At 39.9% G+C, this 72,089-nt stretch overlaps 1 long non-coding RNA gene across 3 annotated transcripts; it reads right to left on the bottom strand.

Annotated features, from left to right (window-relative positions):
* Positions 1–16,804: 16,804 nt before the first annotated feature.
* Positions 16,805–48,018, bottom strand: LOC133271514 (uncharacterized). 3 transcript variants are annotated; one of them, XR_009744169.1, is made up of 4 exons: positions 46,396–46,558; positions 45,249–45,541; positions 28,946–29,031; positions 26,868–28,813 (listed from the first exon to the last, which is right to left on the bottom strand). It is a non-coding gene; the product is annotated as an uncharacterized LOC133271514 (long non-coding RNA). The 3 variants fall into 3 exon arrangements; XR_009744170.1 differs by lacking the exons at positions 26,868–28,813; positions 28,946–29,031 and adding an exon at positions 16,805–17,047 and having other exon boundaries at positions 46,396–46,555; XR_009744168.1 differs by lacking the exons at positions 26,868–28,813; positions 28,946–29,031 and having other exon boundaries at positions 44,439–45,541; positions 46,396–48,018.
* Between the last annotated feature and the right edge of the window lie 24,071 nt (positions 48,019–72,089).

Genomic DNA, 72,089 nt, shown 5'->3' with positions numbered 1-72,089 from the left:
AAAAAAAATCTAATTTTACAAAAATTTAACAAAAAATCAGAACAGCAGTTTAATGTTCCAGATGTTAGACACATTGAACCAAATAACAGATGCACGATAACAGGCTTTTCTCACTCGAGTATTTCATTTTGCAATACAAGCTTCAGTTACTTAAAACTTTGCCATTGATGTCTGTTTGTGCTGGGTATCTGCGTCAGGCTGAAAATTAGGACACGGTTTGAATTCTCTTTAGCTCTTTCTGAAAATGAATCTAAAAAAAGGAGATACATTTTCAGCACTAAGTGATTCTGGGTTATTTTGTTGTTGCTATTGTTGGGGTTTTGTTATGTTGTTTGGGTTTTTTTCCAAGGCTGTCCTTAGATGAAAATACTTAACTTTTGGCAAGGTGATGTCAAATCTGTAGTGTAATCCACCCTCAATTTCCTGGGCCACAGGACACGGGAAGCCTTGTGTCTGCCCAGCAGAGAAATAGATGTTGGCAGTAAGACTCTGCATAATATATAGAGTCTGAGTGAAATTAGATTTCCTGTGGTTGCTATAAATGCCCAGGAAATTCATGCCCAGTTCCCAAGAAGAAAGTCCACAGCCTTTGCTCATGGCCAGGACTACTTGGAGATTGTTTCTTTTCCTGGGGCTGTTACATCTGACTATGCTAGGGAAGGGGGAACAGGCATGGGACAGCCACGGGGCATCTTTGCCATTTGTTAGAAGAAATGACTGGGCAAGGCAAGGTTAGGTACTGATTAAACCGAGAGATGTGCCCATCTAAGGGGCATAGCCAAGGCAAAGGGGTCAAGACATTTGTGATCTTACCCAGATCCATGGGAAAGATGGAAGGTCATGAGAAATAAGGATGCAGGAACAAGGATTATGGAGTTTTCCTCCCTATTTAAAAAATGAGAAGCAATGCAGTCAAGAAGGCTTTGAAGCTAGTCCCCAGCTGAACACTTTTGTGAGGCTGCTTTTTGCTGAGGCAGCAGTCCAGTGGTGGTCTGAAAGTCCAGGCAGAGATGGCACCCTGCCACTTAGGCTACAATCATATGGGAAGAACCCCAGAGAGAGGAACCCACCCCAACTATCTTTTCTCCAAGCTCCCTGAAAGCAGCAAAGAACAACAAAGCTGTTGTGTTTCATGCACTGTGCAAACCAGAAGCCCCACAGGTTAAAAACCAGTCTGGTCATTTAATTAAAGACTATATCAAAATGTGTAGACACAAAGAGATCAAATTATTATTGCTGTTAGCACATCCCAGCTCTGGAGTATTTGTCTTTAATACTTTAAAAACAGCCTTATCAGTTGGGTAATATTTTTTTGTAGTGTAGAAATGCTTTTTGCCCACAAAAAGTTATGTAGAGATGAGACCTACTTGAAGACCTTGCAGTCTCCCTGCAGGGCTAAAGAAAGCTGGGAAGGCAACAGAAGCCCAGAAAGATTAGCTGAAACCTAGCTGAGTGGTTGTCGTGGTTTAAGCCCAGCCAGCAACCCAGAAACCACACAGCCATTTGCTCACTCCCCCCCCGCCAGCTCCTGGAGGGATGGTGAGGAGAATCAAAAGAATGTAACTCCCAAGGGTTGAGATAAGAGCAGTCCAGTAACTAAGGTATAACACAGACCACTGCTGCTACCACCAATAATAATAATAATGATAAGGGAAATAACAAGGGAAGAGAACACAACTGCTCACCACTCACTGACCGATACCCAGCCCGACCAAGCAGTGATCTAACCCTTCTGGGTAGCTGCCCCCAGTTTATATAGTGGGCATGATGTGCTGTGGTATGGAATACCTCTTTGGTTAGTTTGGGTCAGGTGTCCTGTCTCTGCTTCTTCCCGGCTTCTCCTCCTCCCTGCAGAGCATGAGGCTCACAAAGTCCTTGGTCACAGTAAACATTACTGAGCAGCAACTAAAAACATCGGTGTTATCAGCACTGTTCCCAGGCTGAAAGTCAAAAACACAGCACAGCACCAGCTACTAAGAAGGACAAAAATGACTGCTACTGCTGAACCCAGGACAGTGGTATATCTAGGAATGGCATGTCCATCTCACAAATATCAGTTCATGACCTAATCCTGGAGCTTGACCACTGTTTATCACTTACAAAATGTGATGCCTTCAACATCTCTCTTCTTCAGGTGGGAACTGCTGGTATCTCAGCACATCCAAACATATACTCACTCACACCAGTGACCAGCTTATTTTTCGTTTAAAACTTGTTCATGTATTTTGGAGACTCAGTTCCTCCAAAGCTCTTAAACCCTTAGTTAGTCTCAATTGAAATTAGCAGGACTAAATTTAAATTCAAAGTTAAAGATACTCTTATTTTCCCCTAATGTGTCTGGACTGTTCACATGCTTAAAATCGATGCAGAGAAGCAAGTGGCAGAGAATTGAGAATACAGCCCACCGAAACAAAGTCCGAGAGCCTTTGTTTGGGACTGAATTTCACAAGAAGAGAAGGTTAACTCCAAAGGCTGAGAGGTAATTGTTTTTTTTCAGAGAAAAGTATGGAAGCTGAAAGTATAGGATGGCTGAAAGGAGGTATAGACACAAGAGCAGAACTTGCTGAGTGCTTTCAAGATGAATGGAAGCAGAGCTGAAGACCTGAAACAGCTGGAACATTTTATTCCAGAGATTTTGTTTTAAAGCAACAAGCACTGCTTTATTTTCAGTTGTTATTGCAAATAAACAGACTGAAAATACACAAGCTACTTTTCTGTAGATGCTGTTCCTGCAGGACCCCAGCACAAAGATGGCTCTGGGGGAAGAGGTGGCTTGGCTGCGCCATTCCTACCTTGCATGCAGCCAGCAAACACCTGTTTGCCCATTTAGCTGATTTGCCTCTTGTGCAATAGCTAGCACACGGGGCTCTCTGCAAACCATTATATTGCAAGTAGAATAGTAAAAATAATAATGATAAACTTACTACTGTGTAGCTCACAGACATATCTGACAGAAAAGCTGTGGAGGTGGAAGGACCCTGGGATTTCTACCCAAATCCTGAGCAGCCAAGCTGACTGCATTTATTTCAGACTCTATAGACATTTTTTGCTACTAAAAGATCCAAGATTCATGATTTAGCATTGCTCTTTCTCTGCCTGGAAAGCGTGGGCTGTATATGGCAAATGTAGATGGCACTTCTGTATTTAGACTTTCAGTGCCAAATGCACAGAATCTTCTCTTCTGATCTCCCAGTGATTATGTTATTGATTTGTTTAAAAAAAAAACACAACCTTTTTATAGCAAATGGCTTTTGACAGCAATCCTTGACATCTTTACAATTTTGAATTCTTTTCTTTTAGTTTTCTAATATATTCAAATTTCATTTCTACTTATGATAGGGCAAATTTTTCACCAGATGTGAAGGAACCTAGAGGAATAACATTATTGTTATAGTTGTTGTTATTAATCATGGCCATGAGTAAAAAATAAAAAAGAAAAGCAGGCTTCTGTTTTACTTCAGTGGAGAATTTGGAAAGACAGTGGCATAATTCATTCTAGTTTGATCAATCACCTGATTTCTATTTCTGTTATTCAGCCTATTATGCAGTGGGTTTGGTTCAGATAAAATATTTCAGGGCCAGATTCAATCTCAGCTTCACAGCTGTGTTCCTAAAATGTGCAAATATTTGATGCATCTCAGGTGCATATTGAGAAACCATAAACTTTACACTGCCTATCTGATTATTCTGCCATCTTCTTTAGTCTGCTGACCCACCTGCACCCGCTTGTGCAAATGTCTGTTGTCCATGTACGTGAAAGGGGCAGATGCAATGCAGGGTACAGCTAATGGGACAGGAATGTATCAGGAATGACATCGTCTATTGCATCTATTTTAAGTGAGTTGCCGACCTGGACATCTCTAGGTGTGGAAATTTTCTGGTGTCATTCAGTTAAGCTGGATTCAAGGCTGCAAAGCTCACTATTTATACAGAGCATGTGTCTTTCTTGAAAGTTTCTTGAGTCCCCAAGTTAAAAACCGAGATGGTGTAAGGAGGGGAAAAAGGATAGTAGTGAGAGACAAATATTTATAAAGGCACTTACCCATGTTTGGTAACATATATAAAACAGCACAGAAATTTAATCCATAAATGAACAAAGTTTCAATTCACATAAGATTTAAGGAGGTTTTTTTTTTCTGTTTTTTTTTTTGTCAGGCACCTACTTTGGCAGCTTCAGTGATGTAGTGGTGCCTTTGGCAGCTCTGCAGTGAGCTGTGTCCTGCTGTGGCATGGTTATCCATAGTGTCCACAGTCAAAAACCTTTGGTGCACAATGAGGCAGTTAATACTTTTTACATCCTAAGAAGCCAGCCAACTTGCCTGTTATCAAACTCAGGAGTTTACTGAAGACTCAGCTGCTGAAGCAAAACTAATTTGAATTTTTCATTTTGCCTTCTGTACGACTGTGGTAGTAATCATCAGTATTCTTGGAAAGTTTGCTTTTGATGCTTCATTTTTGTTTAGCTTAGTAGGAGATACAAATAATATGGATCTTATTGATGTTACTGGAAATACTTTACATGCAATGCAAAGCAAATCCCAGGATCAAAATTATAGTAAGGCAAAGAAGCACTTTCAGGTACAAAGAGGTGTTGCAGGTTTGGTCTCACATCACTCTGAGACCCTCAAATAAAAAAATAGACATAAGCAGTAGAACATATATGGACACCCACCACCAGCCTTACTGGTTAGGTGAGACCAAAGTCATAGCAGGCCAGATTGACCAGAGAGTTGGGGGATGAGAAGTGAAATTAGCAGTCACAGCTTGCACAGCAGAAGTGATGACATCTCTGTAATTAAGACACCAACAACAGCTCTGTATTGGAGTTCTTTGCTTTTAGATATGTAGGTTTTCCACCATTACCTGGATGGTTCTTAAAACAGCAGCTATCCTCTGCAAAAATGTCTTAACTCTATCTTTTATCTAGCTTCCTAGACCCCATGAGATGGAAGAACATGATACTCTCTGGTGTCCTTTATAGACCCATGTTGCTAGCTAGTTTAAATGAGAATAACATTAAATCGTGAAGTAGAAAAGTGCATAGGACAGGTGGTTGGGAGTTCCTGGTCATTGGTTGACCCTTGGTGAGGCCCTGCTTGAGTGGGCTTTCTGTGCAGTGTGGCAAACCACTTTCTCCCTGAGGTAATGGCTTTTGGACAGAGGATGCCCTGGCTACATCCCAGCCTCCTGGGAAATGAGATTTGTGAGACTAGTCTCACACCCTTCCCTCACTGTGTGCTTCAGGTCTGGCATTTTCACCAGGTATGATGTACCTTGCTCACATGTGTGTCCCTTAGTCCCAAAGTCTATCAATCACCCTTTGGGGGAAGAGTTCATTCCTTACCTGTCTACTGGGAGAACTGCCTTAATTTACCTTAATGTGCTGTGCTCTTCCCTAGCAACTGTGAGGAAGCCTGGTTTCATGCCAGTGGAAGAATAAGTGAATTCAGATTCATTTCTTCAGTCAAATATTTTATTTTTTTTTATAATGTGAATTATTTTACCAGGTTCTGTAGTGACATTCCTACTCCTCCAGTCTAAGCATCAGATTGGAACACACAGCACAGAGCCAGCATAAACCCTTTATTTTCCAAACGTTTGATTAGTGCTTTTATGGACATTATTATTATTAATAATGATGTGAAAAATACTTTTTGTCTTCATTCAAAATATTGGAATGAAAATGGTGACTGATTTCTCATTTCATTAAAGTTTCTCTTGCATCCGTAAGAATAATCACAGTAGATATCACTATGTTTAATGTCCAGTGGCACATTATACCATGATTAGTTTGTGTAAAATCATGTCAAGTTTGTGGATTACTTTCACAGATTGGTAGTTTTATCTGGCTAAGGGGGTCGTAGTGGCTCCATGAGCCATACCATCTCAAGGACAAATTTATGATAAATCTCTTCTAGTAACAATATTTCCAAGTTTGAAAAACATTGAAAAGTCAAAAAGAAAAAAAGGAAAGATTCAAAAATGGCCTCATGTTCTAACATGTTTTCTGACTGGTGTCTGCAGTGCCCATCTTGGAGCAAAGCACCAACCTGGAACTCCCAGTGACAGCCTTCTGACCAGCGCAGGTACAGACATCAAAGAGCAGGCTGGGCTGCAATTATATTGCGTTAGTGCATAGCCAAGGGGGTTTTGAGATAGGACACTCAAGAAGAAAAAAACAACAAGCTGCTGTCTTATCTATTGCAAGCAGCTATTAAGGCAAAAGTATTTTCCTTTCTGAAATTACCCTCAAAAATATTCTGACTGAATTTGGTTTTACAAAAAGGTTCTCCGCTATTGTAGTGGATTATACTCTCAGTCTAGCGTAATGGAAGGACTGTCTGAAATCAGCACTCTGACTTACAATATAAAGGAACAATATGTTATTTTGTAAGGAAAAATAGCTAGAGTGAGATGTGGTTTGCTTACCCTCTTAGTTCTTTCATACAATACTAGTCTTTATTATATGTTGACAGAGTGAAAGCTAAGGAATTTATCTTCAAATACAAGCCTTATTTTCTTAGAACCTATTTCCAAAAGCCTAGTAAACCTATTTGGCAAATTACTGTAATTATTTTTTCATTCCCTTGTCCATTGTGGGGAAGTACAAGTGTGCAGCATAATTACAAAGGGATTTGTCCACTGTGTAACATGAGCAAACGTCCCATCTGTATTTTCCCCTCAGATGTAGATATTTCAGGTTTAAGCTGGTTAAACAGAGGGAAAGTTACGCTTACTTCAGAGTGCATTGATTACAGAGTTGCTGAGACAGTGAGAAGCTTCACAGGTGCAATAGAACCTATAAATTATCCGTTTCTCAGTAAAATGAAAATGAATTGTTTCCTTAGGACCAAAGCATTTTCTTCACTAGAAAAGAAGGAATAGTAAATGTGCCTCAAATGCTCAAATAAAAGTGACCAATAGCCCTCAAAATAATCAATGGTTGAGAGGTATGTAACCAAAAATAAGTTCAGTGCCTTATGTGAACAATGATGAAAGTGCATACCATATTTTATGGTGACTTTAAGGCTGATCACTCCTTTTCCTTAAAATTCCTTCAATGTACCAGTGTAAGGGCATCAGTCTCAATGAGGAAGCAGAGGCCTTGGTGAAACGGTCAAATAAACATATCGTTATTGTCCAGCTTTAGAAGAGGATATTAAATTACATACCAGGAAAATGGGCCATGACTGTCTTCAGCATTTGAGTACATCTGAGTCTTCATTTTCCTGTGTTCAGTTTTGATTACCTACAGCCCCCAGCTTTGGTTTATTTATCTAAGCATTATTCCAACATAAATTCACTGAGATCAGCTCTACTCTCAGTTCTACAAAGTCAGCTCAGTTGGAAACGTGACTCAAGTGATCAAGGACAGAAGTGAATCCATTACCATTTTCTGAGGTATCCTTGTGTTTATTTTTATGGCCAGATTTTTTAAAGTCCTTTCAAATAGGATCAGGAGTTTTTATAACGGGAATATAAATTACCTGTGCCAATTATAGCACAGGTAATTGAAACTTTAATAAGCTTTCATCTGAGCAGTGGCAGCTTTAATATTTTTTGACTGATGAGGATTTTAACAGGAGATTTTGTATTAGATGTATCATGGAATCATAGAATCATAGAATGGTTAGGGTTGGAAAGGACTTGAAGATCATTTAGTTCCAGCTCCCCTGACACGGGCAGGGACACCTCACACTAGACCATACTGCCTAAGGCTCTGTCCAACCTGGCCTTGAACACTGCCAGGATGGATCATTAACCACTTCTTTGGGCAACCTGCTCCAGCACCTCACCACCCTGCATATATGTGTGCATATGCATATAAAACCATGGAGGTTTAACAAAACAGTTCCATACAAAACAAGAATAGTATCAGTTATTCATTATCAAGATAGTACTAACAAGAATATTGGATATTTTTATGTTGGAAAATAGAAAAAAAAAAAAAAGGCCATTATCTTGTAAAAGACCTTATAACATTCTGCCATATGCCACTTCCTTGTGGGTCGTCCAGGTTGCTCCATAGCTGACCCCATGAGCTTGATAGCACCAGTGAAGTCGCCATGGGGACTGCTGCAAGGGTGGCCTCCATACCTAACAAACTCATATGCCTACCGTCCTTTTGTTGCCGGGCTTTGTGCCCCCACACATGCCCTGAGAGAAGATCCTGGCACTGGAGAAGTCAAACTGGGTGTAAAGAGAGCAGGATAGAGAACCTGTGGGGGAAGGTGGATGTGGGGAACAAAGAGCAGTTCTGGAGTGAGCACGAATTTTCTGTGGTGGCCAAAGGGAGGGCTAGGGCAGGAGAGGAAAGGAGATGCAAGAGGATGAGTTTGAAAGCTTGTTCAGGGCTGGGTGGCTGATTACTGGAAGAAAAATTAGGAAAAGCAGAAATGGAGTGAGAAATAAAAATGACCCAAGAAAAAGAAGAGAGGCAGGAGATGATTGGCAGGAAACACAGGTGATCAAAGAGACTATGGGAACAGAGAGGGAAGGATGGGAAAGCATGAGGAGAGAAAAGGGAAGTAGGACAAAGATGGTGGCTAGGAGGGAATCAAATGACCGACAGAATGTATATGACCATGGTGGAAGGGCCTCAGATAAGCACAGCAGCACTGCCAATGTGAGATTAAAAGCAAAAAGTAACAAAAAATATTCCTCAGTATTTAATTCCGTGATTGGCTTTAGCTATCAAATGACAGAAAACAGCTGCATTTCATAAAGCAACAACTGGGCTGCAGTTGTAACTTAATCCTTGCATTTGACACTTAGAAAAAAATATTTTCCCTGCATATGTGATCCAGTTATATGACTAGTCCCGCATCAACGAAATCAAGTTGTTAATAGCTTCTTTTGTCTTTGTGCTTTTTTCCTTGTATCTTTTGATCAAAGAGAGAAAGGACAGGTTTCAAGAGGCTGGGCATTGTCTTTCAGAGTTGATGTGTTTATCCCTCCCACCCACAGATGTATGGATCATTGAAAAATAAAGCCCTTACAAAAAAGATCAGCTAATGAATGAGAGGAAGCAGTAGGTGAGGCTAAATATTTATCAAAAGTTACATGGTTAAACTGGTTTTTCAGGAGCTTAAAACTTATGAGCTTTTTTACAGGAATGTTAACTCTGAAAATATTTTAGAAAAGCAGTCAGAGTTCTTTAGATATGCTCATACACTCCTTCTGTCACTTGCCCAGTGTACAAAAGCTAATATTATCTCACTGCAACAGCAGTGTTTATGTATAATCCTAAAGATAAAATTCTTGCTGAGGGATACAGGTAAGTAAATGAGCTGTTGTTTTGTTCAGAACAGCTAATGCAAGAAATTAAATGTTTTTGTATGCATTTATGGTGGTGCTTTTCACCTTCACTCATTTTCTAATATTGCATGAAAAAGTGCAGAGAGCTGCAGCGGGTTTTGGAGCAGTGGGCTGCTGCCCACAACCATTTTGCAGAGTGCAGGACAGAAGTGGAAGGAGAAAATATGTCCAGTGACAACACATCTACCTTGCAACCTTGTAAAACTCAGTTGTTAGAAAAAAACATTGTGTGCTAAACTGAAGCTCTACAAAATTGAACGTAGCTAATATATATGAAAAAAAGTGAGACAATATATTGAAAGGATCTCAGTTTATCTTTCTTCTAGTTGAAAGATTAAATCAGTTCTGAACCTGCAACTTAGAGGATACTCAATATTTCTTTATTAACATTAAAGCCACTTAACCAGAAGATTGCAGACGGTCTTCTACTAATTTTTATACCCTCTACATTTTTTTTCCCTTTTAAGTAGTAACCTTGGAAAAATTATATTGGTGTTAATTAAGATGGATCAGTGAAACCGCACCACACATTTGTGAAGAATTAAAATGTCCATAATCTCATTGAATTCACTCACACTGTTAAAGCTGCAAGGCAGATACCATTTCTATGGTTCCCCCGGTAGCTTCAGTCCAGAGCAGTTAAAATACTGCAGTGCACTGTACATCTCACCCAGGCTGCAAGCCCAGATTCCTTTCTAAATACCTATGTCAAGGAACCCCAGCCCCAAAAGCAGGGAAAGCTTAAATCAGTATGCCACTTCATAGGCACAATAAACAGATCCATTGGAAAGCAGAAGTCATTAATTCTGATTCTCATGGAATTGCATGCTTACCTGTGAAAAGTTTTTTAATCTGACATCATTAAATTACTTCAGCTCCTACTTTGTCCCAAATGAAATCAGATTTTTATGAAAAATTCTGCAGGTTATTAATTGGTTTCAAAGCCTTCCAAATACACTCTGCATTTCCACTGATATTAGTCTCCTTTTCACAGGAGAGAAATGAGGTTACTGGAAATTATATTACACCAGCTTACTTCTTCTGAATTAAACATGCTTGAAATAAATGTCATTACTTTTTCCAGTTTACAACTTAACATCTCAGACTCAGAAAACCTACAGTCTTCATTTTGTCACTGAGTTGTGTAACATATTCCATGTCATGGTACAAAAAAAATTTTTGATGCATTGTAACATGAAAACAATATTGAAATATAGTGCTTAGAGACTAAACTCTGTTACATGCACGCTGCAATTATGTGCGACTTTATTAGCATTTCACCAGCAGTATCTAAAGGACTCTGAGCCTCATTAAATAAAGGCTTTAGGTGCCTAAAGAGACTTCTATCTCCTTTCATGGGATTTGGCAAACTAGGTTCAAATCTGCAATCCAACATGTCATGCTCAGCTATTACCCATCCTTGTATTCACTAGACTCCAAAGGCACCAAAGGATTTGACCTTGCAGCTCTTTAATTGCTTAGAGCTGTTGTTCTGTGCTTTACTGGAACTGACCTATTTCCGACAGGGCTGAATGACTTTGCATCTAGCTCACGTCTACCAAAGTTATTTCATTCCAGAAACTGTAAGTGAAACTCCTCTCCTGTAACCTCAGACACCTACCATACAGAAGAAGGGCTGAACAGTTAGACAAGGCTACATCTGCAGCTAATGTGGAGAAGCAGGCACTGTGAGAGAGCTGTCCCTCTGATCTATTTTAGTTCTCTGCATTAGGATGCAAGGTGCTGCAATTACTCCAGTCATGGTACAGGATGTCTAGGAAGACTGTTTCAGATTTAGATTTCTGCACTGTAATTATTCAGATGAATACCCAAATAGGTTTCCTCCCCATTTTACATGACACAGTGGGATATTGTAATAGACATCCCCATGGAAGCTAGGAACAAGCTGGGATTTTGAAGTGCTACAGGGCTCTGCAGTACAGACAACTCAGCAGAATTACCTTTTGTGCTTGACCCCAGAGAAGCAATCATACCAATACCCATCCTGGCAATACCTCAGTAACTTATGTGTTCTGCAAGGTATTACATGTGCGCGTATATTTTTGTATATATGTGTGTATGCTACACATATATATAGATCATCTACCCCTGGTGCTTGCTCTTTGCTGAGGAGCCACTGGCGTGAGGCTACCATCTGCAGGCTTATGACTGAATGCCTCTAAGAATCCCGCCTAAACGCTTGATGTTGTGCTACTGCGTCATCGGTCGCTTGTGACTGACCCAGGAGATGACAGTCTTGTTCAGAATGCATGGGTGAAGGTCTTCCCGAATCTTCGTTAGTGAAGACAGGCCTTCTTCATAGGAGAAGGAAAACTCCTATCTTCAAACCTTGGCAGATGGAGCTCGTCTAGCCTTGTAAGGTCTTCCATCTAGGAGAAGGACACTCTTACAAAACCTACTACCTGTGGACTTTGCTGTCACCGTCCTAGCTAGCTAGGCCGTGGCAGTTAAACCTCAGGTGTAAAGGGTGGGGCCAGTTCTGCACAAGCTACGCCTCACCTAAAAAATCCACTGCGCAGGCTGGAAGGGCTCACTCTCACTTGTCTGTATGGACAGGTGAGGGTCGAAACGGTAGGTGAAAAGGTGCATGGGAAGCTGCAGATCCAACCTTGCATGCGGGCGGACCGGCGCATGGGTAGCTCGAGATTGCTCAGGAGTTGACAGTCCTGGTCAGACACTTCCCGATTGCCTAAGAACCCTTTTTTTTTTCCAACCAGATTTGCATATCCCACATGACCTTGGTCATCGTCCTTGTAGCAAGGGTGGTTAAAGCCCTTCCCAAATCTTTGCTTGCGAAGCCAAGCCATCATCAATATATATCATATTAATATAGTGTATAAAGTACTATATAAGTCCCCTATTTGGCCTGGCACTGCAGAAAAGCTCAAAAGGAGCTGGTTCAGAAGTGGTGCAAGTGAGAGCCTGACTTAGCAGCTTGGCACTTGCTGGAGAATGAATCTTGGGTCCCGGCCAACAGCAGCTGCAGCACATGGAGCTTGGGTCCCAAAATCTGCATCCTTGCACTGGAACTGCAGAACTGAAAATGTAGAGATTCGGCAGACCATAAATAATTACCTCCCAGCATTAGGGACATATTCATTTGGCCACCCTATTATCAGTAAGCCAAGGAAATGTGGTATTAAGGTCACAAATAAACAGTGCATTTAGCACTGCTCAGTAATGATGGAACAGGGGAAACCTGCTGTCTTCAAAGATCTTCCATGCCCTCTTGGCTTTTGTAGCACTGGATAGGAAGGCTGCTCAACAATTTATATCCCAACACGATACCAATGTGCTTAGTTATAACAAGGATAATATTCTGGTTTCACAGAAAGAGATCTCACAGGAAAACTCATTAAAAAATGTAATCTGTTATGAATATGGCATTAACATACACTTAGAATCTTACGGTCCCAACCAGTACATACTTTATTTTAGTACAGCTGCAAGAAAATTTAATGCCTGAATAGACAGTGAATGCTGAGTGCCAGGAAAAACAAAACTATTACATGATTGCACATTTTCAGCTAAAAGTTTGTTTAAGGCAACATGGCACCATATATCTTCATTAGATCATCACAGGTGACTTCAGGAGAACTTGGGGCTACATCCAAAGACAGTGTAGGTGGACAGACCTCCCAGGAAATCCATGGAGGACATCTTTTCATCATAGATGATCTGGTCCAGTGCAACCATACTCCATTTTATTCTGTGCTGCAGCTTTATGAGTTCTGCTTCTTTGGAAAGAGGTGCCATAGCTTGGCTGTGAAGTGAGTGGGAAAGCAGGTGTTAAGCTGAACATGTACAGGAACTCTCAGAGACTTGTCTTTCCTTGGCCAGGTGTGAAGGTCTGCAAGTCTACTTCTCTAGCCTCTTTCTCCTGGACATATTGCAGTTAACAGCACACAAGAAACAATTCAGCTGCAAGTTTCAGCAAGTTTTAAATTTGAAAAGTGTTTTTTGTTAATTTCACATAATATTTTCACACTGTAAAAGGCTTTTCTTTTATATTGTAACACATTATTGCACACTGCATGCTCATAATTACATAATACGTCCCTGCTCTATAGATTTCCCTTGATTGTTAATATTAAAATGCTTATTAAGATCCTCTCTGTCAGTTTATGGTCTGCACATATACTTAGAGGGTTTTGGCAAAATTGGCATACGATAAATGTCACTTGTAAGAAATGTTACAGACAGAGTAAAGTGGAGGTTAAAAAAATAGAGATTAGAGTGTTGAGTAAATGTCATGTCTGCCAGATTCAATTGAAAATGAGCGTTCTTGTTGGCCTTAGCTGGAAGGAAGAGAGACTTCTCCCCCAGAGGAGTACAATCAGGATGGTACTAATGAGCAGAAAACTCACAAGGTAGGGGTGATGTTTCCTTCAGAAACACTATATGCATTGGTGCCCTGAGCCCCCTAAGGACCTTAAATCTGTTATTGTTCCTCCTGGGAGGTCCGTTTACACTTAACACACATCTGGCTTAATTAGGTTGACAGCTGCTACAGGTACTATTGGACAAGGTCCAGGCATCAGAGTGCATTAGCATTTGTTTAATGGTTTAACCTTTCATAATCTGATGTCCACTGTGTAAATGAACCAAAGAGATATCTTTTATTAGTTGCTAATGTGTGTTGTGTGTGTATGCATGCACATGCAAGCAATCCACATTGAATGTGTCCCACCTTGCACTGAAATTCAAAATCTTTTCCAGCTGTAAAGTCTTGATTAAATAAATCCAGCTCCAAATTAAAAAAAAAAACAACCCACAAGTTTAACAGTGAAGACAGCAGAAATAACACTGTATATAAGACAGAAAAAAAAAGTTGTTTTCATGCACTGAAAGCAGCCACCACACGCTCACACCAGATTTTGCATACCTATGTTTTTCATGCTTTAATTAAAAAATATACAAACCAGGACAGAGAAAAAGGGATCATAACTTTTGCTGCTTCGTAAATGAAGCCAACATAGAAAGCAGTCCAGCACAGACTCATGTTTGGCAATAAAGTAATTTTTTCATTTTTTTTAATAGATCCAATGAACAAAATAGGCCTGATTCTGCCCCCAGTTAAGAGCAGAGTAATTCATTCAAAGTCACTGGAAAGAATCAGTTTTTACACTTACCTGAGGGAAGAATATGGCTCAAATGATTAAGCATGTGCTATGTTTTCTCAAGAGAACCCTTTCCCCACATCCACTGAAAGCTTTTTTCACTTTTAAATATTCTTTTATGTCTAATTGGCTTCTTTCCACAGTAACCCCCTGTAAAAATAGCCATTGGCAAGGCAGCCAACTACAGCACAAGCCCAAATCTTATTGTATCATAGAAAGCAAAACCAAATCCAGAGGCACCTTTCCAACTGCAATCAGCTTTCTTTATACACCAATGTACTCATTTACCTGATAAATTATTATTCACCTTTCTAGTGACTCCCAGACCGCAATACTCCACATGTTTGGAGACTTTAAACAAAGAAAATCTTTGTGCAGTGATGAATCCCATTTAAATATTAATAAACTAGTCCCTCAGAATGTTCTCTTTCAGCCTGTGTTCTTGCCATGGCCTTAGCATGCATCAAATCTTCTCTGTGGCTTGGTCCAGATGCATGAGAGCAGCCTTCTGCACTTGCCATGCAATGAGATATTTCTCTGGCTGAAGTATTGCAGATTTGTGCCGCCTTGCTGAGGAGCAGTGGTTTGAGCTCTGCTACAGAACCCATGCCATGACTAGACCCTTGTTTGAAGAGGTGCTTTTGGATTTTTTTGTAGCATATTTGTCATTGCCTGTCCTCTGTGGGACCCCCTCAGGTTGTAATGCATCTTGGTGAGGCAGCTTAGGGTACCAGCATCACAAGTAGTGAGTGAATGTGGAAACATGATTAGAAACAGTACATATATTAAATGTGTTTGACTTCCCCATTTCAGGGCAAGAGAGTAAAGACCACATTCTCCAATCTCATGCTTAGTAGGTTTTCACACTCTAATTCTCATTTAGAAAGGCATTTTCTTCTCTGCTTAAGGGATTAAATTTCTTTATGAGAAGAGTAAACAAAGTTTTAATGAGAACATTGTGGTTATTGACTGGATCAGGGTTTCAGGCCCATTAGGCAGCTGCTGTCCAAGCATCTTTAGTGCTTATAGCACTTGTTATTTAATGTGTAAACTCTCTTAAGCCATCTCTAAATCATGCAATAGAGTTTGATACACAGAGTCCACAGAGTCCTGTGCTAGGAGATAGTGGTTAAGCTGGAAAATCCACCCTGGGACACATAGGTCCATGAGGGTTTAATGCAAGATATATCATGATGTACTCTTGCTTACTTCCAGCAAGTGTCACATATTTACATCATTGGGGAGTGGGGAAAGAGTAACTAGTGTAGCCAAAGGGAAAAAGGAGAGAGACTTGAAGAACATACTAGGACCTTGAATCTTTTGAGAAAAAATAAAAGATGGAAAAAAAACCTCAAACACAATAATAACCTTTTGTTTCCTGGATCACACAAGTCTTGCCAAAGCATATGCTTGGAAAAAATATGCACAGGACTTTCCATGGCCACACTTGCAGGAAGTCATCTGCTGAAAGTGATACAGTTCTACTGCATAATGTAGTTTCCTATATAATTTAATATCCTTTGTGCCAGCATACTTGAAGGAAGTTTTGGGGAACGTTTTTGTCTCCATTAAAAAATGATCATGTGAAATATAATGCTTTTAGGATTGATCATGGTCTTCTGCTGAACCTGCCTGCTAGTGTGACAGCTTAAAATGAACTTTCCACACATAGAAGTAAAAAGCTGTTGCTGAAAGTTAATGAAAAACAAAGGAAAATGGGGTTGGATGATAGAGTTTGATAGCATTTGGCCTCGATAGCTTTGTGTTCAGGAGGATTTCTGCAGGAAATTTAATTGGGACCTTTTAAATGCTTAAAATTAGCTACACACTTAAATACTTGCTGAATTGCTGCCTCACCCTAGAGAGAAAACAACTCACTGTAATCTCATTGGTATCAGATTTCCACTCCCAGCCTCCCTGAAAAATCAATGTATAGAATGAAAATCAATCCTTACTCAAACTGTGACTAAAAAGGCTTTCATTTTTGAAGAAAGGTTGCTTCTAAGATAAAATCCAACTACACCATGAGGCAGCCTAAGTAGAATCCTGCATTACATCTCTACGTTTGATTGCTTACCTTGCTTTGTGTTGTGTGCTTCTGCTTGTGTTACTACATAATTTTTCTACAGGGTTCTGCACATTTTTTCTCCTAACATGTACTATTGTGTCCATTTGCTACAATTAATAATAGTGGCAACAACAGTTTTCAGATTGTTTTTAAAGGAGAATGAATTCTTGTTTACGGTTTACAAATGGAGAAATGGAGGTACAGAGAGCTGAAAGCTGTGTGAAGGGAGACAGAAGTAGGCACCCTGAGATAAGTTTAGTCTGTGAAGCACTCTGTCTTTAGAAATACCAGAAATCACTACAAGGGGTCATTACCTTTGTTCTGTTATATATTTTACCAAGGAAATACACTGCCTTGTGTTAAAGAGTCTCTGTCTCTGTCATCATACCAACACCTTGATTTTGCATGCGGAGTCTTTTATTTCTTCTTATCAAGGTCAGTTATTCTGCAGAGCACACCATGGAGGTGGAGATACCATTAGGGGCTGAATCATTTCAGCAGCTGTGCTCAGTTCATGTATCTGTGGGAAATCACAAAAATCTATGTAGGGTACATTTTCTAACTGTCCCTCCAAAATAAATCTCAAGTGTGGCCATAAAAGTTGAAGCTTGTTTCTCTTCTACAAATCATGTCTTTTGCCTGTGGGCTGGCAATTTCAAGAGAACAAGAGTCTAAGTTCTGGTAGAAAACTCCATGAAGTAAAAAGAAAAAAGAGAAATGGGTGAAGATTGGATGCCTGGTGCAATGGTGAGGAAAGAATTTAGAATCATCCCAGAGTGTAAAGACCTGCAAAACAGGAAGGATTTTTGAGAAGTACCTTCTGGAGAGGAAGGATGTATTTAAGGGACACAACCTTACAGTTCTTGTAAACACTTTTCTAATAAGACATTTTTCTCTATTAATGTTGCTACTTGGCTGCCTCAGTGACCAAGAGCAAGAGTCCAGGACAGTTAGTGTAAACCAGATTAGAGACCCTCCTCATCTTTGAAATGGAAACCAGATGAAAGATTTTAACGTCTTAGTCATGGACTAGCTTTCTCCACAAATATTTAAAATATTAGATTAAATATCTCTAAGGGAAAGTTAATAATGAATATGGTGCACAGTATTGAAGAAAAATGACATTAAGTATTTCTTGTTACTAAAATCGCTTTGCATAATAAGGGGATTATATTGAAAATGCAGTTCCAGTATTAATAGGATATGAGGTGTTATGAAATCAAGTAATTTTGCATAAAACCAGCATACAATTTTAAACTGCCATTCAGTTACAACTATTTGACACCTGCCTGAGGACTGTGGGGTTAATGAGTCAAATTATGAATTCCTCCTGAGGATTCATCGTGCTGAAGGGAGTCACCAAACATTACCCATCTAACTAGCGCACCTCTGGCCAACAGACATAACAATAACAGTTTCTGCTACATGGTGGCTCTATCACTGGGAGGGCAAAGGAGATTCATATGTCTGTTGACTTTATGGGGAAAGGTGATGAAAAGGTGGAATTGTTATAAATCTCTCAGCCAGTGCCCTGTATTAGTGCCATCCCCCAGGCAATACTCCTCAGTTGTGTCTGGTGCCAGTCTCTGAGTGAAACAAAATTACTGAAAAAAAATTTTCAACTCCATAGCATTTAAGTAAAAGAAAAACAAATAAGTGCTCTTCCCTGGGAACTAATTTTAGGCTTTGGGTTAAAATACTCCACTGTTGAACTTAAGCGCTTTCACTTAACCAAGATCAACCACTAAGCCTTAGACAAGTGATAAATTAGATCTTCTTGTACTCTGCCTCAGCCCATCACAGTGACATGAGCTGGCTCTTCCCATAACCCACACTGCAATTTCTAAACTGTAAACTAAGACAAGGAGTCCTCAAAATGCTGCCTTTCCCCATCAATCTATAGGTATGTGTGGGCAAGGCAAGGGTGTGAAGCTGATCAGAAGATTTTTAACAGTAGGGGTGGTGGAAATTTGAAATTCCAACTATTGTTTCCCATTCTTAGCTTCAATGAAAAGTCTTCATGGAAAAAGCTTCTTGACATATGAAGGCAACCATATCTTATAGCTTTCCCTAATTGAGCCTCCTGCAAGATTAGCAGGCTTGCTGAGGCAGTCCTGTGCTCCCTCTGCCTATACCCAGCAGCTGGCATTGGGCAGAAGACGGGGACTGTGGAGGGACCTGTTTTTTGTACTGGGGCTATCACGACACACTTCAGTTAAGTGAACAAACTGGAGGGAACCTATTTTTTTTCTGTCGTTCCCTAGTTAGAATGCCTTGTGCATGCTTCCTCAGTCTAAAGAGGCTCATGGCAGCTTCTCTTGCTCTGGTCATCTTCCTCTTATTGTGGTTCATATTTTTCATTATTGAGGTTAGCACTTCAGAACAAAAATTGCCATCTACAGTCAGAAAAGAACAGGAGACACTTTTCTGTCCATCATGAAACATGGTCACAATCAAGTAAAAACTCGGGAATTCCAGTTTAAAGGTGAAGCTTAGAAAAAAAAAAGCCATTGGAGCTCAAAATCATAACAAACAAACACACAGGAAAAAAAAAAACAACACTGTAAATGTCTAAAAATTGGTATGTTTACCTGAATGAAGCCTCTGGATTGCTTCTCTGCACTGAGTCATGCCCGGAGCCTAAACCTGTGTAGCTTTTTCAGCAAAGAGGGGACTACAGATATGGTGGTATCTACAGAGTATTGGATCCACCCAGGCCTGATATGACAAGGCCACAAGTGTACAGTGAAAAAAACACAGTCAACATTATTATTTTATTATTTCGTCCCTCATCTTAAAATATATGTTCACATCTTTTTGCATTGTGAGACAGGAATATTTAAGAGAGATATAGGGGGTTTTATCATCCTCCAAGTTTTCCAGTGAAGTACAATTTGAATACAAACATCTGCATTGTTTGGACTAGTCCTTTTCTACAGATACCAGTTCTCCAGTTGACTTTACAAAGCCAGCAATTACATGAGATAAACACTATGCAATTCTTGTTTAGGTAAAATGATTTAAAGCCACATGATCTTTATGCCATTGCCTATTATTAGAGAGGAAGTGCATAGTTTCATGTCTGTTGAATTTGGGCCACCAGTTTTAGGACCCGCAGATCTCATCAGTTCCTCAAAGTGGAATTGACCAAATGTGGAAGATGGAGCAACAGATATGAAGTCTTGCTCTTTCCCAGGAGGTGTTTTCCCTCCTCTTTTGTTTTGCCAGTGTTACATATTTTCTCACCTACCATGGGAGGATAAAATCTGGTTTAATGCAGTTACTTAATACGTTAGCCTTTGTGACACTAAAAATAATGCATTTAAATGTGATATTTGTGACTATGTGCCCAGCATGCAAAACCCTACTCATCATTTCCTTACACTCAAATTAGACCTAGGGGATTCTCGGTGCAATTACGGTGTTGACTGGATTAGTACAATTGGTTAAAAATGCAAGTCTATTTCATCATCTGCTCCTGAGGCTCATGGGTTATGGTCCCAGTGAAACAGCCTGTGGAAGTAAGAGCAGAATGTGAAAAGCTGGTTCAATTATACCAATGATAAAAGTAACAGGAAGCATTAAATATTGAAAACTCAAAATAGTCCATGGCTGTCATAAAAGCAGTTGAAGCAAACCAATAGACTTGCAAGGAAAGTGAGTAAGATGATGAATCAAATGGGAAATGCAAATGTTTCAATGGATAGAACCTCAAAAAATGCAGAGAATTTTGGATGAAAACATTGAAGCACACTTCTCATACAGCAGTTGCCTTTTGTAGCTGAGTATGCATACAAGCAAGAACAAAAAGTATGTATGTATTTAAGGTGATGCTGAATGTTCTGTGCATAAAATAGAAGGCTCAACATATAAAATTAATATTTATAGTAATATTTACAAAATAAAAATAATTCACTGGAAAATATAAAGTTATGACAAACAATATTTCTGAAAAGGTATTATTTTCTGGTACTATACTTTATAGACAATACACTGCATGCAGTGTGCAAATAGATATCTGGTTTTAAAAGCACGTTTTCAAAGTGAAAATAGAAACCGCTCTACTAGAAATTGGAGGAGGACAGACTAAATGGCTCATCAATAGTCTGCATATTCTGCTTATAAAAGCAAAAGCAATCAATGCAATAGTTTTTAATTGACAAATAAAATGAATTGAATAATTTTTAAGATTCTTCTCACAGATTGTATTAGGAAAGTATTTTCTTGTTCAAACAACGAGTTGTCCGAAACCTGATAGGTTTGGAAAATAAAAGAATCTAGGCATTTTGGTGAAGAAGGGTTTCTCTAGGTTAAATTAGTCATAACTTGTTCTTGGAAAAACATACAAAGAAAGGATAAGTCAAATTCTTCTGTAATATGCATGTAGACAAGAACTGCATTTGAAGATTAATTATCTCATTATTTTGCTAATATGCTGTAATTAACTGAGCTATAGCAGTGAAATTACTAAATGTGGGATTACTATTGCAGATTTGAATTAGCTTGTATCTCAGAAATGTTCTTCACTACACCTCAGCTTTAGGACATAAACCTAATTAAATTACCACTTTATTTGCTGCAGCTGCTTCATAAATTTGCACTTCAAAATAGTTCCATCATTTACCATGTCATTTCCTGTGTTTTGTAATTATTGGCTGGTAAAAAATTAAACCCAAGGAGTTTAACAATAGCACAGTAGCTTTTCCTTACACTCAAATTAGGCCTAAGGGATTCTGAGTGCAATTATGGTGTTGACTGGATAACTACAATTGGTTTAAAATGCAAGGATATTTCATCAGCTATTCCTGAGGCTCGTGGATTATGCCCAAGAATATGAACCTTTGATTTCATCTAAGTTATTGCTATTATTTCGGGGAAAAAAAAAAAGAGAGAGAGAAGGAAAAAAAAGGACCAGAAAGAAGCTTAGCAGTTATACAGGACAGCCAGAGAAACCAGAACAGACTGACTGAAACAACATTGGTGGGATTTTCACCATTACCCTTTAGCTTAATATACATTATATATTTCTTCTAATGTAAAAAATACATTACATTAGGGTTTAGGAAAGTTCATATTTACTTTTCAGGTTTCTTAAATAGAATTTGTTTTTTTTTTTTCTTACATTTCTTTTTCTAGTATTCTACCATTATTTGTGCAACTGCTAAAAGAAGAGTTAAAAAACCTACAGAACTCCCTTTACAAAAGCTGGATATAGGAGAACAGATCTTACCAGTACTGAGCCTACTTGAACTTCTTGAACTTTTGCCTTTCACAGAGGGTACATCTTAAAGGGACATAATACTATGGCACTTTGCCACAGATCACTGCTCCTGTAGTACAGTCAGGTACAGGCAGCTGTGCTTGTCTGGTATTTTAATACCTGACTGCTTCAAGTCAGATGTCATTCCAGAGCTATTACCATTACTCCGAAATAGCTGGAATGATAGCTGTAGGCAGTCTACCATTTTCAGGAGAGATATTGGTTTCTGGGTAGTCCTGAAATGCGCAAAGCCATGCTATAGTATTTCTTATAGACATGATTTCAATTACAGAACCTAGTTATCAGTCCCCATTGGCATTCTTTATAATCATCTGCTGTATGCAAAGATGCAATATCATTAAAATTACATTATTATTCATGAATACATTTGGAAAATCTCATTGATCATACATCCCTTAGAAAAACTAAAATAACAAATATAAGCAAGGTCATTCATCTTTCTGGGATGTCGCAAATTGGAAGCATTGTGACTAACCATGATGCTTTGCTTATGAAAACACTTATTTTCATTCTTATATTTTGTGGATCTCGGGCCTTTTGAATGCAGTGGACAGAATGTTGCCTCAAACTACTAAAATAAATTGTGGATTTTCTTTCCCATTCTCCTGAGGCAAAAAACATCATGTCAAAATTGCAGGTGGGGAAGATCTCTTTCCACAGGAAAATTATTAAGGATGTTTCTGTGGAGGGATTGCAAGCTTATAAGCTCTGTAATATCTTGGTATCATCCAAAGGTCATTCGTATGGAGAAGAATAGATATATTTGTAACAAGTAAGACAGTGAAACTAAGAGACATTTCACAGCTATGAAATACAAGGACAACCTTAACAAAATATAGGAAAGCATTCATGCATAAAAGGAAAAGAAACACCATATTCTGAGTCTGAAGAGACCTTAATTAAAACCTATGGGAAACGTAGGCAATAAGAATGGACCTTTTAAATAAATCTGATTTTTTAAAGAAATTGTATTAGACAAAATAATTGTCAAACTTGAATATTCAGTCTAGTCATCAGTGGTTATCAGTTGTCATAGCTCCATCTATTTGAGTGCCACTATCCCAACATACATCAGTTGTGACTTTGACCTTTTGGTGTTTGTATACTAGCCTGACAAGTACTCATAAAGATATGTACAATCTCAGAGATAATATTCAGTATCAGATAAAAACATGCTATTGATCAATAGATACAGAAAGTCCTCTGTGCATTTTTATTACCAGCAAACCCAGCCATATTTGTCATACAGGTATGAAAAGCACATGCAGCAAGACTTTTAGTCTTTCAAGGATGAAAGACATAAATATGTAAATATACTCAGAAAAAAAAAAAAGCATTATAAAAACTTTTGTATTTCTTGAATGGCTAAAATAATTCCCTTATAGGAACTGTGAAAGTCCCCTTTCGCAAAAAGTAAAAGGAAGTAGCAGGTATCAGTCAATCTGGCTCAGAAGGATTTCAAAGTACAAATCTCCATCTTAACATTGATTCTGTATCTAAATAAGATAGGATCACAAAAACTCATTTCTGAACATGTCTGTGGTTTTGGAGCAGTCCAGATCCACATCTGTACAGGTATTTCACAATTTAGAGTAGTCTCTTTTAGAATAAATGAAATCCCTTCCCAAACCTAGAGAATAACTTTTAACTTTTTCACCCCTTCCTTGCCCTCCTCCCAGAAAAAGAAAATTAATCCTATTAACAAGAGCTTCAATCTATAGTATTCTGTGATTGCATGCTCTCTTTTCCATGGGCAGGAAATTGGCCTCAGTGACATGAACACCAAATCTGTTATATTCACTATCCAGAGATCAGAACTGCTTCAGGTTAATTAATTCCTATACCTCTGTAATGGATGTTGCTCTGTTAACACTGTATTCAATAAAAGAGGTGATGAAAGCAATGATGAAGTGTGCTGAAAAAGTGAAAAAGGAATAGCAATAGCTATATACAGTACAGTGTAATAAGGTGAATGCAATTTACTCAATATACTTAATGTTGTCCATAAAAAATCTCATCCTGCTCTCACCAGGGAAGCAGGATGTGCTGTATGTGCTATCTATTGAGTCCTGCAGCAGCTTAATGTGACCAAACCAAATTACTTCCCCTGCATATATTTAAAATATGCACAAAAGGTGTCATTTCTGGGTGGACAACTTATATTAAATGCAAAGAAATACAGGAGGCATACTGACAAATATTAGGTTCACATATTCCATAATGTTCAGCGTGTAAGGCTTTCTAATTTTGCCTCCTATATTCAAAATAATATGGGAAGACATCCAACTCCTAATTTATTATTCTTCTTAATTATGCCCTACATGTGCAATGTGGTAGTTAGTGGTTAGCGGTGAAAAAGTATTTATGCCTAAAAAGCTCCTTCAGAACTGAAGCAAATTTCTCAGTTAGTGTCTTTATCACCCCAAGACTAGGGAAAATGGGAGGGGGAATATAAAATGGATATGTTACAGTGTTACATGCTTTTCTGTTTTTTTCTGTGTTTTAAGTATTTTTGATACTTATTACATGTCAACTCTCTAAGATGATGAACAGGCAAATTCATTTGTCTTACACATCTCAAAGGACACAACAGCATGCCAAATCAGCCCATTAAATCTCAGTGGTGCACATGTTGCCTTTTATCTGATGAACCATGTGCTGATGTAAATCAAAACATATAAGTGTGCGTAAAAATGTTGAAAACTTGTTAGATGCTGAAACAACAACAGAAAAAATATTTAGAAAGGCTCAGCAGTCTGCAGTGGCTGACATCCCTGTCAAGACTGTACAGCACACAGCCACGGTCACATCCTGTGGTCCATGGCATCCCTGCCCAGGTCTGCGGAGGGATGGAAAAACATAAAAGCCCTTTTACCTTCTCCCAGGCAAATCCAGACCCACCAGGCCCGTAATTGGGCCCAGTGTAAGGACTTGTGCTCCTGCCAATCCCATGTTGCCATATGTCCCCCTTCCCGAGCTGTCCCGTGTTGCCATCTGTCCCCACGCCAGCCATGTCGCTCAGGGCCATCTGCTTCTGCCTGACCCGTCTCACGGGGCCAGCTGTCACACCCCTCCCCAGGCGGGTGCAGCCACACACCTTTTCTAGACGTACACAAATTCCTACCAGCCATGGATAAATGTCTGCTAAAAGGGACAGAAAGCATGAGCAGCAGCCTAGAAAAATCAGTTCTGTCTGTGTTTCTTGACTGATGCCTAGTTGAGGTTTCAGCATGAAACCTTTTTTGCAAGTCCTCGGAACTTCTGGCACTGATATTTTATTGAAACTCGAAGATCAGGTGGCAGAATTGGAACTGGGAGGCAGTGGGAGTTGGTTTTGCAATATGTCCATTAGTCTGGTGGCATGTAGGAGCTCTTACAGAAACACAAGGAGTTTGCAAATCTGTTCCTGTACCTTCGTAAAAGCCTGACTTTGAGTCATCAGAGTTACTAAGCCCATCTCAAATACAGTACCATTAAAGTGGCACACAAGGAAATAAACCCATCTATTGCCCAGCTTTTTGAAAAAGTCTGAGTCTATAAAGATGTATTTAACCAAATGAGTGGAAAAAATGGAAACACTTTTGAATTCCTAAGGAAAAAAAAAAAAGCCATTTCCTTGGTCACTGCGGGCACTTGTATCTTGACAAGGGATGGGGGGAGAATTTTCCATTTTCCAGTTGCATATTCTCACATCCCAGCTTCCTACTGGGACAAAACACAGGCATGCACCAGCTGTCCCTCCTTCTTCCCTCCTACCTTCTCGCAATTTGATTTTCACAGAAAAGAAAACTGGAAGTGTGGACTGGACAGAAGCCATCATTTTTCCCAGCAGGTAAGTCTAGACTTAGCTTATAATACCTTTCATACAAGTTCTCTTCCCTCATTTCCAATCTGTAGCATATTTTTATTTACTTATATTGAAATGAATGTTTTAAAGTGTAACAGTTTGATTTATGCCATGGAGAAATCAGTGTCTTATTGCTGCAAAATATTTAGGAAGGGATTGTTTCAACATTTTGGCTGTTTATCCAGTAAAATATTTTCCCTGAGACAGTGGAGGCTAAAATAAGAGATTTGAAATCCCATATGTATTGTCGTAGATGCTGTAACTTCTGCTGATTTCTGCAGGGCCAGAAAGCCACCCTGTGGTGAATATTTCACTCAGTCTCTCTCCACATACCTAATCCATTTAGGTACTTCTAAAACTAACAACCATATTATCCTGGTACTAAAGATATGAACTGCAATCTGATGCAAATTGGCATGATTGATTCCGCTGGAGAATAGAGTATTATTAGATCAGAGACACAAATAAATCTTTTCCTCAATTATTTTCACTAGGTTCAGGTTAAATATCTATGGTTTAAGTCACAGCTGTATACTTACTCTGGATACCATAGTAGAGGTCTTGGGTGGTTGTCAGATATTTTTTTGGCTTAAAGATGCACAAAGAATCTTAAAATGATTTCACAATGTAAAATAAGGAATGATGAGTTGCACTGACAAACTAAAATTCATACTTTAAACATTAGTACCACATGTTGTTAGTCTTAAAAAGAAATTTATTCTTTAGAAGAAAATCTTCTGATTATACTATGTCCACCTCAAAGAGCTAACTTGCTGCTTTCTTTAAAAGATTGCTGATGAATACTGGAATATGTCTCCGTATAAAGTCACAGCCATGATGAATGTGAGATTCCACTCAAAGCACTGTCTGACCCCAGAATATATATCATTTATTTAGAGCAAAAAGAATTAGGAATTACCTATGCAACAGGATCATACATTACTAGTTACTTCAGCGAGAGACATTTACAACTGAAATGCTTCAGGTGAAAGCAGGGAATAGTGAAAGAATATCTCACTAGACCAAACACTGTTCCTTAGCCTCTGGTCAAAGTCTGACCTCAGCTGAAGCTGGAGCCATTCTGTTTGGCCGTACAGCCCAGACATGACCACATTCCTCCCAGAAGTGGGAATCAGCATCACTAGGTATTTCACGGGCCCTGGTGCAGCAGGTATGCTGAGAATAAAGTGCACATGAAACATGCAGCAAAGCTGGTGTTGTGGTGACCAGTTTATTATCTGCTTTCTCATGAGAAAAGACAACCTCAAAGCCATTGCTTTCAAAGTTTGCTTACTGTGTGGAGGCAGTGCTGCTGGGGGTCAAGATGCAGTGAGTGTGCACTACTTGCCTGCTGTGCTGGCAGCAGATTGCACAGCCATGGAAGATAGAGTTACTCACCAAAGAGTGTGTGGTAGGTTTTGATAACATATGAACAGATGCTATTTAACCCTACCCAATGCTTGTGCAGTTCCAGGGAAGAGTGTGAAAAAGGGAGGAAGAAGGGAAAGAAAATCCCAAAATGTGGCAGAGATATGTTATCAGTCCTTTTGCTATTATGAATATGAACAGGAGGTATCCATTAAGCCCAGCATTTTCGCTGAATAATTAGAACTCTGATAGCCATTAGAAGCAGGTCATATTTAATAGCAGTTGACTGCCTCAAGTCTTTCTCCTACAGTAGATTTAAACGATTCTTTGGAAAGTGAACTAACTTTGTTTCTCCTGCACAAGACTGGGAGAGGGGAAAAGGAAAGGCATTTATTTTTGCAGTACTGGATCCCTTGCCACCCACTCCCCTCTGAATCTCAAGTGCTATCTGCTAAGTCAAAATGAACTTTAATAAATGAGCTGAACTCATTAGCTATGTGAAGCTCATGCTTACAGTCATAATGATTTTAAAATGTGTGGCTGCATCTTGAAGAAGAACAGAGCTTGACATAATTTCAGTTATCAAATACTGGTAATTGACACAGAGACAGGCTGTGCTTTACACTGGGTTATAATTAATCCACTTCAGTGACCTCAAAGGCTACACTTCTGAGAAATCTACCACTTACGTTTTGATTCTTTGTCAACTACTTCAGCAGACATAAATTACAAATGAGGTACTAATGAAGTATTTCATCACCTGTTTACCTTCAGTGATCAGTTCCCTTACCCTAATTTACAGGAGGCACAATTTTTTTGAAGCTACTGTCAGCTGGAGCTGCCTTTTACTCTGAGCAGTTATAAATTAGCACATAGCTGTGCTTACTCTCATCGGCTCTTTGTTCTGGTTTTAAAATACTACAGCATAGGAGGAAGTAAGTTTAAGTTTAGAAACTGGTGGATAAGAAAAGAAATATTTGTATTTTCTGGTATATTCTTTTCCTTAAAGTCTCACTAAATGGAAGGAAATTCCTCCACTGATACAAATACACCAAATCATACTGCAGTGAGTGTGACTGTGTCTATTTACACCAGTATGGCATTTGACTCATGCAGAAATTAAGTCCTGCCTTATTACCAAGCACTTGGAGTGATATTGAAGTACAAGTCAAAGAATCACCTCAGTATGCCGAAGTATTGCCACTGAAATTCTTACTTTATGTCTGTGGTGCTCATATAACTGTCTCTAATTTAAAATAGCAAGGCTCAATTCCCACATTCAGGCTGAAAAAAACATGGAGTAATGGATAATTTGAGTGATGAGTAAGCAACAACTTCACTTTCTGAGGCTGTAGGTGAGGCACAGCCATACGAACTGCCTTGTCCTTGTCCCGACCTGCTGCTCTGACACTCAGGCTGCTCCTGATCTGCTCCTGCTCCTGCCAGCGGCTTCCTTCAGTCCTTATAGTACCTTCCCATGGGCTTTGCACTCTTGCCCTCTGTGATGGAGGCTTTCTACTCTCCTAGGCACCAATGCTTTTACCCTCATCAGTTCCTCCAGGCATCCTGATCAGTTGTCTTCAACTTCTTCCTGCTGATGACAGTGGTTCTCCTGCTCTTTTTTGGTGTTCTCTCCCTTTTTGGGGGCTACTGTGGGGTCCACAATAGCTTTCAACCCAATGAAAGCTAAGTATTCTTCCTGGTTTAAATGTGAATGCTCCATATTTTATGCAGTGGCAATACTTCTAAGTCATGAAAAAATAGGAAAAATCTCATGTTTTTCCAGAGACCTAGGAGGAAGAGCGAAGAAATTTAATTATTGAGAAACCTACATGTAAGTTGTGAGTTCTGTTTGATACTGGGCACTTCACATGGAACCTACTAATAGACTCACAGTTGGCTGGCGTTCAGGGCAAACTTACTTTTTAAGTCTGAACCAAACCAGTGAAGGTGCCATGTGACAGATCATCTGGAATATGTTGTATGTTGAGGTGGAACAGGAGGTTGCCTGACAAATGACAGTAGGAATAAATTTGTTTATTATTTGGTGAGGTCCTTAATTGGCTCCTTCAGGGAGAGAATTGAAGAAAAGAGACAGAGAAACAGTTTAGGCTCCCTTGTCCTGGAGAGAGAGGCAGCTTGCAAAAGGCAGGGAGAGATGAAGGATCTCGGGCAATGCAGGGGCCTCTAACACTGCCAGACATGAGGCATTGAAATGTACCTAAACATACAATTTTTTCTACGCTTTAAAATTTGCTGTAGTAAATAAATCCACAAGTTACTGCTTAAAGAAAACTGCAAACTTTTTCTCAGTTTACTTCCACTGACAAACATCCTTGAAAAAACAACCTGGAGTACCATGTAACTGGAGCTGAGGAGAAAGAGTGATGAAGGTACCAGGGGGTCGTTGAGCTCAACACCGATGTGGTGTCCCAGGGCACCAAATTGGTCAGGCAGGATTTCCCCGTAGTAAAGCTGTGCTGGCTGTTACCAACCACCTCGTTGTATAAGTTGTAAGGATGCTGGGGAGGGACTCTTCATTAGGGACTGTAGTGATATGACGAGTAACAGGTTAAAACTTAAACAGGGGAAGTTTAGACTGGATGTAAGGAGGAAGTTTTTTACTGTTAGGGTGGTGAGGCACTGGAATGGGTTGCCCAAGGAAGTTGTGAATGCTCCATCCCTGGCGGTGTTCAAGGCCAGATTGGACAGAGCCTTGGGAAACATGGTTTAGTGTGAGGTGTCCCTGCCCGTGGCAGGGGGGTTGGAACTAGATGATCTTAAGGTCCTTTCCAACCTTAACTGTTCTATGATTCTATGATTCTAAATGTCCCTTCCCCCATGGGCTGTGAGACTATGCTTTACACCTAATGTTGGCAGACATGAATAGTGCAGGTATGCAGGTAGGAACAAGGGGTGGACTTTCAGTTGAAAGTAGAGAAGTGTAAGTTGCAATATCCTTCAAATGCAGAGAGATTTGATGCTATTCTTTGATGCCATGTAGCTTCAGATCTACCTTGAAGGAGGAAAATCAGATTTAGAGAAGCAGTTAGGGTCTTGTGGACTTCCAGGAGCTTGGACAAGGTTAAACATCACATAAATTGCATATACTTCTGGGAAATCATTGAATCATAATTCTCTCTTTCATTCATTTCTTTGGTAGCAATATGGCCTTGTGCAGTGTTTTAGTCTCCATTTTTTCCCCAGCACTAGACTGACTTTTAAAGGCCAACAAGAAATTGTTAATCCAGTTTTACATAGAAGGAGTTTGAGTAGAAGGAAACTGGAAATTAACATTCCCCCACTTCCAAAAGCAAAAGCATGGCAAAACTACATGCAACTAAAGCAATCTGGGTAAATCCAAATTCATCTTTTCCTTGCCCAACTCAAAATATTTGAAAACACAAAAATTCCCCGACGAGGTTTGTATGCTTTTCTTAGGATTCAGACTCAGAAAAGAGCTTGTGTCCATGCTCAATTATACACACATACTCAACTTCTCTGCTGAACTTAAGCCTAAACTTGCTGTCCTTCCAAGCTTTGTGATTGGTACACGTTTTCATTACAAATCTGATTTAAGTAAATAAAAAAATGCTACAGAAAGCAGAAGACTGTGTGTCTGTTTCTGTTTTAACAATTACATGCACTTAGAGATTATAATTACATAGTCATTAAATTCCATTCATATAAAATCCTGGCTAGCATATTTTTATGAAGTAATTCTTACTTTCCATAGCCTTTTTCTCACAAAACTGGCAAATGTATATTTGTTGCAAGTCAAGAATTATCTGAAAGGTAAATTTCATATTAATGAAACTGATGTGCTTTCTTTTAAAATATCTTTGGTTATTTTATTGCTTACCATAATTTAAGACTTGGCTGTATAACAAGTGTTTTTCTTTGGCAATTGCTAAAATGGTCTGTGTGTGGTCAAGACAGCTGTGTCTGTTGTTACTGAACATAATGCTGACTTAAGTAACCAGTATCCACTTCAAGTAGGATTTTAAACCTTTTTGCTTTCTTTCACTAATACCAGGTTACACAGACAGAGAAAAGGGGGGCCAGTGCTGACCTGTCTCGCTTGCTGTTCTGCAAACTCTGCGGCAGGCAGATAGAGCATGAACAGATTGCAATCTCTGCCTTCAAACCTTCAGCAATGAACAACAGCCGAGCAATTTCAGGATGTTGTGTTTTGGGGTTCATCTCCCCATCTAACAAAATACTAATCCTCAAATGACTTCAATTTCCACTTCCAAAATGTTCTGAAGAAATCTTGTGCTGTCTGGTGCAACGCTTTGGTCTTTGAGCTGCACAGAGGTGGTCTGATCCCTATCTCACTGGGAACTGAGAAACAATGTCACCCTAGTCAACTTATAAGTAGTATATACAATATCTAAACTTGGCATGAGAGGAAAATTGCCCCATGATTACACCACTCAAGGAAGTACTTTTAAAGCTAAGAAGGGAGATGGGGATCAAACAGATATAAAGGGCTTTAGGGCAACTGTGCCAGCTGAGGAATTCATGCCTGAACAACAGCGGGTGGTAGCTGCTGCCTTCCCAGACAGACTGCACCTCTGTCCATGTCATACACCAGCTGCCAGCACACAAGTCCCAGGGAAAACCCCAGATGGGTGCCGCTGCTGCTGAGCTGCTGCCCAGCCTACCTTTGCAGACCTTGCCCACTTTGGGGGTACTCCATGCTTACCAGGGAAAAGCATGGGCCAGGGGTAGCTTTCACCTCTGCACCCCCTTTTCCTAGAATGACCTCCCTGTTGAGGGGACAAACCAGTCCCTAGGCTGTATATTATGTAATTTATATGTAAATGAGGTGGAGAATATGCACAAACGGGCTGCAGATATGTTGCTCCAGCGGATTCCACAGTGCAGAATCTGGTTTCTATCAGAAGCATACACAGATGGGGTTTCTGCAGACTAAAGAAACCAAGATGTGATTGCTTTTAAAGAATGTACCTACTGATACAATGCTGAGAGAAAACAGGAAAGCACTAAGTATTTGAGTCTTAAAATAACAGTTTTTTTCTGGTCATGAAAGATTTTGAGCTATACCTCCTATTGCACTCAAACATTTAGCTATTATTCAGGGAATATGACTGTTGAGATTTATTCCAACACATTCCAGAACACCCTTGTAAGATGAAATTTAACATCAAGTGAACAACATGTCCTACATAAACCCTTTTTTAAAAGCACATAACAAAAAAAAAGCAAAAAAGAAAAATCAAGTGTTGTTTTAAATTAACCCTTCAAGGTCATGTTGGGCTTAAAAGTTTTAAATATATGTTTAGTTTACTGCAATGTGTTCTTATACAGAAAGAACATGTCCCCATTTCACACATGATTGATCCATATACAATAAACACATTTTTAAAGGTGAACTATCCACAGTTTTTAAACATTCGTGTTACAACTGAATCCATGCAAATATATGTGTGAAGAGTTTGAAAAGTTTTTTTTTTCTCTAAACAAATAATTTCTTTCTTAAAAGATGCATAAATCAGTTTATTTCTGTTGGATTCACTGGACCTACCACAATTTGCACTAGCTAAAAATCTGGCCCTCATTGTTTAATCCACAGATATACTTTGTCACTGTAGTTTGTGTAAACATGAGGTCAGCTAGTACTTCCAGACCCAAATGAGCTCCTTGATAGTTCAAATTCAAACTCAGTTTTAAAACTGAATTTTTCTGTCATCATTTTTCTTACAACTGACCACAAGTAGACACAGAATGTTGGTGGGTTTTGTGGTAGGTTTTTTCTGGGGATTTTTAAATGTAAGTGCCCTGCTCTTCTCCAGACACAAAAATGTAAGTGACCCATTAAAAGTTAACATAGCTGTGTGTACTATTCTTAATAAGCTTTCAAAGAGCATTCTGTAATAGCCCAAATAAATCTAGCATCCAACAGATTCTCATTGTTTGAGTCCATCCACATTATAAACTGTGCATAATGTCTTTTTTTTTTTTTTTTAACAAATAAGACTATTTTTAAGCTATGGGAATGCAGGCAAGGAAAAGAAATAGGTGAATTTCTAGTTTATTCCATAATTTAAAATCCACACATGAGATTGGACAGGATATGTCTTCTTTTAATGTGCGAGGGCCATCCCATAAGGAATCTGAAATAAAACAGTTATTCACAAATGTGGTTTCAGACACTCGTGTTTTATACACAGTGTCAGTATTATTAATTTTGTCTTGCATTTCCCTGAATAATTCAAACTACTTTGTAGTCAAAGCAGTCAGAAACATAAACTCGTTTCATTACCTCACAGCTACATGGGAATCAAACACAAAGGATATTTCATGGTGGACAGCCTTGCTGAACACATTAGGGGAAGAAAAAAGTACTTAATCCACTTAAAACTATTGGGAGAATTTCAGTTGGCAAACTGGTCATACTGGAATTTGACCATATGCCACCAACATCTCTATGAAATGCTCTAAAATGCAGTTTCTCAGGAATGAAACAGTTGATTACTGTATTGAGAGGTGAGAGAAGTTTAAAATAATAAATAGTCTAGAAAATAACATGAGGAGAAAACTGAAAGTATTAATGACCATAGTGCCATATACTTTCAAAGTACTTTTTATCTGAGAATGTCAAATGAATTTTTACACATGTAATTCTTTAATACAGGCAAATATTATGCCAGTGTTACAGAGGAGTAAACTTGTACCACTTGCTTTAGGCAATACAGATGGTTAATGGGAAAGCAGAGAATATGGTTAGTAATTCTGAGTTATACTGTGCTGTTTCAATCACAAGACCTTTTTCTCTCTGAGGTGCTTCTTATGCACTGAGGACCACATTTGGAAAGATTTATACGAAAAGTTGGGGCAGAAACCTATCAGGACTTTCCAAAACACTGCGCAGATCCAGGACGAGTTACTGTGAGCACCTAGGTCTGAGCCTTGCAAGCTGAGCAGGACCGGAAAACCGCAGAAAGCGTCTCCACAACAGCACATCACTGAGGTACTGGCTACTTTAAGAACACAGCACTCAGTTGGTCCAATCTAGATCCACTTGATATCCCCAAAATCAGCTTCTCATGAGCTGAAAATGAGGAATTTTGCTAAGACACAAATCACTGCAATCTTTTATTTCTGAGATGTGTTTCCAGCTTTACCTATGCTGTTTACGTTACTCTAAGTGACCATCCTTGATGGTGGTTTAGAAGTTCTTTTGTCATCTAGAAATTGAAAAATGAGATCTACAGATTCAGAGACTTTGCTCTTCATGGAATAATAGTTGAGTTGTCATAAAGAATTGGTGTGGAAAGCTGCTGTCAGACTTGGCAGTTCTTACCCCAAAAATCAAGCTTTGATGTTTTCTTTAGTGTTGAGGGTTTATAATATAAATACAAAAGCAAGGATTAAGTTTTATAGGTAGTTTACCAGACTAAACATAGTTGTGAAAACTGTTAAAAAAAAAGAAAGAGTCCGAACATAACAACAACCTCCACAACGAAAAAAACATGAAATTTGGGAACTGCTGTCTACCAGCTCCACCACATGGCAAAGCAGTAATTTACAGTTCACCCGCTAGAAGGAGGATAATTTAAAACAAAAATCTCAGTCTGCCTCAATTTCTTCAGCAGGCATCTCTTCAGTGGAGATGTCCCAGAAAGCAAACTGTGATAAAGCCAAAATAGGCTTTGTAAGACTGCAACATATGGCTTGCCAGAACAGACAGTCCTATTTAAATGAAAAGGTGTCTTTCTTTGCAAGGTTGGAAACGATGTTTTCTTACATGTGTGTAGGACATTAGAGATTGAGTTCTGCTTGGAGCTCCTGTTCATGACCATAATATGCTTAATTAAGAACTCTCTTGCTCCAGGAATGGAAAGAGAAGACAACGATGAAACTGAGGTACTATAAGGTTACCCCCCCTGCTGTTCCATGAGCCCACCAGCCCTTGGATGTTTCATCCTGTTCTACTTGGGAATAAGAGTACAGCTGTAGTCTCTGTCCCTGGAAATGCCATGAAGGAAACGTGTTTCTGCACTCTTTGGAGGTAGACACAGCCCTTATCCATTGTGTCCAGGAGAGCAGACATTCATATTGAAAAAGGCAAATGGATCTGTCTTGCGAAAAAAATATATAAGGCATTAAATATGTTATTCAGGATACAAGTTATCTTGATTAGTCCAAGTCAAGCTACTAGACAAATGAGTGAACTTTTTTTCTTTCAATTAAAAATAATTAAAAAAAAAAGATTGTGCAATGACACCGCTACAGCATTCATGTTTGTGCAATGTATTCTTAGCTGCTGTGTTCCTCAGTGTCTATACTTATGGAATGATTATGCTTGATTAATTTGGAAACACGACTGTGTGACAAGTCACTGATGGACACACAAAGCATGTCACACAATGGACTCAAAATGTGGAGCAGTATAATCACCATAAGTAGAAACTGGAGTTGACTCACCAGTTTTCTCGAAGTTTTCCCTGGCAAATATCTCATGGCAGCTACAGCAGCTGTCAAATTATTGGTCAGTATCTGCAGATTCCTCACTTGCTAATTACAGAAGTTTCTGCAGGGCTCCTTTGAATTGAGCATTCAGATGGCACTCTTCTAATTCATGAAGCATGGGACTCTTCATTATTAAAAAGTATTTTAAAATTGAAACAGAGTTACATACTGATGTTTGTTGGCTTCATATTTTTCTACAAATAGCTCTGCATTTTTAATATAATTTCAGAAGGTACATTCTAATAAATTTTTCAAATTTAGAACAAACTTTTTTTATACAGATTGTGATACAAAAAGGATCTCCAGCTATTTTCCAAAACTGGAAGATTTATGACAGAATTCAGTGTATGGAGCTAGTATTTTAAGTAGCATGGGCTTACCAGAGAAGACAGGGAAGATTAGGATTTCTAGATTTATCTAACATAAGGCAGAAAATACCTCAATTCACATCTCAGCAAGAAAAATCATTATGCTTATATGCCTACATAAAATCAGGGCAGGTTGTCTGGGAGGAAGAAGATGGGGTAAATTGCAAGACTATGGAGAACACCAAGTTTTGATCATTACTCTCTTGACTTCTAGATATATTATTCCTGGCCACAGTTTTTCAATTCATTCAACAGACATCAGCTTTCTTTAGGCAGTGATTTTGCATTGACTAATCATTCACAAGTTACCATGAAATAAACAGCCTCATAAACTTAACTAATATTTGCTTTAAGATAGTACAGGGGAGCTTGTCCCATGGGTGGCAAAGTAGAAAAACACACATGTAGTAGCGAAGATGGGTGTGCTTCCAAATCTAGAGATAATGACTCAGGGATAGAAGTGGCCACAAAATGTTGACATTTTTTTTAAATTAACAGTTCGAACTTGTCAGTTAAAAGCACAAAATCATTCTAGTGCCACTAAAAATTGTCTCTAGTGGACCTAAACCAAATCACGGGTTTTGCTTTTTTCTGAAGTGTCATTTAGTTCTAAGTTCCATGCTTCATATTGAGATGCTTGCTTTCAAATCAGATTACTTCAATTTAATATTTTGTTCTGAACTTCCCCAAGGGCTTCCACATTGCTTTTTATGTCCTTTGATATTCTGTCTGCCCACTTTTTCATCAAAAAAAAAAATAAATTACTGACTTCACAGTAAAATTTATTCTCATAATCTATAATAAACAATCTATTTGCATTGGTTCCTTTCACTCCTACTCTGGGAGGACATAAAATCTCATATAATATGGAGAGAGGCAAAAAAAAAAGCAGCTTTTTACTTTGGCATATCTGTCCAATTTTCAGAGTACAGTAATCACTATGATGGATGTGAGAAGAGAAATAATGAGCCTCTTTGCTTTTTTTCTCTTCAGTCCATGGGTGGAAACCATGAAGCTTTTCAATCTAATCTTTCTTCACATCCATCCTTGATAAAATTCTCAGCAGTCAGCAGGGGTTTAAGAAGAAAAAAAAAGACACTGCCTGTCTTGTTTTTCAACATTTGGAAAGTTTTAAGCAGTATTGCAGGTGGGAATATGGTCACAAACATATTTTATTTTCCATAATTTATCTCTGCATTCTAAAATGAAAAATGTAATGCAGATTCTGACAAAATATGTTGGAGCCCTTAAAAAAAACAATAAGTGAGACAAAACAGAACATGCAAAATGTATTTTGTTTTTGCAGATAGGTTTTGTGTGAAATCAGGATTTAATTTTTTATTAACCTTTTTTAGAGGTGAGTGCATCTGCAGTGCTAGAATGCCATGTTATTTTGTAATATATTGGAGAGCAGATTCAGAGTATTCATAATATGAGTCTGAAAATCAAAAAAAGTAGAGAGCTGAGACAAAATGAAAAAACATCTACCAATCTAAGGAAAAGATAGGTCCACTTTTGTGTTTGCCACTTAACATATCTAATTCTAAATTAAAGGGACTCATAATTCTGATTGTCATACAGGGAAAAACGTGAAGTGCTCTTTCAAATAAAATATGTTCCTGTGGCTTTTTCAGTGGATCGTTAGGTCACAAATTGAGCTACAGAAAATTGCATTTTCAAAGTCAAATGCTACAATGCAGAAGTTTTCCTTTCGGATTTATATATAAACACAAACAAGAAAATGCTACACTTATAAAAGCATCATCTTACAATAAGCTTCCTGAGGTACGTAACTTGCCCACTGCCACTTTTCTTCCCTTGAAATGCTTTTAGTCCTTCTCCTGACAGGAAGTGTATAGGCTGGCACTTGGAAGAAGCCTTTATCAAAGGAGCCTGCTGTTACCTACAAATTTGATGCTGCTATTGTGGTTACAAAGGGAGCTGCATACTCTCACAGTTAATTGCCACAATCTGTCATCTCTGAGATTTAGGGATTGGTGTTTTTTTAAGGGGATATTGGTGTTCCAAAACTCTGGCTATGGGGTTGGCAGCCAACTCCCTTGGGTCATGTCTGGAGGCTGGAGCCTGCCAGCAGTGGGTCAGGATGGCCACAGTCAAATTCGGTGGGGTTGGAGTTTTATGTGCCTTGAGAGGCAGTTGCCAAAACATAAGCAGCTCAGTTTTGACCATGAAAAAGCCCCTGATAAAGCTAATGTCAGTGAGAGAAAGGAGGTGAGGTAAGCACCTGTAAAGGCTCTGGAGGATTGGGCACAGACCTGAGAGAAGAAACAGTTTGGCCAGTCACTCACTTGAATAGGACAGGGAGAATTCCACAGAAAGATTATGGTAAAGGTCAATCATCGGGGAGAAGTGATTGGAGACTTTCCTGTGGTGTCCTTGATTTTTGGGGTTGAATGGTTGCACAGAACAGCAGGAAGAGCTTGCCAGTATAGGTAATGCCCAGTGCATAAGGCTTTCTTCTAGCATTTGGAACACCACCAAATGGTGGGACACCACCATCTGGGACAAATGCAATAGCATTAAGGGAAGTGGAGGTTTGTGGTTCTGTGAGCTGAGTGCGGAATACAGCTACTGGGAAAGACAATCTATCAAAAGAGGCTGGATGATACATCCAGACAGGGAGAGCGCTGTACGATGCTTATGTGAATGTTAGCTCATGAACTTCATGTCAGTCCTTATTTGCTGAGGAAATTTAAGTTCTCTCCAGGTGTCAAGCTGCCAGCCAGCCATAACAATATGTTATCCCCCGTTTTGGTTCTGCTCCCAGCTAGGAGATTTTTGACACATAATATATATTGACAAGCAGAACTTCCTGAACAGCATCTGAGTAACCATACTTCATTAACACGCTAAGCAGGGACACAGAAATGTGATTGGATGGGAGGAAATTCAGAATAAATAAATTTGTAATTAATAAAACAAGAAATGCAGAGTGGGTTTGCTGGCCTTTGCAATACAGATAGAACACAGACAGTTTGCTGGACTGACTTCTAAAACTGCTAGTTGGAACTAGCAAAAAGTGAATGGAAGCAAAGTGGCTTTTAGCTACATAAATTATGAAAACATTTTGATATCATATACAGAAAAAGGAATAATTTCTGTGCACACAATTGTGGTTTTAATATAAGCTCAATGGATCACACTTATCAAAGAAGTGGTGAAAACTGACTGCAGCTACATTCTAGCCACATTCTCAAGCAGCATCAATCTCTGTATCTGAACATCTCACATGACTTCAAAGGAAAACAGAAACCCTTCCTCTCTTTGCATCATTTGTAGGGATTTGCTTTGGGTTTTATTTTTTTCAACTAAAGGCAATTATGCTGGAAGGTCCACATCAAAGAAAATGCCAACCTTAGGCCTTTTTGCACTATCCAGGATGGGGAGTGCAATGGATAGTCATCTATTTAGGGTATCCCATCACATGCCCTGGCCAGAGTATGTTTCACAGTATTAATGGTGGTGAGGTTAAAGTCTGGCTTTTCTTAAGAAAAGCTGGATATCATCATAGCCAGCTGTTCTGATTTGGTGACTATTTATTAACATCTTTAGTAATTATGCATGGCAGATTTCATGAGAACACAATCATACATCTTGTGTAAATTAATGCCCTCAATAAAACCTGCCCAGGCTTATGCAGTTAGCTGCTTCATTAAAGTGTGTTTCTCCCGTTAAAATGTTTAGCTATTGCAGGCATATGCCCCTTCTCAGGCACAGGCTGTGCATGTTTTCTGTGCTTGTTCTGCATGAGAAACTCTCATTGACCCAAATAAGGGCTCAGTGCACGGGCCATATGCTAAGAATATGGAAATTGCTTTGAGAATATGTTGAACTTCCATATCCCCATTATAACCACAGTATGGGTGTCACTGCTGTATGGTCTTTTGCAAATGGATAAAACTTCATCATTGAAGTCAGTGGAAGTTTTTTCTCTGAATAAAATGAGATGATGGTTTCAAGCCCATTGCCCCTTGGGCTGCTCTCAGCTGCCTTTGATTCCTCTGACCAAGGGTATTGTGCACAGTCTTATGGTCTCTTCTGGGATCAGATATCCCCAGGGAAGGATCCTTTGCGTCTATCTGGAAGGATCCCAAAATACTGCCAAGTCATTTCTCTTGTCTTCAATGTTCTCCTGTTTCCCGGAGAGTACATTAAAGTTTGGGGTGAAGCCTTTCCTGAGTGCCTGATTAGGTGCAGCCCTAATACTGAATAACTCAGGCAAAGTAACTAAGTGCATAACAATATAGGATTTATTTCACCTCCCTTTCCCTGTCTCAAAGTTAAGCACCTTATGTGAGTCAGTTGGGTAAGTCTCTGTATAAGTGAGGAGAAATAAGCACCACCTCAGGGTTATTCAACCCGTTTTTAGCTAAGAATATCAGAACATAGACATTTTCTAATGTAGAAATTTTCATCTGGATGTACAATTATTCAGCTCAGAAATTACTTCAGATACTACCTTAGAAAAGCAGACTTGGCGTAGCTGAATAATAATTCTCAATGCAAAAGCCTGAAAGATGTTTTCATTCAGTGACAGGCAGCAGTAGGAAGAAAGGACAGCTCTGATGTTCTCATCAACATACTGAGGCAACATACAGAGCAATAAGCGGTTGGCTGGGTAGGTTTTTTGCTTAAACCAAAATATTTTTTAAGTTCTTCTTAACATCAGGCACAAGTCCTCAGTGCCAGTGTGTGTGAAAATGTTTTTACCACTTTTCCCATTTTTTTTTAAAGGTTACCTAATTTTTTCTAGTCTTGAGGTATTTCAGATTCTTTTAATGTGTCAGGACTAAAATGTTTTCACACTTTGTATTGAAAACACTGGTTTCATTTTGTGATCTCTTCCTGAGTCTGCCATAGAAATGTTAGCAGGAAAAATTCTTTTAAACCAAATATTCACCAATTTCTTAAATTTTGTAAAATCCAATAGCTCAGTAACTCTATTTAGATTAATACTGATGCCACATGCTTTAAAGAAACGTAGGTTTACTACAGATATCATTCCTTTTCACATGACCTATTCTGCCCAGATTTCAGTTTGAATGGGCATATGAATCCTACTTTAAAAGGTATTGTTATAGCAGGCAGGGTACTGTCTTGGTATGGAGTGTTGAATCATGTCATTGTTTCTTCTTAAAAAATACCCGTGTTCTATCTCAGAGAGGGTTGCCTCACATTAAAATGATTCCTTTATAAACAGTTTGCTCTGAGTTCAGGGCAGCTCCAACCTAGAAGTTCAGCAATTTACTCTGTTTCTCCACTTTTATGACATCTTTTTGTTTTTAGCTCTATAAGGCTACACCCATGTGTACACAAACGTGCACGCTTAGGCACACACATGTACAAAATGGGCCAGAACATGAGTCATGACAAGCTGCTCTGCGTTTCCATAGGTGCACCTCAGCATAGTCACAACAATACAGAGCTCCCCAAAATGTGCTGCTTTAGACTTTTATCTCTGGCAGTGCAAAGCTGCATGAGCCATACGGATAAGAGGGGAGCTTGTGCTTTGGAGTAACCCAATCCCTTTCTTTTTGATGCATCTGCTGACAGGAGCACCGCCTGGTCCTCTTCTGGCAGGGTTGCTCAGTGGGATGGGGATTCTGTTCACCAGGACATGGGCAAAGCCATTATCCCTTTTCACATCAGACAATGGCATACTCCTTATGCTGCTATATTATTTCAGTTTTTTCATGTTTCTACTGACCACAGATTTTGTTTGTCATGTACCTCTGTGCAAAATGAGTGAAGGGTGAACAGAGAATCTAGAAGCACATGTGTCTACACTCCCTTTGTACTGATGCAAATGATGATGCAAAGTGAAAGGCAAGGGTAAATTATGTACCTTGGGGCAGGTTGTAAGCCTCTACAGGCAAAATTGATTAATTACTGACATAAACAGACTGATTAACTTAGTAAGATTATAATCAGGTCTCAAGCCTTTTGTTTGTACAACAGTAAATCAAAGGAAAGTGAAACGGCAGAAATTAGATTTGTATGTTTCTGTATGTCTGTATATACATATACAAAATACATCCCCACAGCACAGGCAGAAGGGAGGAATAAGTATCAGCCTATTGGTTTTCCTTATGTTATCAAAAGTGAAGACAAACCCGTGATTTATTTTCTATATTTTGGATGCAACCAGTCAATGTGTGCTGTGCAGCTGTGACATAAAACTTCTTTCAAAGAGGGCTAATACTAAAGAAAGATATTGCAAATATGTGACCTGTGCTCTGGTTTTGTAAAGTATTTTTCTAATTTCATCGCTCCAGGATAGAGCTTTATAACTTAAGCCAGAATCGTTGAAAAATGTTGCTACTTTGCTACTGCAGGCAAAATCTGTACAGAATAGGATTTATAATATATACAAACTCTCAGAGAGTTCCTTTAAACTTACGGAAACTCCTATAATACAGTTTTACTGAAGTCCAAAATAAGTCCTGGCCAAAGTTTTTGCTGAATATGTTGAATTCTAAAGCAGGCCTGGGTCTCAGCATGATTTTCCTACTGTCTCTTGAACAAAAACCACCTTATATTCGATGCAGGAGCATAACCCATAAAACATGCACAATAAGATGTATAGAAATCCATCTCTTCCAGCCTAATGAATTTAATCAAGATCAACAGTTGTGTGAGATCAGTTTTGGCAGAAACTTGTGCAGGTGCAGATTTCTATTGCTATTCAGTCAAACCATCAAACAGGAACTCCCTTGTGCTTGAATAACATCTACCTTTATCTCAGGCATTTTAATGAGTGAGCAGCATATGTTTTAGACACAGAACTATGCTGGATGCAAAGCACACACACCATGACAGACACTATAGGATTCATGGGGTAGGTTTTTCCTGAAATGTTTTGAAAGGCAAAACACAGGCTCCTGTCCTACAGCTGTCTCAGCTGTAGCTCTTGAATAACAAGGATTTTGCCTGGGCATAGAGGATATGAAGGCAGGAGAAAAGCCACAGAAACCAGTGTTTGTCTGACAACAATCTTCTTTCCCCCGTGTGGGTGTATCTGCATCATACTGCATCCAGTGGTGTTTGCACCAGCCAAGGAAGGCATTGGCAGACAGGTATCTCCCATTTTCCTCCTTCCTTTTGCCCTCCAGCACTGTCCTTACTTGCTATCAGCATTTTCTCACCACTATTATGTTATAGCTCAGCCTATTTTCCAGGTACAAGAGCAGGAGGTGAGGTTTTAGCAAAAAATGCCCCCATTTGTCTCCTGCTCCATCTTGCTTTTGTGGGGACCCCTCTGCACCCCAAATGTCCTAAGAAGTTAGGGCACTTCTCCAAAGGAATATTCCTGTATTGCCTGCTTAATGTTGACATCAGAAAACATAACACATGGTTTTCCCCATGCAACTTCCTTCCTGAGTGCTATGGCTCCCTCAAAGTAACAGCAAAGCACTCATTAGCTGAGCACACTCTGCCTTAGAGGGAAGCACAGAGCTGGTGCTGGCAGGCAGACACACCATGCTTGAGGCTGGGGACAGATCCAGAACCCAACAAAGCAGGTGGAAAGGTGGTCATTGACTATGGTGAGGTCTGGATCAGACCCCTGTGGAAAAATATGCTTGCTGTGAACTGTGTACAGGGAAATTCCATTTATAGAGGAGTCAAATGAAATGCTCAAATTGCTTCAATCCATGAACAAATTGCATTTCTACTTATAATGAATTTTGTCTTATAGGCCCCAGTCCAGTCAGGCACTTAAGGACCTGCATATCTTTTAGCCGATGAATAAATCTCTCAGAGGCAGTATGACTGGGCTACTGCATCTGGGCAGAAGTGCAAGTTTTTCAGTGAAAAATAAACAGGTTTTATTTATTTTACTCAGAGATATATGAAACGTGTAATTTTGCAGTAGCATGTGATTAAAAAAATCCTGACATTTTCAATTGTACATTTACTGCCTGTGTGTTTCGGAAATTAACTAACTTAGCTTTTAATATGTAACCATATAACTTAGTTCTTGGCACAGTTTCATCTTTTTTAGCTAATATTCTCCATTCATTTGCATGTGTCACACAGTTCAGCAAAAAATGTTTAGACATGTTACATTTTATAACATGTCTTGCTTAATAAAAAACATAAGAGAAAATTAAAACACAATTTCATTTTAAGCTGCTTGCAGACCACATCTTATATTGCCAAAATCACCTCATGCTGCTTTCATCTGACTTGCAACATTTTACTTCTTGTGTCTTAAATTGCATGTAATGACCATTTCAGAACTGTCTGATAGCTGAAGTTTCAGATTTAGAGATGTAACCTTTTTGCATATTTTTGTACCCCAACTGTGAAAGTAAACTTCAAAATCATTACTTTGGTTCATCCAAGTTTTTGAACTTCCCAGTGCTTGCTGCTATATAAAAACATAGATATGTATTTAAATACATGCTGCACTTTTCCTGCCCCAGACAGACATCTGGCTAGTTCCCATCTGCTGACTGTGACCTGAAGCATTTTCTTTTTCTCTCCCTCATTAGTTTGAGCTTTTGCTGAGGTTCAGTAGCACACATGCTGATCCATCAGTTGTTTTTATTGGCAAACAGGTCCATCATTAACAATCAGAAACTGTAGCATCTGCTAATTTAATAGGGAACCACATCCTATTGTACATTAGGTGTTTAGCAATGTGGGCATTTATCAAAACAATGATTAAGTGAAATACACGTGTGTAATATTAAGGATATTTTAGGCTATAAATAATGCATTGCAATTTCTCTTCATTTTTAAACAAACATAGGCATTTTACCACGGGGAAAAATTTGTCTAAATCTTTCTGGATAGTTTAACACTGGAAACCTTGGTCAAAACAATGCTTGTCTGTTAAAATCGTTTGCATGCCTTTTTATGCTGGGTGGGCTGCCCTTACCAGCAAACACAAAAGATCATGAAGGGTTTGAAGACTGCAGAACTGGTGTAGCGTATCTCAGTGGCATGCAGCCCACGTGGTCTTTTGCTTCCAGAAGCTCAGAATTGAAAAGTAATGAATTAACGTCATTCAGAAACACATTTTCAATACTTTAATGGCATCAGCAGCAGCACAAATTGCCCCATACTTAACGAATTCCCTTAGTGGAAAGAAAACATTTTTTTTTTAAATAAGGAGATTTCCAGACCAGGGATTTTTAACATGCATTTACTGGTTTCCAGGAGCTACCAGTATTCCCATTTAGATATTAGCATCACAGTGACAGATTCAGCTTTGTTAGATGACATGGGCATTCGTTAGTTGCAAATTGGTTTGTGGCACATCACTTAAAAGATAAACTCAAAACTCTGGGTTCAAAACCGGTGTTTTCTGTCAATCAGATGGTTTACTTACTCAATCCCAGAACAGCTGGTATTCAAAGAAAACAGGAAGTATCAACATGACTTGCCACAATTCAAGCTTTGACATAAAAGTTCTCCTAAACCATAAGAGCATGAGAAGCTGCAGGAAGCAGTGGAGATGCAGAGGCTGACAGTATCCCACCACTTTACACTGCAGCTGCTTGGGGGGAACAACAGCTGTCCTTGCTCCCAGGGAAGCGGCTCTGGGTACCTGCATCGCTTTTAGAAGCTCATGTATCAGGGTGTGATGAACAGGTACTGCATGCCAACTTTATTGAAACCTGTCTGCATTAAAAGAAAGAATGAAAGAAGTTTAATCAGAAAGAACTTAAGACCAAGCAGAGGCTGGATGAAAAGCTCATTGAATTAAATGGGAAGACTCCTGCTGGCTCACTGAGGGGTGGACTGTGTCCCAAATTCAGACCTCTGAAACTAATGCAAAATTTGTTTAGTTTTGTGCTTTTGAACATAGCTTTATTTTCTAAGCAGAGCCACAAACAGTTATGTGTCTGTTTCTGTGATCCTCTTCTCTTATGAAGTCATTCCAGCTCTTCTATCAGTAAACTTGTTGTAATATATTTCGTGCTTAGTCTTCAAAGAAATGTTAACATCCACAGATAAAAGGCTCTGTATGCTGTCCATGCCACAACTGTCACCAGAAAACCCAGGAATGATGACATGAGCAGATGATAAATATCCTGACACAAAAAAACTATTTTTCATAGGAGACATAAGCAAACCTTTGTTGCTGTCTCTATCTGTGAACCGAGGGACATATCCTCCCATGGAGATGCCTTTGGGCCGACTGAGCAGCCGATGCAGCTCGCTGGTGCCAGGTGACAGAGCAAAGCCCCTGCCCATGGTCTGATCCTGCCGTGGGGCACAGTCGAGTTGAGCTGGGAGAGCGCCGGTCAATGACTCTTCGCTGAAGGCATGCCATCCCCCACATCAAAAAGGCACCAGAAGCCTTCATATAGATCTGCACTGTATAATGGGCAGATTTTCGGCAAGGGCTCAGAAGACAAATGAAGCTTTTATCTGCTTTCCAGCCCTCTGCAATAGGAGTTTATGTTAAAGCCACTTAACCGTCTAGAGTGCAGCCCTGTGGATTACCTGTTTGTGTGAATCAAGTACATTACCTGATCACATGAGCGCCAGGGATAAGTCTTCTATAACTAGCTTTTCTTTGAAGGGATCTTCAGCTACTTTGGGATTCTCACAAAGAAGTGCCCCAAATGAGGCAGGATTAAGAACAAGCAATACTTCACTTTGGCTTGTGTTTCTCCGTCTTCGTTTATTTAGCTTTACCTGCTTACTTGGTCACTTATTTGTGTGTCATAACAGCAGGATGAGGAATAAACCTTCCAAAGTATAACCTTTACAGCTTCATGGGTTAAATATTATATAAAGAAGGGAGTGAGTGTGATAAAAGTGAATATCTCTTTCTGAACAGCAGTTCAAAAGACTTGGTAATTTTACAGGAGTTCTCAATTTAAATTGCTAGAGTTAAAATATTATTTTACCACACCTTTTTTTTTTTTCAACCATTAAAAATAATTAGCTCTGCAGAACATTTTAAAATTAAAATAACGATGAGGGATGTGTAAGCCATTTAATAACACTTAGAACGATACACCCTATTTCAGGAAATTGCACATGGAGGAGAAGGATCTGGGAAGGCTGAACACTTGAGTCTGTGTTTTGGGGGACTTTTCAGCTCTGTCCCTGCAGGCTTTGAGCTCACCCTTGTCCTGGGGTGCCTTCAGAAACTGCTTTACCACCCCTTTCTTCTCCACTGACAGGTTGGGATGTTGTCCCCTCTTTGCTGCTGAAAGCCACACCTCTGTGTGCCGTCACCATTATGTGTGGAGAGAACTTCCAGGGGCTGAGGGTCTCTCACCACCACCACTTCCACCAGTGCATCACCTGAAGACTGGACACTGACATTATCTACCCTCTCCCTGGTAATGTCCAGCAGCCCATCCTTCTGGAGTGGTAGCCATGCTACTGTATATTGAAGGACACTATTTTTGCTTTGAAAACACCAGTTTTCTTTTGTTTTGCAACTGCTCCAGAGCGGTTATGAGCACTCAGCAGCCTCTGGTTGCCTGTGAGCCCATTTTCCTCTTGCCAGGAGCTGCAAAGTAAGACAATCACTCTCAGTCCCCTAACAAGATGTGTTAGACAAGTGGCAATGTGCTGGTCAGGAGTGGAGCTGCTCAGACCAAAGCCCCCAAGACCTGTGAAAAATAAAATCTGAGAGAAGGAATTACTAGGGTCAAGCTGCTTTTCCCACCACAAAAGCAATGGAAAGCAAAAGAAGATACATCATAATCCTGCTATGAGGTTATGAGCTAAAGAGTTTGGAGGGAATATTTTTGGAGGAGGAAAGAATTTTCTGATCAGAAGGCTTTCCTCCTTTAGTGACCAGTTTAAGGTGGCTTTTTAATGTTGCTTTAAATCTGAAAACTGTCTGCCATCTGAAAAGTGACTCCAGCACTGCGCCTGCTGCCTTGTCTGTGCCGAGTGGATGCCTTATGCACACGAGCCCATTTTTCTTGGAAATGCATTACAGGTTTTACTTCCTTGTCGTGCTGTTCTAATAAATTAAAAGTCCATTCTGACTGCAAGACAGTACTTCTGTATGGAAAATAACATAACTTATCACTCATCACTGGTAATAATACTCTGCCTGAAGACATTCCTTTGTCAAGCCTGTTGTTGATCAGTTTATGCCCTAAAGGATTATACTTATGACTCAAAATAATGCAATTTCAGATGATATTTTTATTTATAAAGGTACAATCTACCTTTGAAAGAATCTGAACTTCTTTATCGTTACATCTTTTGACAATGAGACACTTTCTTCTCAGAGCTAAGTAAAGCCAAACTCCATATTGACAGCATGGACTGGCTGCAACAGACAGTGAGCAGGGCAGAAGGACAAATGGACAGAAGGAAGACTGAGGAAGCATGTTACACGCCCCTTACTTGCTCTTTGCCGCATAAAATGACACACAGCTTCACTACAGTGTTATCCCCCAATTTTTCTGTAGATTTTTGTATTTACTGATTTTTGTACTTACTGCAATTAAAATAAAAACCCCTCTGTCCCATTTTCAGCATTTCCCTCTTACTTGCTCTGAGATAAATTAAGAAAAAAAAAGAAAAACAACTAACCATCCAACTACTTTTTTCTTACGTTGCTTATAAATACTGCTTATTCATTAACTTTTTTCTCTGAGAATAATGTCAAGTTATTTGGTTGTATCTCTTTGACTTAAGTAAATAAATAAAGAATCTTTTCCTGAAAGTTTGTGGTTGCATGGTATAATTAAATAGAAAACATTTGGCAAGTTTCGCTAAACAATGACTGTGCTTCCAAATGCTGGTGGTATAAATCAAACTAAGGAAAACACATCATGTTTGTTCATTTCATGAGGACAATGAGGGCCTTATGGTTTTATTTTATGCTTGGATTTAGCCTTAATTATTTTAATTTTGTACAAAGAGGATGACCAAACCTGAAAAGTTCTGAAAAGACTTTAGCTTTGTTAATTACATTTGTAGAAAAGCCGAGCTGGGGCCTTTAACCACACAGTTGGCACTTTGGCAATGAGACGAGATGAGAATAAAATGTATCTTTGTACTAAATAGCCCGCATCTTATTCTCAGAAACATAACTACAGTTGTGTAAAATCTATAAGATACATGAAAGCAAAAAGGGACTTTGCAGAGCCACGTGTCCAGAGCTTTTTGTGAGTCACTTCTGATTTGCACACAGACACATATGTGCTAGGTACTTGAGTTTGCAAAAGTAGATGCTGACTTTGGGCCCCATTTTGTGAAGATCAGGCCCTTAGTATTGAGTTAATATAGAAAGAGTGAAAATCTACAGACAAAACAAAGATTAGAGCTTGAAATGCACCACTTCTCCCTGCAGAAAGAGTCTGCCAGAAAGCACAGTAAATTTAGTCACAGTACAATGCCTATTACTTTCAGCGCATGATTAAAGCTGCTTTCTCTTGGACCACACACACATGTAGTCTGTCCCCCTCTTGGGAGAACTGTCTCCTTCTGCCCACGGCCCAGATGAATTATAGTTACAATCACTTTGAAGATTTATTGAACACACAAAGGGGCAACCTGAAACAATAATGGTATTTCCCTGAAATGCATCCCTTCTCAATGAAGGCATTTTCTCAGGAATATGTGAGACATGATTACAGTTTTCCAAGACAATGCTCATTATTACAAAGCCATTTCAGAAAGAACTTGAATTTCTCATTGCTCTAAATCCCATGACTTTACAGCCTGGTGCAAAAATCCTGAGGAAACGGTGTGGGAAACTGCAGAGTGATAGTCCCTCGGTGATGTTTTCTGGCATTGTGAATTTGCCTCTGTGACATGGCAGAAATTGTCTGCAGTGTCCCCACCCCAGCTGCACACTGCCTGTCCTCTCCCCCTTGGCTGAATAGATATGTCCATTAGGGAATTCTGTGCATGATCTCTTTTCCCTGGCGAGTCACTGGCAGATTTTTAAACATTGTGCTTTAGATCCGGGCTTGTAGTAGTAGTGTGTTTACCAGCTGGCTGTCTAGGTAATTGAAGTCTGGGCTAGGTCACCCACCTAGGGACCCTGGCTCACCTCACATTCTTTTTAACCCAGGCTGGAAATCATCCTCTTTGCGGCAAGGAAGGTAATTCTACCATGTCGGTGTTGATAGTTTGTACTTATCTGCAGAAGCTACAATCACCTGAGAAGAACTGCAGCACAAGATTCATGTAGGAAGGATGCTGCCAGCAGACCTGGGCAGATGTATCATACCATGGGACAGCGGGGATAAGACTTTACCATGGAGAATCCTTGGCTTGTCGTATCTGCATCCTGTTCCCCCAACTTAGTCCATTGTGGGCACTGATTTGGCTATGGCATGCTTTGGGAAACTGTAAGAGCAGCCCTGTAAAAGCTGGATCACCTCCAGTGAGTTGCGCAGGTTAAGAAAAAGCTGGGCAGTCCTGGAAGCTCTTGCTACTGATTTTTATGAAATATGATAACATACAACAGCAGTCTATAGGCTTTTAATAAGTTTAAATGAAGTTTCTTCTAAACATCAATTTTTCTAACTTTATTTGAGATGCTTCTTCATATTTTGCAAGTAGATCAAACCCCATCATTTGTAATTTATTTCCAATTAAAAAAAAAAAAAAGAGAGAAAGTATGTATTTTGAGAGAAGTATTTGCTTTCCATGGAAAATTTCAATACTTATTTAGACCAAAAAGGAAAAGGCCTAAACCTGAAAAGATTCTGCATTTTGATCAAAAATATTTTGTTTTGTATATGGTGCCACAGGGCCTCATGGGAGATGTGGTTTGGTTGCCTCATGTCTCCATCCAGTTTAAGGGACAGAATCCTGGCCAAAGGACCTGTTTCAGTGTGTATTACTTCAGCTCCTGGTAAGTTCCTTTCCCTCACCTAGACCCCTGTTTTGCAGGGCAACCTGCTCACAGCAGATGATGGATGCATGTGGCATTAAGGTTACAATTCTTACAAGGTCCCATGGCAGAGTTTCTTTTTCACTATTTGGTGTATTCAGTGGAAAATGCTAAGGTTTTCATTTTTTCAGGTTTTGATTTTTTTTCTCCCAAGAATGCTAAACTATTCCTAGGGGAAATAAAAATAACATCTCAACAGTTTCAGTTAAAAGTCTAACAGGTTGACTTCACCCAATTTTCTATATATTTGGCCTTTATATGTAGTTTTTTCTGAATTTTGACATATGTTTTGGTAACTGATTGAAGTCAGCTCTTGGGCGTATCCCAGGCATCCCAGGAGAGCAGGTGATGTGTATCAAACCCTTTTGGTCCTGTTCCTGTAGGCTGTGTTTGGAGTACCTGCACGCAATCCCCAGTTGCCAGGAGGCATTGGGTATTGTCCTGAGGATCGAACCAGTACTGTAGTAATGATTAAAGTGTGCCCACTATAATCCTACATCAGGGTTGAGCTTAGTTCTCTGTAAAAATATTTTGACAGAACAGACATGGTATTTGTTTTAAAGTAAAACAATCTTAATACAGAAACTGATGTAATGAATTAATCATTAATATGTTTATGATCTTTAAGTTACATGTTAACATTAAAAATAAATGTTTACATTAAACTGTTTATGCTATTTAGATAATGTTTACATTAAAAGTAAAATGTAAATAATGTTAAAATATCATAGTTTATTGCAGTAAATTCACTTATTTGCAGAAGAACTTTAAAATGGAATTTGAGGATTTCTTCAAGATTGTTTACAATTCTCATCCATTTATATGTGTACTTCTTATATTTTGATTGCAACTACTTTCAGTCTAAATAACCAGACGTCCAATAATCAGATGGCATATTTTGTGGAATTATATTGAGTTTTCAGATGTTAGTGAGTTTGTAGGATTTGTACAGAAGACCTTAGTGTAGATGAATTCTCTTCTTGTGGGGTGCATAGAAAAGAGGTACTGGAATTACCAGCGATTTCTGTGTTATTGCAGCAGCATCCCACATCACTAGGGTTATGTGGCCACCGCGTGGTCATATAGGGGAAAGTTAAACTGAATTTTCACTTGCTGCATCTGATTTTTCTGGAAATGACTTGCAGAAGTGCATACATTTGTTTCCTCAAGGACATTTCTTGAATAATCTCCACTTCATTTACAGAATTAAGTCAATTAGATCAATTGCAACACGTGAGTCACATTACATGAATGATCATTGCAGTGGGATTTAATCTGTCTGCCTGGAAACCAAATTACTTTAGGGGAAAAGAAAAAATCCTGGGTAATTTCCAAAAAAAAACTGATGGGTAAACAGACAAACCTGTACCTGTACCTGAATTTATAGACAGAAAATAATGTCATTAAAAAGAAATGGAAAAAACACATCTGAGTTTGAGTCACTATATAGTTTAACGGAGAGCTGTTTGTCATCTCTCAGGAGTAACAGATGAGCCCTGGAGAGTCAATTCCTTCAGCTCCAGGAAACAACTTCATTCATCTTTTTTTTGTGTAAGAGAAGTCCAGTTTCTAAATTCTTTTGGATGAACACAAATAGTGATGTTAAGGAAATACATGGTGATTTGTTTTTCATACAAATGGTAACTAATATTCACAATTGCTTTTACTATTCAGCAGCTGGGAGTGTGGGAAACAAAGTAACTGAACATCCTGCAGGGATCCAGGAGTTGGAGGGTGAAGGCAGAAAGGTTGAGCCTGCAGTGTCTTTTCATGACCTGATTCTCCACGCCACCAGTACCATCAAACATACAGGCAACAAAATTGGTCCGGCATCAAGCAGGAAGAAATTTCTCTGGATATCCAGTTAGAAATAACGCCACAAAGTCAAATGGGAGTTGGAATTATTTTCTTGCTGCTCATGGTTTACACCTCAGTATTATTCCATTAGGCTCCATTAAGATGCTTTAGCATCTTAACCATGCTTTAACCTAGATTTGAATTATTCCAGCTATATCTAGAAATACTAATTCTTGTTTTGTGCCCCAAGTACAGATGTGCTCTGCTGCACCAGCAAACTTCCTCTGGGCTATCAGTGTTCTCTGAAACTATTTCTCCTTTGTGTTGGTTTGCTGTTTTCTTGCTTGATTTCACAATAGTGAAGAAGAAATGTCCAGATTTCCATTGCCCTAAGTCTCCTGTGTTCAGGGACACAGGTCCTTGAAGCAGAGTTAATAAAAGGCCAAAGGAGAAAAGTTTGCATGAGCTCCCTGTTAAATATTGGCAGGTATCACTATGAGACACATTTGTTTCATGTTAATGCTCAGCCAACATTAACTTGTACAGCAAATATTGACCCAAAATATGGTATTCTGGCAAATGAATCATCAGATGCAGTTCTGTGATATGTTCCCCTCATAAACACCTCACCTGTAATTTTCCTGCCACGCTACCAACATAGATTTCGGGGTAGGATAATGTAAGGTGGTGTTTTTCCCTGTAGGTAATTTCACTAAATCCAGTTACTTACTCTGCAGAGCCTGCATAGGTTGCCTTGGGTGACTAAAACTTGCAAATTAGGGGCTTAGGATAGTAGGCCTAGAAAGGGCAGCTCCTAGGCAAATTCTTATTTTTGCCTCAGAAGTCCTTTCTTGAGTGTAAACAAGTCAAATAACCCTCATCCAGTGAAGGCGATAGGAATGTCCTTAATGCTGTTTTCATCCAGCAAAATACATAAAAATGTTTGAAGAACTGAATAGAATTAAGCATGTGCTTATGCATTTTACTGACTCAGGCTTTTTATACCTAATTTCAGCTTTGACAAAGGGTATAATAATTCTTTATGCTTATTCTCCTTTACTTAATATTTAAGCCCTCTAGAACAGGAAAAGATCTTCTTTATATCTTGGACTTGAACAGTAATGAGACGTTGAGCTATCTCATTCACTGCCTGTAAGCACTAATGTTATGAAGTACTCTAAAATAAATTCCAGTAAGTTATTACATATGTACATGCATATCTGATTTAAAATTTATTTATTTGTATGTTTATGCCATCCATTTATGTCTGTGTGATATTTCCGACTGATAAAGCTATGGTTGTGTTTTCTAATTGTACCTTGAGAGATGTGCTTGCCAATAAATCAGTTTAAACAGAGTTTAGATCACTGACTAACACCTTCGTGCATTTTTAAGAAAATCCTGAATACTTTAAAAGCAATAACAGTAAATCCTTTGTATGTATTTTATGATTAGGTGATATGTTGCCTGTTAAGCCTTCTCTTAGGTTCGGGGTAGTTCTCCATTAATTTACCTAATAGTAGAACATAAAATAGAAGCTACAAGCACAGGAATATTTACGTATCAGTCTCCTCTCCCCTCATTTCCTCTCCTCTCCCCTTCCTCTATCCTCTCCTCTCCCTCACATACTAATGCTGGGCTAACCACAAACACCATTCCACTCTGAAACTGTTTTGCAGCTCCTGATATCGCCTGCAGTCCAGCAGATTTAATAGTTTTCCAGAGGATACAAATTCTGGAGCTTACATTTCTGTTTTTATCATCCTTGCATTAAAACACTTCCCATGACCAGATTCTCTTTTGCCGAGGGAAGCACATGATACTCTGCTTCCACCAGGGAGCACTATGGCACTACTTGAAATCTCCCTGCTCTCTGGCACTTTGCTTTGGTGATCGCTAAGTCTAAAATGGGACATAATCTTTGCTTGTAAAACGTGTTATTACGGTTTTGCTTGTATGGGTCTAGTTATTTATACATAGATATTTTACAGTATATTTTCGTTATGTTCTGCAGAACCCACCAGAGGATTCAATGACCCCTTTGTCTAACTGCTAACCTGCTGCTTTAATGTACTGTAAAACTGAACTTCCACTGATGTGCTACTACTGAGTGGCAACAGTGAATGGAAAATGGTATCCTTACGTTTACAGGTTTTATATTAATACAGCTGTCTTGTGAGACCTAATCTGCTTAATATGTTTGAAGATCTTTTCAATTATTTCACAAGCCCCCCAGTTGACTTTTGATTTTACCTCCCAGTTGAAAGCTAAGTCTACTGAGCACTGACATCAGTGTTTCTATGAGCGAGACCATGCACCTCATGGCTTCTTACACTGCTTTCAACACTGATGACTTTACCAGTAACATAACTGCATCAGATCTTTAGGCCAGGGAAGAAGCACAGCATCTTTTTTGCTATGTTTTCTTCACATTCTGCATGCTCGTACACATTAATTCAGATAGACAGCAAAACATAATGGAATCAGCTTGCCCTTGGATGGAAGGGTTTGCAAGCAGACAGCATTACCATAGGCAGAAGGATCCCGCAAAACATCTAAGGTTCCTGTGCAGTAACATCCCACCAAAATGTCCTACTGCAAGATGCACTGAATGCATTCTGCAGCCAGAAGCCAGAGCAGGGCTTCAGTTTCTCACGTCTTCTTTGGTGCAAGAGATCTGCAAGTCTGTGAAAGCAGCTTGGGGCCCCAGCTTCAGACTTACCATCCTCCACAGCTTTCTCCTCTCCGTTCAGCTCCTCACTAACCCAACCTGAAGGCTGGGATGTGCTGTTCAGCACTTCTCTTTTGCTCCACCTAGTGCTGCAAAAGGAAGTCATATGCATTGATAAGAAAAGTGAGGGGAGAAGATAAAGGGCAGAACAACTGACACTTTCACAGAAGACTTTGTTTTCAAGAGCCCATGAGGAAAGCCTGTTGCTTCCAGTTGCAAACAAATGAGCACTACAGAAAAACCTTTCTCTGAAGTTTAGGTTTCTTCACCATGAAAGAAATGAGAAGATCTAGGTGAATGCCATGATTTTGGAGGAAAAATATTGCACACATTGCCATACACCTCTTTTCGCTCCAATTGCACAAACTTTGCAGTTTAGATTTACGTATCTCTTAGGCAGATCTACTTTAGCCATGCAGGGTTCCTTTTCAGTGTTTCTCTGATGATGATGGGGGGTCTGTGTATTTACGTTCCCAATCTTACTATTAAGTTTTGACTGATGCTGAGCTGTTCTCATTCATGACTTCTATCAGGGCAGGTTGAACACTCAGGATAGGGGTTAGCGGTTTGCACCTCTTGTTCAGGCTTCAGAATTTTAAAAGCTCATAGTTTTTCTCTCATAGAGAGAAAACTACTGCTGACTTTTTCAGAGATTTCAAGGCATAATTGTAGTGATCAGCAACACAAATGAAACTGTTCCCTGGGCAATGGGGAAGAGGCACCTGCAGATTTCCTAAGTAATAAAAGTTGGTTATTCAGCAAACATTAAAGTACTAAAGTCAGACTAAAAGCAATTGCTACACTATTTTGTTTTCCCTTTTCTTGATAATTTGCCTCAGTGGAAGTGCACAGGGTAGCTGACTAAATGCTTTTCTGTGATCAGGACCACATTTACCTGGCAGTACCCAGAACAGCTCACTCTCAAGTGCCTGATTTTCTGAATATGAAAAATTTCAGATTTGACCATTATAAGAACACTAACTTCCACTGGCAGTTCTGAAGGTCAGAAGCAAACAAGTAGTTTTTTTGTTTAGTCAGTGTTTTAGCTCTACCTAACAAAAAGTTTTGACAACACTTCAACTGCTTAGGTCAGCATGACTAGCAAAGTGGTGAAGCTTTACTGACAACAGAAGTAACTTAGTAAAATGAACAAACCTGTGTTAATCTACAGTACTAGGTCAGATCAGGATTCTCATAAATTTTTCAGATTTTTTTTAAAAACTCATGCCTTTTTTTTTTTTGCAAGGTGAAAGTACATGGGTTCATGGAAGTTCTGAAAGCCTGTAAAAGCCTGTAAAAAATCAGTTATTTTCTCTTTAAAGTAGTGAAAAGTGATTTGAGGGGACTCTAAGATTTCTGTTTTGCTTGAACTTCAAACTCTGATGGTACAAAAAGAATTGAAAATAAACTGAAAACCAGAAGGTGAAACCAAAACAAATGAGCTCCTATATGAGTTCAGAATAAAAAATCAGGCTGAACATCCTTTCAAGTCTGTGCTCGAAACCAGAGTTAGAAAACTATGTGGAATATGTACATATAATCAAAGGGGGAAAGGTTAATGCATAAGGGGCCTATAGGGATACTGGGGAGGGACTTCATTAGGGACTGTAGTGATAGGACAAGGGGTAATGGGTTAAAACTTAAACAGGGGAAGTTTAGATTGGATATAAGGAAGAAGTCCTTTACTTTAAGGGTGGTGAGGCACTGGATTGTGTTGCCCAGGGAAGTTGTGAATGCTCCATCCCTGGCAGTGCTCAAGACCAGGTTGGACGAGGCCTTGGGTGATATGGTTTAGTGTGAGGTGTCCCTGCCCATGGCAGGGGGGGTGGAACTTGATAATCTTAAGGTCCTTTCCAACCCTAACTATTCTATGATTCTATACTCTTCTAAAATGTATTTAAGGCTTTTTGCCTCTAATTCCTTTCTCAGAAATCTCTAGCCTAGAAAAACATTGTTTTCATTAGGGGGTGGGGAGGAGGGAGAAACGGAACTACTGCAGTTGAATAACACCTCTTTCATTTTCGTTTTTTTTCTTCCTCTAAAATGTCTGAACTGTGCCAGTATTTTAACTCAGATTGCTTTTTGGAACATATTATTTTGCTCTTCCAAGTCCTGTTTTATGACCAAATGTCATAGGAAAGAAATCCTATTTTCCAACCTTTAAATAGACATCATCTCTGCTCTGTCTCCTGTGCTGTCCATTAAGGCTGTGGTCCCCTTTGTGACAATGACATGAAAAGCATCCCAGGACTCAAAAAATGCATGGTAATTTTCAGATGGAGTGGTTGCTAGGGAAGAGTTCCTGGAAGCCAGAATCTTTGCTGGATGAATATTTGTTTATTGTCCTTCCAGGCTGGGTGTTATCAAGACACAAGAGAAAAAAAATATGTAAGGAGCAATGTGGGATTCACAGACTTATAGAAGCAAGTTCTGGAGATCATGCAGTTCCAAACCCCTACTCAATGAAATTTCATCTAGAGCAGGTTGCTCAGGGCCATGTCCAGTCAGGTTTTGAATAGCTCTGAGACTGAAAACTCCACAACTCCTTATGATGGTCAACAGACACTTTTTGTGTGTGTCTCAAAACAACTAAAAAGTCAGAAGGAACGGAGGGAGGCTGAGCATCTGTTCATGGTGAGCAGTATGTTGCTGCTTGGGCAAATGGCAGTGGCAAGGGGTAGCATAGGGATCCTGCTCCATGAAAGTGAGGGATTTTTTCTGCGTTGTCTGCCCTGAGAAGATAAACTGAAAATCAAGCACAAAAGCCAAAACATTCCACCATAAATGAAGAGAAAAAGAAGGTATATTTATCTCATGGTCTTTATGACCATCTCAGGTGTCTTTTCTGTTCATCTTAGGATGAACAAATTGAAACACTAGGGTGAATTTTTCCTGATAAGGAAACTTGTTTTGATGGCAAACAAGAAATCACTGTACAGCATCAGGCTTTTCAAAGTACCAGATGTCTATAACAGTTGTTTAAATTATTGAAAAGTAACAAGAATGCTGCACGGCAGTCAGTAAGCAGCAATTAAAGCTGGCATACTGCTTACAGGCAGAGAAGAGGGTTTTATCGGTGTCACATATGTTCTTTGGTTACTTGTGCAGTACTAAAGAAAAAGTAAAAGGAAGAAAAAGAAAGAAAACCTATGGATTCATTTCTTAAATGAACTAAAAAGTAGTAAACCTAGCAAAAAAATTATTTCTAAGATCTGAATATTACTGAAAATAATTCAAGAAAATATTCAGTTCTTATTACTAAAAACTGAATATAACTGAATTAATTTCAAATTGTAGAAGAAAGTTTTATTGGCTTTCATTTATCTGGGTTTCCTTTTCTGTGTTTCCTGTAAGTGAATTTGAACTCCAGGAGCCTTCATAGGACAGTGGTTATTCAAATGTGTGATGAATAACACATGAATGAGAACACTTAGGCTCTTCCCTTCCCTGAACTGCATCTGTTCTAATCAATTTTATTAACAGAGAGTGAGTGAAAAAAAAGGAAGAACCTACTAGAATTCATCCCATTAACCCAGTACTGGAAATAGTCAACTCAGATCTGGGAATGAAGAAGGTCTTTAGAAACTGTGCCTACTTGCTTTTGTGTCTTTCATTTTTCAATTGAAGTGTCCCACTAGGGGCAAGGAGAGATAAAAACAAACAGGCTTCTTCCATAAGTGAGAATCCAACATTAGGTGTGTGACTGTCACATGCAGCTAGGTTTGGACACTACAAATTACCATTTTGCTTTTCCTTGGGGGAAAAAGAAACAAACCAAACCCCCCCCCCCCAAAAAAAAAAAAAAAAAACAACCCAGAAAAACCAAAACCAAGCAGAGAAACAAATCTGCTTCTTGAGAAAACATTTTGTGTAGTCCCCTCTTAGCAGGTTCAACAGACCAGTCCATTGTCAGCCATATAGATGGGGAGAAAAGTAAATGAATTTCCATTTTAATAGACAGGTTAATCTGAAGGTTTAAGCCCTTCTGCAGATGGGTCTTCTTGTCCTCTGTGCCGGATTATTCCTTGGTCACAAATTATCATTGCTGCACAGTCACAGTTGGAATTTCTTCTTCAACTAGTGCTGTGCAAAGGGGTCTTGGAAGGATAACAGAACTACTTAAAAATGTCTGGAAAGAAAAGCTGAGACATCCCAGTGCCACTTGATTGAGTCTGGATGCATCAGCTTCTTATATACTCCTCGCAGTTCCCGTCTCCTCCCATTCGGAAAGAGCTACAGCAGAACGTTAAAAGGTAGAAAGAACAATGAGGCTGACCAAAGGTGGGGAACAGCCTCTGGTTAAAGAATTACAGGGGAGATGGAGATACTTGGGGCTGGGAAAGAAGCTGCTAGGAGAGGAAATGTCACAGAGAATTACTGAATCCTGAGTGGCACAGAGAGGGGAAACTGGGATGGAACTTCACTGCCCACTTCAGGACACAAATTAGGATGTAATGAATAAATGTGGCAGGAAGCGTATTCCAGCCAGGGAAAGTGTGATTATTCCTGCAGCATACAGTTAAACTCTGGAATTGATTATGGATACTGTGATGTACATGAGCTCAAAGTAGAACTGAATTTTGCAGTTGTGATATTAAGCAAAAAGGGCTTGTTTGGGGGTGTTATATGCAGGAAATTTCACTACATGCTTTGCCTGTTCTTATATTCTTTCCAAAGTGCCCATTGCTAGCTACTATTTAAGAGAAAACCAAACCTGTTAGCTCTTTGGTATGATCCTATGCAGCCATTTATTTTCTTTTGTCTAACTAGCTGGTGAGATCATGCTCACAGCATGGTACCATCCTATTTCATTTACTTAAGCTAGTATAAAGAAAATAAAATCACCAAGACCGTAGTGTACGGTGGGCTTCTTAGTGTGCTAATTGCCACTGGCTTAAATTTTAATATCTGAAATAAAGTGATGAAGAAACTACATTCCTACTCTTGACCCATATTTTTCAGAGCCTCAAGGAGGCAGAAGTCAAGTACCCAGCATACCTCAAACCACTCCAGACTAGAGCTGCACCAAGAGTTGCACCCTGTTGGAGTCCACAAACAAGATGATTCAGAGGAGAAGGTAAGAAATTTTATACCAAGCAATTATAAAATAAAGTGCTGGTAACAGAAAGTTCTTCAAATGCTTTATTAGTCACAGTTTTGTTTGTGCTCTGAAGCATTAATATCTACACAGCACATACATATAAACTGTTTGTTACAGGCACTCGAAGTCTTTCTGCTCCCCTACTCTCACTAGAGCCTGTCACTAACATAATTAATAAAATCGATGGATTTATTGGTACCATCCCAACTATGCTTGTGCAAGCATATGCAACTGCTAAACAGCTTTGACAGTCTGGTGAACAGTGGTCAAGTGGTGACAGAAAACTTAAAGAATTGAACTGGCAGATAGATATGGATGGGCCAGTTCCCTGACACCAAGACAATTAATCATAGAAGAGAGGCAGACAGTGCAGCACATCCTTCTGTGGCACACCTCCTCCCTTTCTTATAAATACAGCAATATAGATGTGTGTGCATGTAAATAGATATGTCTTTTCCCTACCTTTTCATCTCAGTCTTATTTTTGTCACTGTATTTTCTATGTTGACTTAAACTGAAAATCTCATTTGAAAGCTTTCTCTGATGACAACATCCTGCTTTTCCGAGGAAGGTAAAATCAAAATAAAATGACCTATTTTCTTAAAAAACAGAAGATGGATGTGCAGGCAGAAGAGTCTCTAAGCTGGCATGCAACCGGGTGAAAATGCAGAAACTCACATCCTGCAGGTTGTGTGAGGGGCCTTCAGATATCAGAAACCTTATCTCATGTCTTGTGCTAGGAACCTCTAACACCCCAGTGCATAGCAGTGCCTTGCTCTAACTGTTCATTAGTGCAGAGTCAAGGGAAATCCTTCCTTTTGAAGACAAAGTATAAGAAGAAATGTGGCAAACTGAAAAGATTTCCTTGTTGTGGGCTTTGTCTTACAAACACAGACCACACCTATCAGGTTTTTTTCTCTCCTCCTGAGGAGAGAAGTGGGTAATGTAAAACAGGGGACTCTGCCTGAAGACTTCCCTTAGCACAGGGCTATCTCTACTAGGGTAAAATTAAGAAAATATCACCCTTCATGGCCACCCCTCAGCTTTGCTGGCTTTCCAGTCTCATTTCTGCGAGCTGGTGCAAAGGCAGGAAGGCAAGAGGTTACAGGGAAGTGTCAGGACTGGGATGTGGCTTCATGCTGGGCTTTATATCTGTAGTTTAACATTTAAAGGTAGCCCTTATGACTTTTAACATACACTGGGGGCTACCTGTCAGAGATCAAGGACATGCAATCAGCTCCCTGCCAGCTGCTCTTCCCTCTTCATTTCACCTAAGCTCTTCAATAGAGAGTCAGCCTTTATGCTTAAAGATGAATCTAGAAAGACCACTCTTGGGGTTTTAATAATTAAAGGCTGCATTTACAAAGCCAACTTAGAGAAAGCTATTTCTTATGTCATGCTGTTCTTTTAGATTGATGGGAGAAGGAGAGTGAACAACAGTAATTACAGTTGCATTGCTTTGGAAAGTGACTAGAGCGTTAACATCGACTTTACAGACTGCATCATATCCCTGATGGGAACTTTGGCCTCTGGTGCTTATTTCTGGAAACTGCACCTAACGGTAACTGCAGATAGTGCTGGAGGACACCCACTGGCTCTAGCCAGCCATGAGTTAGTGAAACTGCAGGTGAGGTAGCAGAAATCTCTGCACCAGATAAGGTCCTGTCTCTGGGAATGCTGTCAATGCCAAATCCACCCTGTTCTTGGGCCAGCACCTCACTTGCAAGGTTGAAAAGATGTGGTTTCTTCAGGCCTGTGGGTGACAGCTTCCTAGTGCTCAAATATTTGGGTTTTTGTCCAGCCGTGATATTTGGACATGAGGAGGATTGTTCACAGCCCTCCAGGCATGGTGTTTCCACAACATTACAATAATAGTGTATGAGACGTGTCTGAATGGTTTGTCTGAGGATGCTTCTTAAACTGCTCCTGGGCTAGTATCTAAGGACATTTACAGATAAGGTAGCTAAATCTAGCTTAGTTTCATATATGCTGTGAAATGCGTGTGATAGATTATTAAAAACAGTCCCTAAATAAAGGTGTTCCTGAACAAATCCTGGGCTTTTGGTCTGGCAGAGCCAGCAGGTGTGGTCCAAAGAATGACAGAAGAGCCAACAGCTCTGCAGCACCATATCAGTTCTCTCCTGCCTTATTTCATCCGGTAACGTAGATGCCACCATAGCATACTCTGTAGTTTCTATTCTAGTGGTTCCTAATTCTCAGGTGTCGTGGCTTAAGCCCAGGCCGTAAATCAGAACCACGCAGTCTACTCCCCCCCGGCTTTCTTCCCCCCGTTCCTGGAGGGATGGGAAGGAGAATTAAAAGAATGTAACTCCCATGGGTTGAGTAAGATAAGGACAGTTTAGTAACTAAGGTATAACACAAATCACTGCTGCTACCGCCAATAATAATAATGATAAGGGAAATAACAAGGGAAGAGAAACAACACCTCAGCACCAGCCGACCGATAATACCCAGCCCCCAGCAGTGAACTAGCCCTTCTGGGTAACTCCCAGTTAACCTCCTGGGCATGACGTGTTGTGGCATGGAATACCTCTTTGGCTGGTTTGGGTCAGGTGTCCTGTCTCTGCTTCCTCCCAGCTTCCCCTCATCCCTGACATGAGGCTCAGAAAGTCCTTGGCCAGACTAAACATTTGAGTAGTAACTAAAAACATCTGTGTTATCAGTGCTGTTCCCAGGCCGAAAGTCAAAACCACAGCGCTGCACCAGCTACTAATAAGGAGAAAAAATGACTGCTACTGCTGAACCCAGGACATCAGGCATTTGTGATACTCAACACAGAGAAAAGTACATTGATTAATGAGAAATTAAATTTAAATTTCAACTGATTTTGCAATTATTTTCAATGCAGATTTTTAACTTACAGCAAAACAACAGTGTCTTTTTCAAATTTTATTTTTAACTGGATCTGCTAGAAATCTGACTGTCTCGAATAATTTTAAAACTTTTTCAAACACATCTTGCATTATAAAAGTGCAGACATTTAAAACATAGGTCATTTGCTAATGCTCTGGCTGGTCTGGATTCTCAAGTATCCATCACTATGGAAACAAAAAGGAAGTTAAAATACTGGAGGGTGAGATAATGATTAGTTGCTATAGAGCCTGACTCTGCTACTAACACAAATAGGGAAATAATTTCTGAGGTAAAGCTGCCACTTGAACCTTTATTTACTGTTCATGAAATGTGGCAGCAGATACAAGTTCCAGTTCTGTGCTGTGGATCATTGAACACCTATGGATTCATGGATTTGCAGAGCCATCATGCACTGCCATCCATGATCACAATTCACTTTTCCTTCTAGTTCTTTTTGTGCTTCAGCTTGAACTCTAAATTTCATTTCCTGGATTTCTCAGTCATTTGTTTTTATTTGAACATAATTTTTCTGTTTCTTAATTGACTCCACTTTTAATGGCAAAATTTAAAAGAAAATGAGGGAAATGAGGCTGTGCTATTACCACACCACTGGATGAGAGGCCCTTTCAGGAACATTATCACATCAGTATAGCTGCTGAGATCTGATGGTGTCATTAAGCACAAAATGTATGAAGCTCTACTGTGATACTGTGAATCTGCATCTTATTTAATTAAAATCTTAGAACTGTATCATCACCATTTACCAGACATGACAACACAACCACAACAGAAAATCATTCACAACACTGTTGCAGGTGAAGATCCTCAGCAAACTGAGAACATAGGAAAACAGAAAGATGTTTATCTCCATTTACAACCTCATTGTTTCCGGAAAAGGGACTGGTTTTCTCTAGACTTTCTGGCTTGTGAGAAAACATTTGACATTTGCAGGCATCTCTTATTTTCTGTTTGGCATTTTCAGACGTATCTTTTTTTTTTTTTTTTTTGTGATTGGCGAATCAGTTGAGACTGAATATTTAGTGCTGATCTGAAAATGTAAGGTTGTACTGTCAAAATATACACTTTTCCTGAGCCAGTCTCCTTGGCTATGAATTAATAGACCTATGTTCTTTCTCATTCACTCCAAAGTTAGGAGAAGTTATCTTATCTTTACACAAAGTGTCTTTGCATTGAACAGTTTCCAGAGGAAATACCAAAAGTGACCGGAGCCATTGAAAACATGATGGATGCAGGCACATTGCAAGAATTAGGATTATTCATCTTAAAGAAGAAAAGACTTGAGAGGAGCCATGATAACAGTCTTTGAGTATGTAAACACTTACTGAAAAGAGATATTAAATAAACTCTTCTTTATGTCTGCTGAGGATAAAACAAGGAGCAATGGGCTTAAACTTTGACAAGAGCCTTTTGGGCAGCAAAGCTGATGAAGGTTCTAAAGCACAAGCCCTGTGAGGAGCAGCTGAGGGAACTGCAGTTGTTTAGCCTGGAGAAGAGAAGGCTTAGGGGAGGCCTTATTGCTCTCTACAACTACCTGAAAGGAGGTTGTAGTGAGATGGGGTTTCTTCTATTCTCCCATGTAACAAACAGTAGGACAAGAGGAAATGACCTCAAGTTCTGCCAGAGGAGGTTTAAATCGGATATTAGGGAAAATTTCTTCACCAAAGGGTTTCTCAAGCACTGGAACAGTCTGCCCAGGGAAGTGGGTGAGTCACCATTCCTGGGGATATTTAAAAGGTGTGTAGATGTGGTGCTTAGGAGCGTTGTTTAGTGGTTGACTTGGCAGTGATAGTTTAAGGATTGGACTTGATGATCTTAAAGGTCTCTTCCAACCTAAATGATTCTATTATTCTATTATTGCATAGGAGAGATTTAGGTTAAACATTAGGAAACATTTCCTAACAACAGGGAAAGGAAAGCAATGGACAAGATTGCCTGAGGAGGAGGATCCCCTGTTAATAAAGGGTTTTTGAATGGCCTAATCAATCATCTGCCAGAGATGGTTGATCTTTAACTGGTCTCCCCAGGCACTGAGATGTTCGTGAGGTTTCTTCATGTCCTTTCTGGCACAAGTTTCAGTGATTCTATAGAGAAGAAGAGAGTTAATTCTTTTAGCAAGCTTAATCAATTTACTGGATGAAGAGATCTGTGATGTATAGTGTTGAGCCTCCTTGAACACCAGCAACTTGAAACAGCCATGCAGTTGTATGAATCTTTTTTCTGTTCTTGTTTCCTTTATGTTCTTGATTCAGGCTACCTCTAATCAAGCTGTTAATGATACACAATGCCTGTTCTACTTTTCATGCCACATTCTGGTTGGATCTGCATTACGTTTTACACTTAACACCGGCTTCCCACTACAGAAATTATTCTTATGATTTTTTATATTTGTGATACTCTGGTTCATTAGTCTATTATTTCTTCATTCATTTCCTAACCCAAGTGCAATTTTAAGTGTAAAATAAAGGACTTACATGTGCTTGCAAGGAGCAACAACTGGAGAGAAATTTACCACACTGGAATTTACTAGCCACCTGCAGAAAGTGAAAGAACCCGATGATGGATGGGGAGACCTCAGACCAAGATTCACCACTAGACCAATAGGTTCATACAGGGCACATTAACAGTGTGTGATGGTTGGATGCATAGCAAGTGAGTTTATAAACCCCTAGGAATTTCTTTGTTGTGGGTCTGTACCCAAAGGCACTCAGCTCGAGCTGCTTCTATTTCTGTACCACTCAATTATTAGATTATTGTTCTGAGAATCAGACGTCTGTGACTCTGCTATGGGAAATCTACAGAAGAAAATATTCTTTAACAGAATATGAGTGCAAAGTGGGTCTGGTGATGCAGACATGTATAAGGGAGGCTGAAGGGCAGTAAACAGTCTACCACATAAAGATGGCAACTGGTAGGTATCCCTTTATTTCTCTTCAGTAGCTGCCACTTCAGCAGCTGCATTTGTAGCTGCCACTCGGAGGCCAAGAAAATTGAAGAGAAGCAGAGAAGATTAGCTGAGACCCTGGATGAAGTTGGTTAGGAGTAGAACCAGCACGGGTGTCCATGACAAGGGTGACTCACTGCCAGGTCTAATACTAGGCTGAGGAATGATTCCTGCTGTTCTCCAAAGATGATCTCAGGAGAAAGAGGGTTCAGGCTGGGACCAGGACTGACAGCACCATCAGAATTCCTTGAGGCCTCCTGCTTTATCTCCTGTGATGTCTTTCATCCAGCAAAGGCAGGCAGCATGGTCACCATTGGTAAGGGGAATCTCCCTGCCACCACAGAATGGATAGCTTGCCTGCATAGCTGTTGAAGGCACACTGCAGGCACATGTGTGTGGACCGTGTGTGGACCATGTGTTTTGTGCTAGAGAAGCCTGTGAGTAGGCATAAAGGCTTGTGGGGGGTGCTGGTGTTGACCCTGAGCACTGGGTAGTGTTTCATCTGTAAATCAATTTCAAAATTATCTTTTCTTAGGTTTTAGAGAACAATTAGAGAGGTAAGGAAGAAGTTTGGGTGGAAGAGGAGTGGGGAAACTGAATTTACAACCAACAGAACTTGGAGGTCTGGGAGTTTTTCTAAATTAAGGTTGTATTTGAGCAGTAACTTCAGCCAAAACTATGACAAGAGAAATAAATGCAGCAAAATTTGTGTGGACAGGCAGTATCTTTCCTCTGAACAACAGATGCAGCTGGAAAAAAAGTAGGTAGTTTTTCTACCTGGAATTTTGTCTATTGTTTTCCAACTCTACTGGGAAAATCATATGACATGGGAAATCATATGACACCTGTGGCCACGTTTCCAGGGAGTTTCACAACATCTGAATATTTTATGGGTATCATGGCTGCAAATCTGTCTTTCCTGTCATGCTGCTGTTGAAGGACAGAGGTGATTGTAGCAATAACACCTATTGCATGACAAAAAAAGATTCCAAAACTTTGGACCAAGGAAAGTTTATTAAAGCTGAACAAGTACGTTTCAATCCAATCAGAAGCCTCTTGCAAGTGTAAAGAAACCCATCATAACTCAGTAGATAGATACTGGAAGTAACTTGTGTGCTTCATCTGCCTGGAGGTTGTCCCATTTCCTGTGAACTTTGTACTTTAAACATTTTAAATGCATGAAGTACACTTCAACATATTCCGTAAGAACCCAGTGAGTACTGAGGTTCAACCTATCCTGTGGATTGTGAGACAAATATATTTGTAAAAAATTAATTTTCTGAAGTACTTCTTTCTGCATGTGTTGATTTTTGCAGCTTGTTACTAAAACAAATGGTGCTTAATTATAGTTACAATATGTTACTAGTATTTGTGTTTCTATGGTTTCTGTCATTATTTAGTTGCTATTGTTTGTACAATGTCTTTAGTGTATTCTGTATTCTGTATGTGACAGAATAGCAACATTTTACTGTAAATTTACTTGAGTAAATCTGAGACAAGCTTCAGTAGATAATTTGGTTTTTCATCAGCATACTCCCTAATACTGTCAAAGCACAGAAAGCCTGATGTAAATCTGCAAGTTTCCTACCACTTTATTTCTCAGAGAAAACTGATATGAATGCCATCCTTAATGTGAAACCTGGCACATACCCCTCAGTTTGTGTTGTAGGCCATTAATATAATTCTTCACAGTGTTTCTGCCCATAAACAGGTCTGAGCAGTCTGTGTTACAGTGAGTTAGTTCCCTGGGCTGCCTGAGTTACCCTGGTAGTTTCATCAGCCATGAGAGTAGGAAGAGCACAGATGAAGATTAAAGACACCTTGCCTTCTCTCCCTGACTTGGCTTACAAGCACACACTGCCAGCTCATGTTGAGCTTCTCATCAACCAACACTCCCAAGTCTTCTTCCTCAGGGCTCCTTTTAATCTAGTGTCTGCCCAGCCAATATCTGTGCTTGGGGTTGCCCCGACCCAGGTGCAGGACCTTGCACTTCACTTTGTTGAACTTCATGAGGTTCACACAGACCCACCTCTCAAGTGTGTCAAAGTCCTTCTGGATGGCATCTCTTCACTCCAGTGTGTTGACTGCAACATACAGCTTTTGTCATCAGAAAACTTGCTGAGGGTGCACTCAATCCCACTGTCCATGTCCCTGACAAAGGTGTTAAACAGAGCAGGTCCCAGTACTGACCCCTGAGGAATGCCGTTCATCACTGATCTCCACTTGGACATTGAGCTGTTGACTGCAACTCTTTGACTGTGACCATCCAGCCAATCTCTTATCCAATGAGTGGCTGATCTGCCAAAACCATGCCTCTCCAATTTAGAGACAAGAATGTGCATGACAGTGTCAAATGCTTTTCACAAGTTCAGGCAGATGACACCAGTAGCTCTTCCCTTATCACCAATGCTGTAATCCCATTATAGAAGGCCACAAAATTTGTCAGGCATGATTTGCCCTTAGTGAAGCCATGTTAGCTGTCACAAATGACCTTGTTTCTCATGTGACTTATCATAGTTTCCAGGAGGATCTGCTCCATGATCTTGCCAGGCACGAAGGTGAGACTGACTGGGATGCAGTTCCATGGGTCTTCCTTTTTTCCCATTTAAAAATGAGGGTTATGTTTTTCCTTCTCAAGTCAGTGGGAACTTCACTGAACTGCCACGATTTCTCAACTATGACTGACAGTGATTTAACCACTTTATCTGCCAGTTCCCTCAGGACCTGTGGATGCATCTCATCAGGTCCCATGGACTTGTGCACCTTCAGATTCCTTATATGGTCTCAAACCTGATTTTCTCCTGGGTGGTCCTTCATTCTCTCAGTCCTTGTCTTTGCCTCTGTGCCTTAGTGGTGTGGTTAGGCAGTGTGGTTGGAGCACCTGCTAGTAAAGATGGAGGTAAAATTCATTGAGTACCTTGGCTTCTCCATATCCCAGGTAACCAGTTCTGCAGTTTCCTTTCAGAGAGGTCGCACATTTTCTCTCATTTTCTTTTTATCAACAACCTATCTACAGAAGCTTTTCTTGTTGCCCTTGACATTCTCATCTATCCAAAAGCAGAGCTCCATGCACTCTAGCTGGTTATTCACATAGAGGGCAACAACCCTGCCTCATCTCCTCTGCTTGTCCTTCCTGAAGAGCCTGTATACTCCCATTCCAACACTTCAACTATAGAAGCCATCCCACCATGATGCCAATAAGACTGTAGCCCTGCAGTGTGCTCATGTCTCTAATCACAAAATCACAGAATCCTAAGGGTTGGAAGGGACCTCAAAAGATCATCTAGTCCAACCCCCCTGCAAGAGCAGGGTAACCTAGAGTACATCACACAGGAACTTGTCCAGGCAGGCCTTGAATATCTCCAGTGTAGGAGACTCCACAACCCCCCTGGGCAACCTGTTCCAGTGATCTGTCACTCTCACAGTAAAGAAATTTTTCCTGATGTTCACATGGAACCTCCTATGCTCCAGTTTACACCCATTGCCCCTTGTCCTATCACAGGACATCACTGAAAAAAACCTAGCTCCATCATCCTGACACTCACCCTTTACATATTTGTAAACATTGATGAGGTCACCCTCAGTCTCCTCCTCTCCAAGCTAAAGAGTCCCAGCTCCCTCAGCCTCTCCTCATAAGAGAGATGTTCCATTCCCTTAATCATCTTTGTAGCTCTGCGCTGGACTCTTTCAAGCAATTCCCTGTCCTTCTTGAACTGAGGGGCCCAGAACTGGACACAATATTCCAGATGCGGCCTCACCAAGGCAGAGTAGAAGGGGAGGAGAACCTCTCTTGACCTACTAACCACACCCTTTCTAATGCACCCCAGGATGCCATTGGCCTTCTTGGCCACAAGGGCACATTGTTGGCTCATGGTCATTCTCCTATCCACCAGGATCCCCAGGTCCCTTTCCCCTTCACTACTGTCCAGCAGGTCAGCCCCCAACCTGTACTGGTACATGGGGTTGTTCTTCCCCAGATGCACGACTCTACACTTGCCCTTGTTGAATTTCATCAAGTTTCTCCCCACCCAGCTCTCCAGCCTGTCCAGGTCTCGCTGAATGGCAACACAGCCCTCTGGTGTGTCAGCCACTCCTCCCAGTTTAGTATCATCAGCAAACTTGCTGAGGGTACACTCAGTTCCCTCATCCAGGTCACTGATGAAAATATTAAACAGCACTGGCCCCAGCACCGACACCTGAGGGACTCCACTAGTCACAGACCTCCAGCTAGATTCTGCCCCATTGACCACAACTCTCTGCCTTCTTCCTTCCAACCAGTTCTTGATCCACCTCACTACCTGGTCATCAAGCCCACACTTCCTTAGCTTATCTATGAGGATGCTGTGGGAGACAGGATCAAATGCCTTACTGAAATCAAGAAAAAACACATCTACTGCTCTACCATCATCCATCCACCTATTTACTTGCTCATAGGCGGCTATAAGGTTGGTCAAACATGACTTCCCCTTGGTAAAACCATGTTGGCTGCTCTTAATGACCCCCTCATCCTTGATATGTCTAGAGATGGTGTCAAGAATAAGTTGTTCCATCACCTTTGCAGGGATGGAGGTAAGGCTGACCGGTCTATAATTACCCCGGTCCTCCTTCTTGCCCTTCTTACAGACCGGCGTGACATTTGCCATCCTTCAATCCTCAGGCACCTCTCCTGTTTCCCACGACTTACCAAAGATGATGGAAAGTGGCTCAGCAATGACCTCTGACAGCTCCCTCAGCACCCGCGGGTGTATTCCATCTGGACCCATCGATTTATAGATGTCCAAATTACTTAACTGATCCCTAACCCAATCCTCATCTACCAAAGCATGCTCCTCCTTTATCCTGACTCCTTCTGGGGCTATAGGAATCTGGGTCCCCCAGGGAGAGTCTGCAGGAGTAAAGACAGAGGCAAAGAAGGCATTCAATACCTCTGCCTTCTTTATATCCTCTGTCTCCAGGGCACCCACCTCATTCAGCAGTGGGCCTATACTGCTTCTTGTGTTAGTTTTATTCGCTATGTATTTGAAGAAGCCCTTTCTATTGTCCTTGACCCGACTTGCCAGATTAAGTTCCAAGGAGGCCTTAGCTGTCCTAATTGCTTCCCTACATCCTCTAACAGCTGTCCTATATTCCTCCCAAGTGGCCAGCCCCTCCTTCCATAAGCCATAGATTCTCTTTTTCCGTACGAGTTTGCCCAGCAGTTCCTTGTTTAACCATGCTGGTCTCCTGGCTCCCCTACTTGACTTCCTACTCATTGGGACACTCTGATCCTGAGCTTTGAAGAAGTGGTTCTTGAATGCTGACCAACTATCTTGAGCCGCTTTACCACCTAGTACCCTTTGCCATAATACATCCCTTAGCAATTGATTGAAGAGGCCAAAGTTTGCCCTTCAGAAATCCAGAAATGTGGCCTTGCTAGGTATTCTATTCCTCCCACACAAGATCCTAAACTCCACCATCTCATGGTCACTGCAGCCCAGGCTGCCATTGACTGTCACCACTCCAACCAGACCCTCCTTGTTGGTGAGTACCAGATCCAGCAGCGCTCCTCTCCTAGTTGGTTCGTCCACCATTTGCATTAAGAAGTTATCATCAATGCACTGGAGGAACCTCCTAGACTGTGAATGACTGGCTGTGTAAGTCTTCCAGCAAATATCGGGGTAGTTAAAATCCCTCAGAAGGACCAAGGCATGTAGTTGTGAGGCTGCTTTCAATTGCCTGTAGAAAGCCTCATCAACTCCTTCATCCTGATCAGGAGGTCTATAATAGACCCCCACAACTGTGCCACCCGTACCAGCCTGTCCCTTAATTCGCACCCACAGACTTTCCACTTGGTCTTCATCTGCCCCTGAACAGAACTCAATATATTCTAGTC

Source organism: Pezoporus flaviventris, unplaced genomic scaffold (assembly GCF_033815535.1).
Source record: "Pezoporus flaviventris isolate CSIRO_AGI_PZ_B2104156 unplaced genomic scaffold, CSIRO_AGI_Pfla_v1 ptg000025l, whole genome shotgun sequence".
Classification (NCBI taxonomy): Eukaryota; Metazoa; Chordata; class Aves; order Psittaciformes; family Psittacidae; genus Pezoporus; species Pezoporus flaviventris.
This window is presented reverse-complemented; position numbering and strand designations above follow the sequence as displayed.